This window comes from Macrotis lagotis, chromosome 5 (genome assembly GCF_037893015.1).
Source record: "Macrotis lagotis isolate mMagLag1 chromosome 5, bilby.v1.9.chrom.fasta, whole genome shotgun sequence".
Taxonomy (NCBI): Eukaryota; Metazoa; Chordata; class Mammalia; order Peramelemorphia; family Peramelidae; genus Macrotis; species Macrotis lagotis.
In genome coordinates, this window is record NC_133662.1 from 69,610,300 (window position 1) to 69,682,388 (window position 72,089).

Sequence of the window (72,089 nt, forward strand, 5' to 3'; positions counted from 1 at the left end):
TTTGATGGATGGTATAATATTTTGAGATCTAGAAGTACTCTTTCCCTTATCCCTAACTTCTTTTATCATTTCCCTTGATATTCTAGATCTTTTGTTTTTCCCAAATGAAGATTGCTATTATTTTATCACATTGTATAAAGTTTCCCCTAGGTATTTTGATAACTTTTGTAACATTGCTATTTTTGTTATATTGACAACACCCAGTTAGAAGCATTGAATATTCCTTTAGCTATTTAAGTTGCTCTTAATTTCCCAAGTAATACATTGTAATTGCATATGTATATAATATATGTAATATATATATATATATGTATTGTATTTGCTTTGGTAGAGCAATCCCTAGATATTTTATGCATTTTGTAGTTATATGAAATGGAATTTCCTTCTATGATTGCTTCTTGGATTTTGTTATTTTGTATATACATATATATATATATATATATGTAAATGCTGTTGATTTTTGAGGATTTATTTTTGCAGCCTACAACTTTGCTGAAGCTATTAATTATGTCATTTAGAATCTTTGCTGAGTCTGTAGAATTTTCCAATATTGCCAACAAACAGGGATAATTTTATCTCTCCTTTGCTTATCTTTATGTCTTTAATTTATTTCTCTTGTCTTGTTGATGTCGTTAGCATTTCCAGAAATGTATCAAATAATTATGGGGATCCTTGTTTTTCTCTCATATTTATTGAAAAAGAGTCTAGTGCATTCTCATTGCATATGTTTGCTTTTGTTTTTAGATAGCAATTTTTTTTATTATAAAAGGTCCCTCTATACTTATATTTTGAAGGCTTTTTAGTATAAAAATGTTATGCATTTTCAAAGGTATTTTTATGCTGCATCTATGGAGATAATCATGTGATTTTAGATGTTTTAGATTTTAACATGATTAATTTTATGGATTTCCACCTAATCTTTTCATTCCCAGTGTTAAGTCAATATGGTTATAATGATTGCTTACTTGAATAAATTACTGTAGTCTGATACAAGTCATTCCCCAATTGAGGAATGGTCAAAGAATATGAACAGGTAGTTTTCAGACAAAAAAATCAAAGCTCTCTCTCTCTCTATATATATATATATAGTTAATATGAAAAATGACCTATATCACTAATAATTAGAGAAATGTACATTAAAACAATTCTAGAGTTACCACCTCACACCCATCAAATTGACTAATATGACAAAAAAGAAAAATGATAAATGTTGAAGGAGATGTGGGAATACTAGGACACAGGCACCATTGGTGGAGTTGTGAACTGATCTACTCTTTACAGAGAACATTTTGGAAGTATGCCCAAAGGGCATAGTTCTGTTTACCTCCCCCTCCCCAAAATTTTAAAAGTGAAAAGAACCAATTTGTACAAAAATATTTACAGTAGTTCTTTTTTTGTAGTGGCTAAAGAATTAAAAAGTGAGGGGATGACCATGAATTGGAGAATGACTGACATAAATTATATTATGATAGTAATGGAATATTATTATGCTATCAGAAATGACAATCAAGATACTCCCAGAAAAACTTACATGAAAGACTTATATGAACTGATGCAAAGTGAAATGGACAGAACCAGGAGAATACTGTACACAGTAACAGCAATATTGTACAATGAAGTATTGTGAATGACTTGGATATTCTTAGCAAAACAATGATCCAAGTCAATCTTAAAGGATTCATGATGAAAAATGTTATCCATTTCCAGAAGAAAAAACTGATGTTGTCTTAATACAGACTGAAGAAAGCTATTTTCTTCCTTCTTTCCTTCTCTCTCTTTCCTTCTGTCTTTCTCTCTCTTCCTCCCTCCCTCCCTCCCTCCCTCCCTTCCTTCCTTCCTTCCTTCCTTCCTTCCTTCCTTCCTTCCTTCCTTCCTTCCTTCCTTCCTTCCTTCCTTCCTTCCTTCCTTCCTTCCTTCCTTCCTTCCTTCCTTCTTTCCCTCCCTTCTCTCTCTCTCTCTCTCTCTCTCTCTCTCTCTCTCTCTCTCTGTCTCTCTCTCTCTCTTGCTTTCTCTCTATGTCAGTTTGCATTACCATCTCAGGGAGAGCAGAAGGGAAGGAGGGATGAAATTTGGAACTCAAAACTTTTTTTAAAATGTTAAAAATTGTTTTGACATGTAAAATTGGGGAAATAAAATAGCATTAAAATAAATTACTATAGTCTAATAGGATTTTGTTCTAAATGTTTCAATAAATATACATCAATTACATCAATATACATCAATATACATCAATAACATTAATGTATAGTTTTTCTCCTGTATCCTAACTGGTTTAAATAAGAGAATTTTATTTGTCTCATAAAAATATTCTTTCAGGAAGTAATTTCTTTCTTAATTTTTGAGAATAATTCTCATAGTATGGGTAATAATTTTTCTTTAAAAGTTTCCTATGGGGGGCAGCTAGGTGGCATAGTGGATAAAGCACAGGCCTTGGAGTCAGGAGTACCTGGGTTCAAATCTGGTCTCAGACACTTAATAATTACCTAGCTGTGTGGCCTTGGGCAAACCACTTAACCCCATTTGCCTTGCAAAAACCTAAAAAAAAATTAAAAAAGTTTCCTATGAATCTACCATATTTCCCAGAAAATAAAATCAGGTCTTCTATTAAATTTTGTTCCAATTGATGCATTAGGTCTTATTTTCAGGAGATGTCATTCCTGCAGGAATCATTATTTGATCTATTCTTCTCTTTGCAAGGAAATTCTTCATGTTCTTTAGCACAGTGTGTGCTGACTGAATCCCAGACTAGCAGACCTCTCTGGCCATCTCGCAAAACAAGTGGCAGCATTAAATTGACCCACTTCCTCATAACTGCTTGTGGGCACCAGACTTTTTCTGTTTCAAGAACATAAATGTCTGAAATACATTTAATCTTATATTTCTTTCCTTTAGTGATGATTAGAGGTGGGATTTCCTTTCCATACAGAAGTGATCACATTTTTCATGCATTGTGTCTCTACTTTGATGGAGCAATAAGTTTCAAGTTTATCTGTTTACATAGCTGTTTACCTCTCTTCCAAAGGTGCCCACTTGGATATTTACCAAACAATTATAATTTATATTATCATTAGTATTAAGGTCAATATTATATTTATTTATATTTAATTAGATATTAATATTATGTATAATTCAATATGTCAATCATGTATTGCAACAGACGTTCTAAATGTGTCTGACTGATGATATTAACTGAGACTTATTTTTGGGTTAGTGCTTATATTACAAGCATCCTGAAAAACCATACTAGGGCTTGTTTTGGGGGAAATACAGTATTAGGATTAGAAAGGTTTTTTCCTTTTCCTTTACAGTCTATTCTATTTTTCTAGTCTGAGAATTAGTTAAATCACTACCTAGTCTGTTAGTTTGAGTACTTAATGTTATTGAAGTCTTTCCTTTATTTGTGCATGTGTATTGTATACACACATGTGTGTGAGTGTGTACACTTAGTTTTTTCAGAATTTAATAGTGTACATTTAATTTTGATTCTTCTTTTTGTTTCTTTGAATTTGTTGTGATTTCAGCTTGCACATTTGCTATTTTATTGATTTGAGTTTCTGTCCTCTTTAGTTTAGTTAAAGGTCTTTCAAATTTATTAGTCTTTTCAAAGAACCAACTGAGCTTTATTAATCACTTTTTCTAGTTTATTTTATAATTTTTAATATCTCCTTTATTATGCTTATTTTAAATTTGTTTCTTAACATTTTATTTTTAAATACATATTTATTTTCTTAATATTTTCTTTTTCTATATTTCTAATCTATTTTTGTAGAGTTATAATTTTTTTTCCTTTGAGGACTGCTTTAATTGATTCCTAACATGAACAAAAAGTCACACAGGATGGATAGGTTTGATGATGGTGAGGGAATTTTTAAATTTATGAAATCACATGAATTTGAGTATTCAAATACACATGTGATTATAGTATATAGTATAATATATTTATGTATATATATATTCATATGTCTAGGGAAAAGGGAAGGTAGTAAGCATTATATTGTACCTACTTTGGGTCAGCCATGTGCTAAAGGATTTTAAAAAATATCTCATTTAATCTTCACAAAAACTTTGGGAACTTGGTGCCCTTATTACTCCACCTGGGACAAACACATAGTGAATTGACTTGTCCAGGGTCACACAGCTAGAAAGTGTCTGAGAACACATTTGAACTCAGGTCATACTGACTTCCATACCACTGTACCACTTAACTGCTTCAACTAGATATCTGAGTCTGTCTGTACACATGTCTCTCCCTCTCTCCCTCTGTGTGTGTGTCTGTTTTTGTCTTTGTGTCAATCTATCTGTGTCTCTCCTTCAGAAAAGTTCTATTCTGATGTTCCATCATGATGTGTAGTTGACTCTGAATTCTCCAAGATGATGCCAGTGTGGCACAAGCTTTGAAATCTCCTGTTAAACCTGACAGGCTTAGTATACAGGTCTGGCAAAGTATTCTGTGTCTGTCATTCAGACTGTCCTAGCTAAATTTGGAGAGAGGCTCATCACCAGAAGGTTGATTGCCAGACCAAGATTATTTTTGGCCACAGCAACTCATAAAACTAATAAGTCATGCTAGTGTGTCCACAAGCAGAGTGACTACTCACACACATGAAATCAAAGGGTGACAGATTTGAAAAAAGTATACCTGAGATTCATACATAAATATAGTGGGTAGTACAATATAAAGCACATGGGTTTGGATTCAGAGGCCCAGGTTGCTACTTGGAATCTACAAATCTGACCTTTGGCAAATTAATCTTTTAGAGCCTCAGTTTCTTCTTCTGTAAAATGAAGGAGGCAGGACCAGATGATCTCTAAGGTCCCTTCCAACTCAAATCCTGGTATCAGGGGCATTGACTGTGATTTCTCCTGATTAATTTGACAAGGTTCTCATTAGATTTAATGAACACAGGACATGAGCACAGGTATCTGCAGAGCATCTGTCTAGTCAGGTGTGCATGCTCACTGGTACTTTGCCAAGAGGACTTAGACATAATCCTCCTGTACATGGGGCTACCTCCAGGATAATTCAGTGAATGGAGGAATTTACTTACACCATATGTATAAAAACAAGCTATGAGATCAATTCATTCTCTTGTTCTCTTTCACTTTCCCTTGCACTTGAAAAGATAGACCAGTCAGAGTAAAGTGGATCTATAGGCTCAGGATGGGAAGGAAGAAGAAAAGAGAACAAATATTTAAATAGTAGCACTATGAGTGAGCTATGATAAATATTATTTCATTTTATGGGGAGTAGCAAAGTACTTGATTTTTTTTTCCCCATGCTTGATTTCTTCCTGGCAGAAACATATGGTAGAGATAAACAAGTGCGTGCCCAATTGGACTGAGTAGAAAATATTCATAAACTCCAACTCCTGTATGAATGACAGGAATTTTGAATTTCTTAGATTGAATGATCTCAGAATTCAGTCTTTCTGCCAGAAAAGAAGATTTCCTGGGCAGCAGTATGCTCCATACCCCAAGGGCCAAAGTTCAAATATTGCCAACTGAACACAATACTCTAAGAAGTGTTCTGCTCAATGCAGAGTATAGAGGAACTATAATTCCTTTTTAAAGCATTATATAAATGTTAGTGTTGATGTTGTTGATGACAATATTGTGATTATTATTATCATTATCATTGTTGTTATAGTTGTGGTTATTGTTATTTTGAGTAGTCAGGTGGTCCAATGGATTGATCAGTAAGACCAATGGAATCAGTAAGACTCATCTTCACAGCTTCAAATCTGACCTCAAACATTTACTAACTGTGTGACCTTGGGCAAGTCACTTAACCTTGTTTGATTCAGTTCCTCATCTATGAAATGAGCTGGAAAAGGAAATGGCAAACTATTCAAGTATCTTTACCAAGAAAACCTTAAAAAGGTTCAAGAAGAGTTGGACATGACTGAAAACAACTAAAACAAAGTTATTATTGTTATTTTTGCATTATTATTCCTGCACAATGGGGAATAGATATTGAGAATCCAGTCCTTTGAGCATACACAGAGAGCTCTGACATGGCATATGGTGGAGGTGCCCAATCTCTGATTTGGAGTATGCATAGATATTCTATGACTGTTTCCTATCCACTTATCTTGTGAATAAAAACCTTTGTCTTCTGAGCCAGGACTAAGACAATATGCAGAAGATTCCAGAAGAGAAATTTAAGCTCTCTCTTCCCTGGGAGGCCAGCATGGAAGTAGAATTATTGGAAGCCTTTGAGTAGAGGAAAAATTGGTTGCTTTGGCTTACTTTTTATTACTCTTAGGTGAATGTTCATTAAGAGAGAATGAACCAGGATGTGGCCTTGTAAGTTTTGAAAGGTCAGAGAAGTCATAAGAGGTCCAATGTAAAGATTCCATTGCAGACTCTATCTCAGTCAATTGAGAAGTCAGTATAGCCCCAAAATGTGATCTGAATGACCCATAACAGCAGTAATTCTACCCAGTTAAGATTCTGCATCCTGTAGTCAAGAAAGCAACTTGTCCAGAGTCTCTGCCATACCTAAAAGTGAACTAAGTTGGGCAAATATTTAGGAGCAACCACTTGAAGTTTGAACCCACTTTACCCAAGGACTAAGGTATAAAAGGAGACTATAACTTGGTTCAAGGGGATATTTTTTATACTTTGGGTTTTTTTTTTACCATATCTTTTCTGTAAATATCACTTTGTAAAAGCTAATTGATGTTAATTCCTTATTGATGATATCAAAAATATATCAACAGGGCTTCTAACCAAGATGGGGAGGAGAGGCCAAGAACTTTGTAAAAATCTCCTGGATTTCCCTCATAAACCTCTTAATTAAGCCTCTTAACAGATTTTGGAGCCACAGAACCCACAAAAAACAGAGTGGAACATATTGCAGCAAAATCTGTCACAGAGGAGTGAGTTTACCCAGGGTAGAAAACAGAAATCTAGCACATGGACAGCAGGGTGAAGTGGGGACTAACCTGAGATCCTTGGCTATGAGGAAGATCCCCAGTGGAAGCTTTCATAGTATGGACTTGGGTAGGTTTTGTGGTGGGCAGATTGTGAGAATTCTAGTGTGGGTGCCCAGGACCCTCATCCAATCATCAAGATTGCTCTAAACAGTCTGACCCCAGAAGGCAAACCCCTAGTGCTCCCAGCCCAGAGGGCTTGGCATTGCAGTGGAACAGACAACCCAAGAGAGCACTAGGGATTCCCACTTTTCCCAACATCCAGGAAGTGGGCAGCTGACCTCCCCAGCACTGATGGTCCAGAGGGAGAGAGACTCTGTTGTTCCCAGTCCAGAGGGCCTAGCTGAGTGACTGGGCTGCCAGTGGAACAGCCCAAAGACAGCCCTAAGCATTCCCACTGCTCCCAATTGGTTGCTGATGTACCCAGCACTGTCTGTTCAAAGAGAAAGCTCAGAAAAAGTAGGCAGAAGGGATATTACATGTGAAGCTTCAGAGGAGAATTTAAATTGCTGTCCAACCCAGGAAGAAGAGCTCAGAAAGAATTTTAAAAATCAAATGGAAAAATTGAGAAAAGAAATGCAAGAGAAAATTAACATCTTGCAACAAAAAGTGCCTGGAGAAAACAAATTCTATAAAAATACAATTGGGCAAATGGAAAAGAATAATCGTTACTTTAAAAATTAGAATTGATTGGGGCAGCTAGGTGTGCAGTGGATAGAGCACCAGCCCTGAAGTCAGGAGGACCTAAGTTCAAATCTGGCCTCAGAAACATAATAATTGCCTAACTGCGTGGCACTTAACCCCATTGCCTTACCAAAAACAAAACAAAAACCAACATTAGAATTAATCAAAAGGAAAAGAAAATACAAAAGCTAATTGAAGAAAATAACTTCATGAAGAATAGACTGGGACTAGTGGAAGCTAATGCATCCATGAGATACCAATAATCAGTTAAACAAAATAAAAAAAAATAGAAAGAATATAAAATACTTCATTGATAAAACAAGTGACTTGGAAAATAGATCCAGGATGGAATACCATATTTCCCCATGTGTAAGATGCAATTTGGGGACCCAAAATTTGAAAAAAAAATGTATTACATAAAGTTATTATTCATCATGAAATTCAAGGACCTTCTGCTCATAGCTTTCAGGCTCTTCTGGGCAAGTCTGGTGGGTGGACACATTCTTAGTCCATCCTGCTTTATGAACCCGAAGCACCAATTGTGTCCTTTGAAATCAGCAGCTTCTTTTTCGTCAGTAATTCTTCTGTCCTCCTGCTGAGCCATCTTTGTGGACACAAGAATTTCAACTGCCCTTTGCTCTTCAATCCATCTCTTCAATTGCCTCTCTAACTCAGGCCATTTTGTTGACTTGCCTCTCATAGCCTTCTTCTGCCAGTTCACTTTCAGTAGGGTTTCTCCTTCCCATAGCCAGTCTCAGATTGTTTTCTCAGTTGGAGGAAGGCCAAACTTACCTTCAGCAGTATTATTTCCATTCACTTTTTCAAAACTGGATCACTTATAACTTGAATTTAGCACTGTGCATATTCTGGGCAGAATGTGGCAGAATGGAACCTAATATACCAGTAACAAATGAGAAATAATGAATGCAAAGACAACAACTGCAAAAAAGCAGGAAATGTACGTAAAAATATCTACAACCACTACATAAGATGCTCCCAGTTGTTAGACCCAGTTTCAGAAAAAGGAGGGTGACTGATAGAAGGGAGGACAGGCTGAGAGAGGAGGTATTTAGAAGCAAAACACTGGTGAGGAGGGGTGAAAGGAGGAAAGAAAGTTGGTTGGTTCTTGTCCTTCCTAATGGAAGACCAAAATGACATCACTAAGTTTGAGACAAATTAGAGTGTGTCCAACTGTGACTGATTAGAGCAATATGAGTGTGGAATGCTTTACCACAAGTTGGTCACAAATAGTCCTTGTGAACACCTGGGTTGGGCACTCTAGACTTATCTATGTCATGTTTCCTTTGAGCTACTTCAATTCTGCCTTTCTCAGAGAGTGCAGCACCCTTACTGATGAGGCATGCCATGCTGGGTGATCCTGTGGCAATATCTCCCATGCTGCACTATCAATTCTAAAGTTCTTCAATGAGACTTTCAGGGTGTCTCAGTATCGCTTCTTCTCACCTCCTTGTGAGTGCTTGCCCTTTGTGAGTTCTCCATAAAATAATTTTATTTGGCAAGTGTAAATCTGGTATTCTAGCAATGTCTCCAGCCCATCATAGTTGTACTCTCTGTAGTAATGTTGGAATGCTAGGCAGTTTAGCTTGAGAAAAGACTCAGTGTCTGGTATCTTCTCCTGCCAGATGTTCTTCAGAAGATTCCTAAAACATTTTAAATGGAAGCAATTCAGTTTCCTGTCTAGGTTTCACAAGCATATAGCAATGAGATCAGCACAATGGCTCTGTAGACCTTCAGTTTGGTAGTCAATCTAATACCTCTTCTCTCCCCCACTTTCTTTCAGAGCCTCCCAAATACTGAGCTGGCTCCTGCAATGCAAATGTTAATCTCATTGTCAATGTGTACCTCCTTAGAAAGGACACTGCCAAAGTAAGTGAACTTGTCTACAATACTCAGAACTTCTCCATTTTCTGTAATCGATGCTTCCATATATGAATGGTGTGGTGCTGGCTGATGGAACACCTGTATTTTCTTGATGTTAATTGTTAGATCAAAATTAACACTAACAACAGAGAATTGACCCATACTTTATTGTATCTTGGTTTCAGAGAGTGCATTGAGGGTACAATCATCTATAAACGGAAGATCATGCACTAGCACTCCCTCCTCTTTCATCTTGGCTTGAAGCCTTTTCAAGTTAAAGAATTTGCCATTAGTGTAGTAGCTGGAATGTTCATCCTCATATATGTCTATGTCTATGTCTATGTCTATGTCTATGTCTATGTCTATGTCTATGTCTATGTCTATGTCTATGTCTATGTCTATCTCTATCATTTCTACCTCTACCTCTACCTCTACCTCTACCTCTACCTCTATCTCTATCTCTACCTCTATCTCTATCTCTATCTCTATCTCTATCTCTATCTCTATCTCTATCTCTATCTCTATCTCTATCTCTATCTCTATCTCTCTCTATCTCTATCATCTCTCTCTATCATCTCTCTCTCTATCTCTATACATACATATATATATACATATATATGTATATATATATGTATATATATATATATATATATATATATATATATGAAGAAAGTACAAACAGAAGGAAAATAGCAGGGCGGCTAGGTGGTGTAGTAGATAGAGCACCAGCCCTGGAGTCAGGAGTACCTGGGTTCAAATCTGGTCCCAGACACTTAATAATTACCTAGGTGTGTGGCCTTGGGCAAGCCACTTAGCCCCGTTTGCCTTGCAAAAGCTTAAAACAAAACCAAAAAAAAAAAAGAAGGAAAATAGCATGGAGGGTAATAAAGAATTAGTAATTATAACTGTGAATGTGAATGGAATGAACCCTCCCATAAAACAGAAGTAGATAGCAGAGTGGATTAAAGACCAGCACCCTACAATATGTTATTTATGAGTAATACATTTGAAGTAGAGTGATACATGCAGTGTAAAGATAAAAGGTTAGAGTAGAATATTATTATGCTTCAACTAAAGTGAAAAAAGCAGGGGGTAGTAATCCTTATTTCAAACAAGCATTAGTAAAAATAGATCTCATTTAAAGGGATAAGGAAGAAAACTGTATTCCCTAGAAAGTACCATAAACAATGAAGTAATTTCAATACTAAATATGCATGCACCAAGTGGTATAGCATCCAGATTCGAAGAGGAGAAGCTGAATGAGTCATAGGAAGATATAAGCAGCAAAACTATACTGGTCAATGACCTCAGTCTCTCTCTCTCAGAATTAGCTAACCTTTACCATAAAATAGACAAGAAGGAAGAGTATATCAACAAATTAAATTATATTGAGTATAATATTGCTGGTTATTATACTGGAGGGGAGATGATATGCCAGCATTAGGGTTTGATTCAATAGCATAGAAAAAACATCCTATGAAGCCCATAATCACATTAGTTTTATTGGTCACCATATTACACTGCTGACTCACATTGAACCTGAAGTCCACTCAACACCTAGTTTTTTCTTTTCTTTTGCTTTCAAAATGCTTCTGACCATTTTTTTTTTAGGTTTTTGCAAGGCAAACGAGGTTAAGTGGCTTGCCCAAGGCCACACAGCTAGGTAATTATTAAGTGTCTGAGGTCGATTTGAACTCAGGTACTCCTGACTCCAGGGCTGGTGCTCTATCCACTGCACCACCTAGCTGCCCCATAACCATTCCTTTTCAGTCCTGTACTTTGAAGCTTATATTTTGAATCTAACTATAAAATTTAACATTTATCCCCATTGAATTTCATCTTATTATGTTTAGCTCAATATTCTGATCCCTTCAAGAATCTTTTGGGATACTGATTCAGTTACCTGGATGTTAGTTAACCCTCCTAACTATTTGTCATATAACAAATTTGATGATTATATCATCTGTGCCTTTATTGAATTGATAAAAATATTAAACAGCACAGAGTAAAAAAGAAAAGCCCTTGGGCCTCTCCTGCTTTGTTACTGAACTATCAACAACTATTCTTTGTATGTAAATATTCAAACAGTTCCAAATCCATCTATTATAATTGTTTTGTTGTCTAATCTTCATTTCTCTATTTTCTCCATTAGAATAATATGAGATACTTTATCAAATGTTTTACTAAAATCTAGGTAAACTAGATTTACAGTATGATCCTGTCAAAAAAGTAAATAAAGTTAAGCATGATCTCTTTTTGATGAAGTCATGATGGCTATTTATAATCATCACTTCCTTTTCTTGATGTTCACCAACCATTTCTCTAATGATGTTTTATTATTTTTCTGAAATTGAAATCAAGTTCAGTAAGCCAGCAATTGGTAGGCTCTTTTATCTTCCACTTTTGAAAATTGGGGGAACCTCTCTTGTTTTCCATAATCTTTGAAACATCCCTCACAGGGACTTAGCAATCACATCTTCCAATTCTGCCACAAAAAGGAAAATGTAACTTATTTGGCACAGGTGGCTGAAATTCAATAAGGGCCCACTATATATGTATGTGTAGATCATGTATCAATTACTAATTAGACAATTTTGTTTAATTATTTCCAATGCATAGAATAGTATGAAATGGTAGAACAATGGTAGAAGTGGTAGAAAAAACAGAAACATAAAATATTGAAAATAAAAATTGAACAGCTCTGTTTCTTTCCATATCATTTGTCTTTACTCAACATCAATTCATTCAATAGTGCCAGTGCATTACTGGCACAATTTTTTAAATCACAATTTTATAATCCTTCTTGCTTTCAATTTCTAGGCAAAGCTTTTTATAATCCAGACTGTTAGTGAATCCCCAATACTATCAACATCAGTGCCTTCATCCTCATCGAAATTGCCTTCTTTTGTATCTTCATATTATTCTCATTATTAAGAATTTTCCATCCCTTCTGGACTGAATTCCTTTTTAATGGGGATGCTACTGATCTCTCCACCAAACCTTATAAAACTTGTTTTTTGCCAGATTTTTTTCCAAATATAGGGTGCACATCAAATCATGTACAATGATGACTTTCCCCTAATGTTTTCCTCATTCCCCAAGAATCAATTCCTACCTGTTAGGTACAACCAACTGTAATATAATATAATATATTTCCTTGCTAGTTTCTCCATCTCTAGAAGGCAAATAGTTTCTTGTCCAAGACTTTGTAATCTTGAGTAATGGTTTTTTTTAGGTTCTTCATGGCAATATCATTTGTTACCATGTGAATCATCATCTGGGAATAGTCATCAGTTTTGATAAAAGTTGGGAGGTTTTCCATTATTTTTGGTTACATACCCTTGTGTTAGATAACAGACTACTTGGTATTCTAAATATGATACTAATAATGAAATTGGTAGATCTGAGTTTGGATCCTGCCTCTGTCACCTGTAGGACATTTGGCAAATCAGTTGAATACCCTGAACATCAATTTCTATGTTTGTAAAATGAAAATGTTAAACTAATTGACTTCTAAAGGTCCTTTTCACCTCTAAATGATGATCACAGCTATGGTTGTTGTTAATTGTTTGTATAATAGTGGCTTTGGCACCCTGAGCATCTCTTCTATTAACCACTACTACTTTTAACTACTTCTGCTGTCCTGTGGTTCTACTATTTCTATTCTTTGGAGGACAGGAAATTACTTCCTCCTCAGATTAACCAGTTCCCTCCTATTTAGGAAGACTCAAGTTTATTTTTAGTTCCAATTATATAATTATCCTTTTTATCCTCTTTCCTCTATTTATGAAATTCTTCTATTCTCCAACTTTATTTTTACAAGAATTATTTTCCCTATTCTATTTCAGATACCTTGTCCCCAACTTGAATCCTTTTTTTTTCAGTTTTAGCTTTGATTTTTAAGGAGCATTTCACTGACCCTAGATTATATGGAGACTTTCTTTGTCCCCCATTATCTTCTCTTCCATTAAGAGAGCCTACATAGGCAATGATCACTTGGATATGTCAGAAATATAAACACTGCATATTCAAAGCAATGTAATCCCCATTGCTCTCTATAATGATTGGGATTTTTAACTATGTTTTTAAAACAACCTTGTTTGTTGTTATATCTTACCCCATAAATCTAGTTAAAACTTCTATTAACACTTGGTAACTCTGATAGTTTTACTGATTTCACAGCCAGGGTTTTCCTACCCACCAATTCATTTTACCAATATGTCTTACCCAACAAATTGTTTCATTTACCTTTTCTTACCTAACTTTTCAACTGCCTTATTTCTTTCTGTTTCTTTTAGTACTTTCCCTTGAGTTTATATCTTCAGGTCCCTGGATACTTTTCCTTATTTCTATTCTTTTACCCTCAACCTTCTCTTAAAGAAGCTAAAAGTAGAATCTTCTATTTCCCTTAGATTTCTCTTTATTTCTCCTTACCATATTCATTCTTCAGTCTGTTCCAGACAGATCCCTGTAAATCACCTCCTCCAAATTCTCCTTCTTATTCATATTAAGTCCTTCTCTTTTCTCTTGATCTTTTACCCACAGAAACCAGAAGGGGGTTTATGGACTGCTACAAGCCTTTGTGTATTAATATGCATTTTCTGTGGAGTGAAATAAAGATTGTCCTGTAACCCAACATGCTTCAGTGCCTTGAGTATTTATATGAGAACTGAGGGTCCTATTATCCATACTTGGAAAAGCCTAGCTGCAAATTATGCTATGAGTATAATAGCAGATTTTTCTAAGTAACTCCAGGCATGGGCATCAAACCAAAGAAAGAAAAACTGACCCTTTTGGGGTTCAGCCCCTAGGTTCTGTCTCAGTCCAAACATTAACATGCACTGGATAAATAATATATAAGAGATAATGTCTAATTATTTCTTGCAAGAAAATAAAAGGTAAATAAAATTTCCAAAGGTTATCATGGAGGCTTTAACTTCCTGTTACTATTGAATCTTCTATGAATATCAATACCAGAAGAAGCCTCCTTGTTTACCTTGTATAACCAAAACTTTTCAAATTCTATACCAGTAGTTCTTAAGCTGGGATCACAGATCCCCTGGGGATCCATTGATAGATTTTAGGGTTCCATGAACTTAGACAGGGAAAACATTACATCGTTATTTCCACTAACTTGAAATTTTATTGAAAATTTTTATTTCCTTCAATTAGGAATGTATATAAACAAACATGTATTCTGAGAAAAGGTCTATAAGTCTCATCAAACTGCCAAAAGAATCCTTGACACAAAACAAGATTAAACCTTGCTCTAGACACTTAAGCTAAGATTTTTCTGAAAGTATATTTCTTGCAAACTCATCACTTTTTCCTCCCATTAAACTTACCACATTTTAAGAAGGTGTCAAGCTAGTGCAGTAAATTACCCCTGTCTTAGACAAATGTGATAGTGGCTCTTTATCCCTTTGATGGTGCATACAGCTAGATGTGCCCCTTTGGAAAGGGGATAAAGGAAATGTGTGCATGAGCCACCACTGGGCAGCACCTGCAGACTCATGTCAGAAAAATCTACCAGGCACCTGTTTTCTCCTGACCTCTGGTATGGTTGTTGGTTTTGTAAATCCTTGTTTAGTGGATATTTTTTTTCCTAAAGGAAAGCTAGAGAATGACACTCAGGAATGTATCTATTATCTATCTATCTATCTATCTATCTATCTATCTATCTATTTATCTATCTATCTATCTACAGTTGTCCATTGTCTTAAAGGGAATATTCAGTAATGAAATTAGAGCAGTAACAAGTCTGTTGAAGAATATTCCAAGAGATGATTTCCTTGGTGGTCTAATATATGACTTTTAATATTTTCCAGATGTGGCTTTTTCCAGAAGGGCCTGTGGTCTTCATTTTACAAAGCCTGACAGATGGGGTGCAATAACTTCCCTCTTGGCACAGGAGTTCCGCTTTTCAGTACACTTTTAGCTCTAACCCTGTAGGAAGCTGGCATCCTCCATCGCCTACAGAGTGGAATACCATAATGCCATCCTACCATATGCTAGAAGAAGCAAATGGAAACAACACATACGCACATTTAAATAGTGTGGTTATGAATCTACTCCACACATCATTGGTAGCTTTTACCTTCTGAGTTTTTGGAAATGAAAAGAAGAGGAATATATTTCACTTTTGAGGTATTCAGTATAGCAAAGGAAACCTAAAAGAAAAATCTACTTTGTCATTTCTAGGAATTGTAATCTAAATTATTATTTGATATCAACTAAATTGTGGGTTAAGTTAAATATGAAAGAGACTTTGTGCTCAGAAAAAACTATCACTTTGAACCAATTAATCAGAATCATCTTGGGGCAGCTAGGTGGCACAGAGGTGGCTAGGTGGCACAGTGGATAAAGCACTGGCCCTGGAGTCAGGAGTATCTGAGTTCAAATCTGGCCTCAGAAATTTAATAATTACCTAGCAAGCCACTTAATCCCATTTGCCTAGCAAAAACCTAACAAAAAAAGAATCATCTCATATTTTCATGTCACTCATTTTTTCCCTTTCCCTTGATTTGAAGCCAGGTCTTCTTGATTCCAAGCCCATCTCTCTCTCTATTCATTATGCAACCATGCCCAATTAATGATAAATTATATCTAGTATATGACACATTTACTAGAAATCTAACAGTATTTGCAACATCTTGCAGCTCTACAGTTTTCCTATAATTCCTATTCCTCTGCTTCTTTTGACCTTCCTCATTCAATCCCACAGGTATTTATTAATTACTCACAGCAGGTATTGTTAGTCAATCAAGATATAAAACCAAAACTGGACAGTCCCTAAAGAGCTTATGTTATAGAAGGGACAACATGTACCTACATAAGATAGAGGAAAATGTATGCAAAATAAATACAAATTGATTCTTATTTTAACATGGGAAGATACTATCTTCCCCTGGGGAGAATCTGAAAAGTCTTACTATTTTGAAAGCAATAAGGATGTCTAAGAGAAAGAAAGGAATGCATTCCAAAAAATGGGGATAGAGATGGAGTTTCTGTTATGAGGAAGAGGGAAAAAAAGGTCACTATGTTGAACCACAGAATGCCAGAAGTTTTAAGAACAAAAGAGTTTATTTTTATCATAATAGCATTAGGGAGCCACTGGAGTTAATGGTGGAGGATGATTGGAAAGGGGAGAGACTTGAGGCAAGGAGACACTTGCAACTGTTTCAACAAAGCCTCCTACATAACTTGTTTTTTCTCTTTCTGTATTGTCTGCATTCCCTTGGGACACTATATTGGACATTTTCTTTGGCTGCATAGCAGCTACTGAAACAGTAGAAGTTGGAATTAAAATCCCAGGAGACTAAAAGGCAGAGGGAAATTCCAGTCACTGGCCTTGTTCCATTGCCTTCAGTCTTAGCCTTTACCAATTCCTGAAACTCTCAAAATTAATAAAAAGAAGCTTACATTTACATAGTGCCTTAAATACTTAACAAAACATTTTTTCTCCACAATGGTCTTTTTTTTTTCACAATGGTCTTTTGAAATAGGTAGTACAAATACTTTTATTCTCATTTTATCCAGAAGGAAATGGGGGCTCAGACACACATAACTAGTAAATGTCAGAGCCAAGATGCCCTAACTGAGATCTCCTGCTCCTCCATTCAGTGTTCTTTCCTACTCTACCACACATCCTTACACACTAGTATTAGAGTTCTTTGAACCCAGGAGCCAGTCTGGGTCTTGGAGAAGGATTATGATTATTTCAGGCTTTGGGTTTCAATGAAGTTAAAAGCAAATGTTTAAGATTCTTAGTGTGATGAAGATCTATAAAAGTTGCTATGCAGGAATGTTTAATGCAATTATTTCCTTCACTCTCAGTTCTAAGTAAGGAGGATTTGTTTGACAGAAGATATTCACTGCTAACAAGAGAGCAAGAAAAAGTGAATTTGAGCACAAGGGTGTCAGGTTAAGTAATCCAATCAAACAAAAAAATGAAAGCATTCCAAGTAAAGAGGTATGTGAGACATAGGGCTAGGCTTGGACTGGAGGCACTGAAATCTTTTTTGTTTTTTTTTTTAAACACAAATTTCCTCCTAATTGTTAGTGTTCTTTCACCATAACAAATCTAAAATTATCATATATTTACTTGATATAGAATTTTATTTACTTATCTTTGTACACTAATATCATTCCCATCTTCCCCACAGAACATAAACTCCTTAGGGGCAAGGACTCTTCTTTTTTTCTTGTACCTTATAAGTAGTCATGTTAAGCAAATGCTAGTTAAATTGAATTTGACAAAAATGAACTCCAGTTGTCTAGGGTTATGGAAATTATGGTCCTGTCCAAAACTTTTCAAGAGTTCCCTAGCTCTGACCTTCTAAACAATATCATATACTTATTAGAGACAGCATGGTATAATGTGGTACATATAAAGCCAGTTTATAAATTAATACTTAAGGATTAACATTTTTTCCCATAGTTAGTAAAATACCATTTTCTATATAAAGAAAACAACAAAGTTCTACATAATTTTCTTGTAAAATAACTTCATACCATTTGAGATGCCAAAATATTTTCAAAAGCATCCATTTTTCATTTAACACTATATTTCTCCTCAGCAGATATAACAATAATTTAGGCTAAAATATGCCAATAATTTGCCAATATCAGGATTTCAGTTCCATCTTTGACACACAGTAGGTGTACTACCTGAGGCAAGTAATTTAATCTTTCAGTATCTCAGGAAACTCTCTGAGACTATAAATTGCATAGAAGACACCTATCTATATTAGTGAAAGAAGTTTCTTCATCAGGATCACCCTATGCTAAAGTTTTCTTCAAAATATCTGCCTGAGGTTTGGGTATAATCTTTGCCTGTAGAAAAGGTAACTGACTCATATGGGAACTGAATCTGCATTTTTTGACTCACTAATATCATGTTCAACTCAAAGGAGGGCAATCAACCCAGACAAAATATATTTTTCAATTTTCAAACTCATGCAGTCTCATCTATTAAAATAGTACACAGGATCATCTCCAACTATGCTTCAAGTATATTGAAGTAATAAAATTGCCTACAGGTAAAATTTTTAGAAAAAACAAGAACAGGAAGGTTTCAGATAACATCCAGAAATTCAAAGGAATGAAAACACAAACTCCATGGAAACATGAATTAGTAAGCCATTTAAGGTAATTGAATAAGTAACCAGACTTATAGTATAAGATATCTACCCTTCTGAAGTACAGGTTTTTCCTGAATATGCCTCTTAATAGATTCCATTAAGCCTATGAGATAGGAGATAGGACTGAACCTTTTAGTTCAAGCTACTCAGGATGGTGCATTTGTTCATTCAACAAATATTTATTGAACAGCCACTGTTCATAGTGCCCTATACTGGACACTAATAGAGATAAAAGGTATAGTGATAACACAATTCTTGCCCTCATGGCCCTTTTAGTCCAGTAGGAAGAAAATATGTAAATAGATAGGCATAGGAAAGGATGATGGAAATATTTCTAAACTTGGAGCCAGTGTACCTGAATTCATATCCCAACATTGTCACATACAGTCTGTAACACCTTGGGCAAATTAATTAACCTCTCTGGTCCTCAGTTTCCTTATCTGGAAAAATGAAGAGAATGGATTGCAAAACCTCTAAGCTTACTTACAAATCTAAACTAAGAACAGAAAGATAAAGAACTGTGTGTCCTGGGACAGATAATTGTGTTTTATTTAAGATAAACTCCCTGCCCTTGTGGAACTTACCATTTAGTAAGAGTATAAGATTCAGATTCAGATAATTCTAATAAATAATATTATATTAATTCAACAAGAATGTTTTACACACTTTTATTTGTCAGTCACTTTGACTCTGCCTTCAGATATCTTAAATTCTATTAGAATTACAAATGCATTGGGGACATGCAAGGGAAAGTGCTATGTGGTGTCAAGGAGAAAATTTTTACCAAGGGAGGGAAAAGGGCAGAGCAGGATACGTGACAGGAAAAGCTTCCTAGAGGAAGCAGCATCTGAATTGGGCTTACAAAAAATGAAACAGAACTTGGACATCTGAAGCACAGGAAACTTTAGGAGCAAAGACTCAGGCATAGGAAAGCACAGGCCATGTTTGATGGAAAAAAATTGTTCAGCTATACAGAGTGTATGAAAAAAGAGGATATAATAACAGTGCCAGATAGTAAAGGACCTTGAATGCCTCCACAAGGCACCACCAGGACCCTAGACATTCTCCATAGTGACTCCTAATATATTTCATAGTTTTTCTAGTAGCACTAGATACAGTTTTAAGTTAAACATTTTAGAGTTCAGGAAAATATTGTAAATAATAATAACGATAATAACAATAATGTCAGAACAATCAGTTCTGAAATAATTTGATATGTGCATTCCCAAAATGAGCAGTATTATGAAAATTGTACAGTAATACAGTACAGTAAAAGATTTAAGGGGAAAATTAAGGTTATGCAAAATAAAAAACAATTTTAAAAAGGTAGGAATTTAGAACAAAAGCATAATTTTATAAAAGTTCAATAGTTAAGAAATACATTAAAACTACAATCATTAGTAACTGTGCTGTAGTTCTGTTAAGGGTTTCATTTCTAAAAAATAGAGAACTGAGTCAAATTTACAAGAATACAAATCATTCTCATTTGATAAATGGTCACAGGATATGAGCAGGCAATTTTCAGATGAAAAAATTAAAGCTATTTGTAGTCATATGAAAAAAAATGCTCAGGGGGAGGAATCAAGATGGCACTATGAAGGCAGGAGTTCTCAGAAACTCTCTTCCAAAATGCTCTATATTTCTTAAAACTATGATTCTAAACAAATTCTAGAGTGGCAGAACCCACAGTAAGACCAAGTGAAAACAATTTTCCAGTCTAAGATAACTTGGAAGATCTGGAGAAGGTTCTGCTCCATAAGGGTCAGAAGGGCTGCAGTGCAGCCAGGGTCACTTGTGCCTGAGCAAACAAGATGGGAGACACCTGGCAGCTACTTTCAGGATGCTCAGTCTACAGATGATAAAGGGGTGAGGAAAGACTGTCAAAGTCTCTTCACTATCCCTGGGATAGGATTTTATTGCTTTCTCCACATTCAGAATCTGGTCATAGATCTGGGGTCCCCTATTGCCATAGAGGTACAGGGACCTTCCCCACAGCTCCAGGGCTGGGGGCGGGGAATGCTTGTGGTCATCCACAGACCAGAGCATAGACCAGGAGAGCAGTCAGAGCCTCTCATAAGACAATGAAGGAATTGAAGTCCTTGGGGGGGGGGTCCTAAAAACACTCAAAAGCTTGAGAAGCATGTTAAAACCAGGTCATAGATTGAAGGAATGAGTAAACAGAAGGAAAAAAAGAATCTTACCGTAGATCATTACTTTGGTCCTATGGAAGATCAAAACACCCACTGAAAAGATGACAAAGTCAAAGCTTCCACATCCAAAACCTCCAAGAAAAATAAGAATTTGTTTCAAGCTATAGGAGAGCTCAAAATAGATTTTGAAAATCAAATAAAGGAAGTAAAGGAAAATTTTGGAAGAGAAATGAGAACAATGCAGGAAAATCCATGAAAACGAAATCAACGGCTTGGTGAAGGAGATACAAATAAAGACTGAAGAAAAGAACATGTTAAAAAACCACTTTAGGTCAAATGGGAAAAAAAGCAGTCCAAAAGGTGAATGAGGAGAAGAATGCCTTAAAAAAAGCATACTTGGTAAGATGAAAAAGAAGATAAGAAAGCTCTCTGAAGCAACTCCTTCAAAAGGGAAGCTGATGACTTCGGGAGAAATCAAGAAATAATAAAACAAAACCAAAAGAATGAAAAAATAGAAGAAAAGGTGAAATATCTCAGTGGAAAAACAACTGACCTGGAAAACAGATTCAGTAGAGATAATTTAAAACTTATTGGGCTACCTGAAAGTCATGACTAGGAAAAAAGTCTTGACATCATTTTTAAAGAATTTCTCCAGGAAAATTGCCCTGATATCCTAGAAGTAGTGGATAAAATAGAGATTGAGCGAATCCACCAAGCACCTCCTGAAAGAGCTCCCTCCACCAAAAAACCCCACCCCCCAAAAAAACAAAGCTCCCAGAAATATTATAGCCAAATTTCAGAACTCCCAAGTCAAAGAGAAAATATTACAAGCAGCCAGAAAGAAACAATTCAAATATCATGGCGTTACAGACAGGATTGCACAGGACTTAGCAATGCTAACAAAAAGGACTTGTAGGGCTTGGAATAAATATTTTGGGAGGCAAAAGAGCTTGGATTACAATTGAAAATCAATTACCTAGCAAACTTGAACATCCTCTTTTGGGGGAAGAGATGGACATTCAATGGAATAAGAAAAATTTCAAAGTTTCCTGTTGAAACAGCCAGAACTGAAAAGAAAATTTGATCTCTAAGTACAAGACTCAGGTGAAGCACAGAGAATGTGGATGGGAAGGGAAAATGATGAGGCATTTAATGATGTTGAAGTGCTTGTATTCCTGCATGGGAAGATGATACTGATAACTCATATGAACCTTCTCATTTATTAGGGTTGTTAGAAGGAATGTATATATATATATATATATATATATATATATATATATATATATATATATATATATATACATATATATAAACACACACACACATATATACAGACAAGGCACAGGACAAACAAGAATATGATGGCATAATATATTATAAAGATGGAGTCAATGGGTGAAAAAGGAAATGTACTGGGAGGAAAGAGAAAGGAAAGATAGAATGGGCTAAGATATTTCATGTTAAAGTGTCAAGAAAAAGCTTTTGTAATGGAGTGGAAGGGGGGAGATGAATGAGTGAGCCTTCATCAGAAATGACTCAGAGAAGAAACAACATACACACTCAGTAGGGTATAGAAATATATATTACCCCAGAGAATAAAGAAGATGAGGGGGTTTGGAGAAGGGGGACAGGGGGGAAGAGAAGGGGAGTGTAGGTGATGGAAGAAAGGGAGGATCATGGGAGAGGGTGATCAGATACAACATCCTTTTCTTTTTTTTTTTTTTTTGCAAGCCAGTGGGTTTGGGTAATTTGCCTGGGATTGCACAATTAGGTGGTTGATGGGTGCCTGGATGGGATTTGGGCTTGTGTTCTCCTGGCTCCAGGGCCGGCGCTGTTTACTATGCCACTTGGCTGCCCCACAACACAGTTTAGAAAAAGGACAAAGTGAAAGGAGAAAGAGAATAGAATAAATGGGAATGGGGAGGAATAGATGGAAGGAAATACAATTAGCGATAGCAACTGTGGGGGATATATTGAAGCAATTTCTCTGATGGATTTATGTTAAAATTTTATGATAAATTTTTTCTTTTTTTCTTATTTTTCATGAGGTTTCTCTATCTTTGAGGGGAGGGAGGAAAAATTATGCTTACGTTTTCAACAAGATAATTGTAGTGATGTGCAAATAAATAAATACATAAATTTTTTAAAATAGAAGAGTATAGTGCTAATAGGTCTATGCTTGTTATTACTGAGTAGTTAGGACAGAATGAACTGTTCTGTGAAGACCCACACCACTGTACTTACTGATGTAAAGAAAAGTAGTTATCAGCAAAGCAATAACATTAGGAACCAATAATGACTTTAAAAACCATGATAGCTGAGACTAGAGCTGAGTGGGTTAATGGTACAAAGTCCCTCCAGCAGTGAGAAGAGAATATTTACATCTAAGCAATCAAACTGTGTTTCTTTAAACTCCTGAACAAAGAGAACTGCTTTTGGACTATTTGTTTTGGGACATCTGGGTTTTTGTTAGACATGACCCCCAGTCCATGTAATGAATAAAGAACTGGTTATATTTTTTAAAAAAGAAAAAATGCTCAAAATCACTACTAATTAGAGAAGTGCAAATTAAAACAAGTCTGAGGTACTACCTCACACCCAGCAGATTGGCTAATGTGTCAAAAAAAAGAAAATTATATATTTTGGAGAGGATGTGGGAAACCTGGGATACAAATTAATTGTTGAGTGAGTGGTGAGCTAATTCAACCATTCTGGAGAACAATTTGGCACTATTCCTAAAAGGCTATAGAGGGTTTTTCTAACCCAGCAATATAACTTACTAGATCTATAACCCAAAGAGAACAAAGAAAAATAAGAAGGACCCATATGAACAAAAATATTTATTGTAACTCTTTGTGTTGTGGCAAAAGAACTGGAAATTGAGGAGATGACCTCAGTTGGGAAATGGCTGAACAAGTTGTGGTAAATGAATGTAATGAAGCACTTTTGTTCCATAAGAAATAATGAATAGATGAATTTCAGAAAAACCTGGAAAGACTTATATGAACTGATACAAAGTGAAGCAAGCAAAGCCAGAACATGGTACACATTAATAACAATATTGTGTGATGATCCTCTTAGCTCTTCTCAGTAATACAGTGATCAACAATAATTCTAAAAAGACTTATGATGGAAAATGCCATCTGCATTCAGAGAGAGAATTATGGAGTCTGTAGATCAAAGCATATTATTTTTACTGTTTTCTGTTTTTTTCTCTTTTTTCCATTTAGTTATGATTCTTTTTTCACAACATGACTAATATGTAAATACATTTAACATGATTATACATATATAAAAATAACAGATTATTTGCTGTCTTGGGAGGGAGAAAATTTTAGAAATAAAAATTTACAAAAATGAATGTTAAAAACTATCTTTTTTTGCAATTGGAAAAAATAAAATACCATTAAATAGGAAAAAATGAAAAAATAATGATTATCAACTCTGACTATTTGTTGACAGAAATGCTTAACCTCAGGGCCAGCGATTACATCAGAAAGAGGTGAAAGTAGAAGTGGAGTGGTGTTGGAGGTGATTTGGATTGCAGTTTGTGAGTTATTTTCAAGGGGTGTATTTTTCTGCTGGTTTTTTGTTTTGTTTTTTGTTTGTTTTGCAGAAGAAATCATGCAGAGGCAAATTTATGTTCAAAATGTTCCTTAATATATTGATCCAGTTGGAACAAATTCATATTTTCAGACCAGGCATAATAATAATAATGAACCTAAGAAGAAGAAGAAGAAGAATTAGAATTAAATGTTGCTTCGAGCTTTGCAAAGTGCTTTTCATTTGTTCACATGAGTCCTATGAAACTGATGACTGAAACACATACAGCTAGTATCTGAGGCAATAACTCCTTGAATCATTTGTTTGTTTTACAACTTTAATTTGACCATTTAGTTTTACTTTTAGGGACAAAACTTACAATGGCTAAAGTCAGTGATTTATCCATCAAAAAGAAACCAAAATTATCTTAGCTTTCAACAAGAATTCATTAATTCATTAGATTATTAGTTTTCTTCTAGGAAAGCCAGGGCCAGTTTTTCAGATGATTGATATATGGAAAAGAGGCAGTCAAAAAAAAAAAAAGACCTCGCCCAGTCAGTACTAGGTAAGTATGTGACTTCTGCAAAGAGCATTTTCAGTGTCCTTTCATTCCTGCTTTTATTTGGATCCTCTGAAGGGTCTCACAATTCCCATCCTATTCAGAAATAAAGTCAGGTTTTTAAACAGAATAATTCCTGACATTTATATAGGTTGCTTTAAGATTTAAAACTGCTTTTCATATATTATCTTATTTGATCCTTAGAGTAATCCCTATAAGTTAGGTGCTACAGGCATTATGATTCTCATTTCACAGATTGAGAATCTTAAAATTAGAAAAATTAAGAGATGACCATGATTTGAATCCAGTTTTTATATCTTTTTTCATTTTATTATAAACTCTATTATGCTTTTCATTCCCAATTCAGTACCTTTCTGCTCTCTCTCTCTGTCTCTGTTTATCTCTGTTTCTCTGACTGTCTTTGTCTCTTCTCTCTTGACTACTTTACTCCTTGAGAGCAGCTTTGCACATCTTGGTAAATACTCTCCCTTCCACTTCCCTTTTAAATGTTGTTTTTACCCTATTAGAATATAAGATCCTCACTATGATCAACTATGAATGACTTATCTATTCTCTGCAATACAATGATTCAAGACGATTCTGAAATAATGAAATTTACTTTATTGTTTTAGGAGACTTTTTGGTCTGTTTTCTTTCACAACATTCCATTTAACATGGAAATATGTTTTGTATGACTGCACATATATAAACTATATCAAACTGCTTGTCTTCTCAATGAAGGTGGGAGGGGAGAAAGATAGGGAGAGACTTTGAAACTCAAAAAAGTTTTAATACGAATGTTAAAAATTATTTTCACATGTAATTGGGGGAAAATATAATATTAAATAAAGAAGAATGCAAGGTCCTTGATAATAGAGGTTTTCTTGTTTGTATTTTTATCCCCACAGTTGAGCACAGTAAACACTTAGTAAATGATCTATGAATTGAGAATCATCAACAAATGTGAGCATTTCAATATAGAATGAATAAAAAAAGGATTGTGGATTTCTCTTATGTATTGTTGTATTTGTTTTGTTTTTAAATGTACTTTCTTAGAATGTAAGTTCCTTACAAATAAGGATTGTTTATTTGATTGAGGGCAGTTAAGTAGCACAGTAGTTAGAGTATTGAATTTGGAGTCAGGACTAGCTGTGTGATCCTGGGAAAAGTTATTTAATTTTTCTGTCTCAACTTACTCCTCTATAAAATGGAGATAATTATAGCATTTTTCTTGCAGTTTTTCTTATTCACAATTTTACTCCTAATAAAAATAAGTGTAATCTCTGAATATTAGCTATTCTCTTATTCCATTTTATTTTAATTGGTCTCTATTTCAAGGAACAATTATTATTTTGAGAAGAATGAAAATAGCAAATGTCTTTGACACAGGAATGGAGTCTGCTCCTTGCTATTTTAAGGGTCTGAATGTGTGATATTTTCTGAGTAGTCAGTGGTTATAAAATTGCACATGAAAATAGAAAAGTCTAGGTGGTACTGAGAGGATTAGATGGTATAGGACATGGGTAATGAATAAGGGAATTTTTTTTCCAAGTGGTTCAGGGGTTCTGATTCAACCAGTCTTCAAGTGACTGCAGAATGTGAATATGGTGAAATATGAGTTGATAGCCTTAGCTCTTTTCCATAGAGGATGTCTCAAAGATTCATCCAAATCCCAGTGGATCTTCTATAGGGATTGGATTTTTTTTTTGTGGAGAAAAGAACAATGAATAGGGAAATCAATCCCGTTACATCACTTAAGTCATCTTTTAGTATACTTACCAAAAATATTCCTGATTCCCTTCTCTCTCATAAAGCTCTGCCTTTTGTACACAACATATGTTCAAGCTATTTAAACATTTCACTGCTTGCTATGGTACAGTGGAAAATACATTGGATTTGGAATTAGAAAATTTAGATCTGTATCTCTCTTCTACCATTTGCTTCCTCTGTGATCTTCACATTACTTCATCCTCTTGCCTCTTATTTCCTCATCTATAAAATGTAAGGGGCAGGACTTAGTGATGTCTAAGGTCTCTGCTAGCTCTATATCTATGATGCTAATGGGAACAATCAAACCCCCCAAAAGAAAAGAAGTGTGGGGACAAATGGCATGAAGCATTAACCTTATTTAGATCAGTTATAATACTCAAATTTGCTCATCAATGGATATGTCACCAGTCTTCAGATGAGAAAAATACTCCCCAAAGTGAGAGAAAATGTGCCTTATTTCTTTCTGATTCTCAGATTCTATCTTTGGCTTACAGCATGTGTCTAATTGGTTTGAGCAAACCCTGGCAGCATTTTAATTCAACATATGGAAAACTGTCCTGATTTCTAATATGCAATTTTCTAGCTATTTCTACCTGAGATTTTTAAGCTGTACCAAGAATGATTATAAATGAAAAAGTCATCCTCATTATAAGACCAGATACGAATGACATACATAACACATTTTAAGGTTTGTGAATGCTTTCCTTATTACATTATCATTTTATAGTCTTACAACAAAACAGAGATCTATAACAAGTATTGTCATGTCCATTCTATAGATAAGGAAACTGAAAACTTAGAGAAAGATCTAGTGACTCTAATAATAAGATAATAAGCAAAGGAGCTGGAATTCAAATCCTGGTCTCTCCTGTCTTCAGAGTTCATGAGACTCTTCATTGCCTTAGACAAATAAATGAGGGCATTTGTAAGCTGTTTGAGAAAATGAATTCCCCTTAGTGAATTAGTAACATCTAGCATACTTTTAGACTTCCAGTTTTATTCTCTTACCTCACACTTTTTTCAATTCAAAGCAAATTATTTGGAGTACAGAAACGCAACAAATTCCTTATGATATTTATTCATAAGGGAAATTAAGAAGGTTAAGAAAACTTATAAGGCTTCATCAATGGTCTTGAGAAGTCCAATTGTTTGAATTTTTTCTTAGTCAATGAAAGTGTTGGTTCTGATTCAGCTGAAAACTCCTTGAGAGGTATTAGGGATACAGAATGAATTCAGGAAGACCTGGGTTCAAGTGACATCTTTGTAGCTGTAAAAGCCTGTAAGTAATCTAGACTGCTCTCTAATATTAGAAGTTATAGAAAAAGTGCTAACTTCTCATCCAGGACTTCTGAAAGCCAATGAAATCAGCTTCCTTATTTTTCTCCTCTATAAGGGCTTTGAGATCAGGAGCCATGTCCTACCTGCATTTCTTTCTTTACACTCTTCATAACACCTAACACAATGCCTCAAACATGACAGGATTGTAAACTCCAAGAAGAGTAGGGGTCATTATTATCAGATGAAAATCTGATCTTTGTTTCCCAATTTACAGCATTTCTTTTGATCTTGCCTGTGCAAAAGCTTTTTAATTTAATGTAATATAAATTATCTAGTTTGTTTTTAATGATGTTCTCCATCTTTTCCTTGGTCTTTAACTGCTTCCATTTCCATAGATCTGACAGGTAAACTATTCCTTGATCTCCTAGTTTGTTTATAATATTGTTTTTTATGTCTAAATCCTGTATCCATTTTGATCTTATCTTGGTATAGGGTATGAGGTGTTGGTATAATCTAAGTTTCTGCCAAACTAACTTCCAATTTTCCCAACAGTTTTTATTGAAGAGAGTTTTTATTCCAGAAGTTGAACTCTTTGAGTTTATCAAACAACAGCTTACTATAATCATTTCCTACTATTGCATCTAGTTTATTCCAGTGATCCAACACTCTATTTCTTAGCCAGTACTGGACAGTTTTGATGACTGATGCTTTATAATATAATTTTAGATCTGGTAGGGCTAAGCCACCTTCTTTTGCCCTTATTTCCCATTAAATCCCTGGAAATTTTCAACTTTTTATTTCTCTATATGAATTTACTTACAATTTTTTCTAACTCATTAAAGTAATTTTTTGGAATTTTGATTCGTAGGGCACTAAATAAGGAGTTTAATATTGGTAGAATTGTTGTTTTATTATATTAACTCAACCTATCTATGAGTGGTTGATATTTGTCCAGTTATTTAAATATGATTTTATTTGTGTGAGTAGTGTTTTGTAATTGTTTTCAAAAAGTTTCTGAGTCTGCCTTGGCAGGTAGACTCCCAAGTATTTTATAATTTTTATAATTTTATAATTTTTGCAACTAGTATTTCTAACAAAAGACTCATTTCTAAAAAATGCAGAGAATTGAGTCAAATTTTTAAAAATAACAAGCCATTCCCCAATTGACAAATGGTTAAAGGCTATGCAAAGGCATTTTACAGAGGAGGAAGTCAAAGTGATTCATAGTCATATGAAAAATTGCTCTAAATCACTAATTATTAGAGAAATGCAAATTAAAGCATCTCTGAGGTACCACCTCACACCTCTCAGACTGGCCAAGAAAGGACAATGATCAATGTTTGAAGGATATGAGACATCTGGGACACTAATACATTGTTATTGGAGCTGTGAACTCATCCAACCTTTCTGGACACCAATTTGGAATTATGCTTAAAGAGCAAAAAAATGTGCATGCCATTTGATTCAGCTATACCATCTACTGGGTCTATACCCTGAAGAAATCATGGAAACAGGTAAAAACATCACTTGTACAAAAATATTCATAGTAGCTCCATTTGTGGTGGCAAAGAATTGGAAATCAAGGGGATGTCCATCAATTAGGGAATGGCTTAATAAACTGTGGTATATGTATATGCTGGAACACCATTGTTCTATTAGAAAGCAGGAGGGATGGGAATTCAGGGAAGCTTGGAAGGATTTGCATGAACTGATGCTGAGAGAGATGAGCAGAACCAGAACCTTGTACACCCTAATAGCAACTTGGGGGTGATGATCAACATTAATGGACTTACTCATTCCGTCAGTGCAACAATCAGGAATAAATCTGGGGTATCTGCGATGGAGAATATCATCTGTATCCAGAGAAAGAATTATGTAGTTTGAACAAAGATCAAAGACTATTACCTTTAATTTAAAAAAAAAGCTATGTTATGTATCATATAATTTTGCTACCTCTTATACTTTATTTCTCTTTCTTAAGGATATGAATTCTTTTTCATCACATTCAACTTAGATCAATGTATACCATAGAAACAAAGTAAAGACTAACAGACTGCCTTCTGTGGGGGGTGGTGGGGGAAGCAAGTTTTGGGGGAGGGATTGTAAAATTCAAAGTAAATAAATAAATAAATAACTTTTTAAAAAAGAGGAAAATCTAATCTTTGAATCTCTTCCAGCTGCTAACATTCTCTAAAGAAAGGGACAACACATTATAGATTTGGTTACTGAATATAATGGTACTTAGTGAAAGTCTGTTGATCTAAAATCAAACTCTCATCATTCATTGACTCTTTTTATTCCAGGACATGGCTTTGGGTGTCAGGTCAGAACTCATGAACCCTGGGAAAGAAATAGAGATTATATGATTACTTTACTGACAAGATCAGTTCCTGTGAGACTTGTTCTTTAGTTCTTCCAAAATAATCTAATGAAGCCATTAGTTAAGTAGCTTGAGCTACTTAAGCCTATGTATGCCAATGGGGTCAATCACAGTATATCACTACTTTTATAAATACCTTGGTAGAAATTCTCATTCTTATGAGGGTGGATATCTGTCTTGTTAGTACATGCAGTAAATGAAGCAAACAAAAGTACACATAAATTCCATATGGCAAATTGGGAGGATTAAGGATAATGAAATTTCCTGCTCCAGTCATTTCTATTTTTAGGTCAGATCCAGTTTAAAAATAATTCTGATAGCTTGAAGGATAGAAAGAAAGAGTAAGGGTTTAGTCTGACTGAGTTTCTAACTTGGAAATGTTCCTTCCAGGAAAAAAGAGACTAAAATACTTATTCAAAATTATATTTGAATGAATGTTGAAAATATATTTGTAGCCAATGCATACCTATTCTCTCATGGGAAAGGCACTGAAATTTTTCATCCTTTGCTTTGAAAAAAAGAGAAGTCTATTAGAAGTATTCCTTAATGGCACATTCCATTTAGCATTTTAAAATGGGTTGATTCATATTATAGGAAATATGCCTGGATTAAAACAGGAAATCCACTGACAATTTCCTTAATTATTAGTATAAGAGAAATATAAGGGAAATTGATTAATCTATTTTCAAATTGTAGAGTTTCCAAAACAACCTGATAAAACAGTATAAAAGAATTTTCCTAAATAATTCAAAACAGTGTGAAGAGGCTATTCACTTTCATGGATTTATAAGGCATGGATGGGCCATTAGATGAAATAAACTGGTGAATATGGAAGACTTTCTATGAATGACTAAGGGAATCAGTCTTGATTCTTTTGACCTAAATAAAAAGCAACCTGGTCTCACTTTAATCAGTTGAATTTTGAGCAGTCAAGGGGAGAGAGAGAGAGAGAGAGAGAGAGAGAGAGAGAGAGAGAGAGAGAGAGAGAGAGAGAGAAAGCTTTAAAGGAAGAACTTAGCTCTTGAGAGTTTGTTCTTCACTTTTTTTTGTTTATTGTGGGGAGATGGGGGAGGAAGAAAACATACATGCTTGATAGTAGGGGACTTGCTCTTGTCAGTGAGAGTGAAATCGAAGATGTAGTAAAGATGAGGTGAGGTGAGTTGTAAGAGGATTTGATAGCGAGGACCTGAGGTGCCCCCCCGCCCCGAAACAGCATGGTGGGTCAGAATTAACTTAGGAACAGACCAAGGGGACTTGTGGAATGATCCACTCAGCAAAGATGCCACTCCCTATAAGGACCAGCACAAGTGCATTATAAGAGGACATTGATGGCCAAGAAGCACCAGAGGTGTGAGTTGTCTTGTCCTCATGTTCTCTGGTGTGTGCCTCTCTACTTGTGACCTCTTTGGGTATCTGCTCTTCCTATCGAAGTTTATATATTTTGGGGAACTTTAATATCAGGCATATGGAGAAAATGATTTGTTACTATTCTTTTTACTATATTGCCTTTGCTTTTTGGCTAATCGTGTACTGTAGGTAATTAGAAAAAAGTTAAACATACCAATGGGGACTTAAGAGTTGTAACTTTAGTGGAGAATAATTACATGATATTTAAACCTAGTTTGAATTCAAACCTGGTGTAGAATTCTAGTGTGGTATAAGAGTTTGCTGAGCCATTTATTTCTAGGGCTGCTCATTTACCTTTAGTGTTCACCTGCCACTCAATTCTCTCACCTGTGACTCCAAGAAACTATAACATGCACAGTGGCCATATCCTGGTAACACTGACTATGCAGATGGGCTAATTCAAGTTGAGGATAACTACTAGTCCTAAAATACTCACTGAGGTAGGGGAATGTCCACCTCAAGAATATCAAAACTTCCCTCAGCAGATTCCAATGATCATGAAAGAGATTGAAGTATGTGATGTGGAGCACTTAGAGCTTGGTGAGACATCAAAGAATTCAAGTTCATCCACAGCATCCTGAGTCATCACTAGTCATCCTGATTTCTGTTTTGTCACTGAATCTTGATGACTTTGGAAGAAAAAGGTTGATAATTTTTGGGTAATTCTACCTCACTTAAATCCAGTCCTTGAGCAAGTCAAGTCATCATCTCATGATGTTATTCTCTTCAAAATGAAGGACCAATAACAACAACAACAAATTATCACCCATAGTTCCCAACTTCAGAGAACAAAGGTACTGGTATATCAAGCAGATCATATATATTTCCTGCCTTCATTTGCATATAATCTGAAAATCAGAAGCCAAAAAACTGAGGAAGGATAACTTATATCTTTTTCTCACAGCAAATGATAGAATTCTTGGAGTTGGCTTGATTGTGGGGCCAAAGGCAATGGAAAAGGTCCACCATGTAGATAAGTCAAGCTTATGTGTCATCATCTTTTAAAGAGAATGAAGATATAGACACAAATAGAAAAAATAATTGAAAATATCCTTTAAACCAAGTCTGTACATAGATTGGTGCTCAACAAATTCAAAGTAGAAGTGGTTCAAAAGATAGAGAAAATATGGGGCTTGGGCTGAAATATTTATGAGTTCAAGAGGTATATAAGATTTCTGCCCATAAATCATAAATATTTTTCGTTAGCTAGAATGCACTGGTGGGCACTGAACAGCAACATACATGCACACACAAATCACACATACACACACACTCACAGAAAACTACCTGGTTACAGAGAGGAGAATAATTTTAGAGCAAACAGAATGCACCTACGAACTAGTTAGAAATCAACATTAATGTAGAAGAAAGGATAATTTTTTTAATTAAAGATTTTATTTATTTTTTATTTTTACAATTTCCCCCCCAATCTTACTTCCCTCCCCCACCCCACAAAAAAGCAATTTGTCAGTCTTTACATTGTTTCCATGTTGTACATTGATCCAAATTGAGTGTGATGAGAGAGAAATCATATCCTTGAAGAAGAAACATAAAGTATAAGAGATAACAAGATCAGACAATAAGATAGCAGTTTTTTTTTGCATTTTTTTTTGCTAAATTAAAGGGAATAGTCCTTGAACTTTGTTCAAACTCCACAGTTCTTTCTCTGGATACAGATGGTATTCTCCTTTGCAGAGAGACACAAATTGTCCCTGATTGTTGCACTGATGGAATGAGCGAGTCCTTCAAGGTTGATCATTGCCCCGATGTTGCTGTTAGGGTGTACAGTGTTTTTCTGGTTCTGCTCATCTCACTCAGCATCAGTTCATGCAAATCCCTCCAGGCTTCCCTGAATTCCCATCCCTCCTAGTTTTAATAGAACAATAGTGTTCCGTGGCATACATACACCACAGTTTGTTAAGCCATTCCCTGATTGAAGGACATTTACTTGATTTCCAGTTCTTTTCCACCACAAACAGGGCTGCTATGAATATTTTTGTACAAATGATGTTTTTACCCTTTTTCATAATCTCTTCAGGGTACAGACCCAGTAGTGGTATTGCTCGATTAAAGGGTCTGCACATTTTTTGTTACCCTTTAGGCATAGTTCCAAATTTCTCTCCAGAAAGGTCAGATGAGTTCACAGCTCCACCAACAATGTAATAGTGTCCCAGATTTCCAACAATTATTGTTATCCTTTCTGGTTATGTTAGCCAGTCTGAGAGTTGTGAGGTGGTACCTCAGAGAAGCTTTAATTTGCATTTCTCTAATAAGTAATGATTTAGAGCAATTTTTTATATGACTGTGGATTGCGTTGATTTCCTCATCTGTAAATTGCCTTTCCATATCCTTTGACCATTTGTCAATTGAGGAATGGCTTTTTTTTAAAAAAATATGATTCAATTTTCTGTATATTTTAGAAATGAGTCCAGAAATGATAATTTTAAAAAAATTACTGTGTGCTATTATATTGCTGATTAAGTTTTAAAATAGTTCATCCAGATTGGAAAGTAATTTGCAACTACCACCTAAAGTACTTCTAAACTGCATAGACCTTCTGACTAAGTAACACCACTTTTAAATGTGAGACCCCAGAGAAATCAAAGAAAGAAGAAAGATTCATATGTATAAAAATATGTATAACAGTGCTTTTTGATGTAAAGAACAAAAAGAAAATTGTTATCCATCAAATGTGAAGAAGATGAATAAATTTTAGTTTATGAATTTAATAGAATACCATTTTGTTTTAGGAATTAGTAAAAGGGAGAAATTCAGAGAAACCTGGGAAGACTTTCATGATCTAATGAAGAAGAAAGTCATCAAAGCCAAGAGAATAACAATACAATTGTTAAATTGACTAAAAATATAGTTATTTATATAATGACTACAACATTATAAAGGAAAATAAGTGTGGACTTAAGACCTATGATTGATAGACTAACCAATAACAACTCCAGAAGAATGATGATGAAGTATGCCTCCAACCTTCTTGTTTGGTTGATGGACCATAGATATAGATTGAAATATACATTGTCAGACACAACTGACATGGATTTATTTTGTATGACCATACTTATTTCTTACAAAAACCATAACTTTTTTCTTCATTTTTTTCTTGCTAGGAAAGTTATTGGGGTTTTCCTTCCCAATTTGTTCTCTCAAGTTGAGAACTCTTGGTGTTAACTTGTTGTTGTTATTAGTCCTTCAATTTTGAAGAGAATAACATCATGATGTGATGGCTTGACTTGGCCAAAAATTGAATTTAAGTGAGGTAGAATTACCCCAAATCTTCAACCTCACTTTTTCTTCCAGTGTTATCAAAGTTCAGTGGCAAGACAGAAGTCAGGATAACTAGCATTGACTTAGGTTACTGTTGATGACCTTGATGTCTTAAATGTCAGATCAAGCTCTAAGTGATTCATATTGCTTACAGGACCATTGGAATCCACTGGGGGAAGTTTTCATATTCTTGAGGTGGACATCCCCTACCTCAGTAAGGGTTTGAAGACTAATGGTTACCCTCAACTTGAATTAGTCCATTTGCAGAGACACTGTTACAGCATATGGCCACTGTATATGTTACAGTTTCTTGGAATCACAGATGGGAGAATTGGGTGGCAGGTTAACACCAAAGGTAAATGAGCCCTTTAAAGGGTTCAGCAAACTCTTATACTCTTATTCTGTACCCCAGGTTTGAATTAAAACTAGGTTTAAATATTCTGTAGTTTTTCTTCTTACACTCAACTAGAAGACCTCCATGATATAATCTCCTCTACTTTTTTTACTATTATCCTGCTGATGTTATGGAGTTGTGATAAACCATTATTTTAATCTAATCTAATAGTATTATAGATTTAGAACTGGAAGGTACTTTTGAGGCCAAGAGAATAATGAAAATTGTAAGGAGAACAAGGCAATGGAAAGACACATGGTAGATATAAATAGACTATAGCACATTAGTAATTAGAGGCATTAGAATTGTGGTATAAAAGACATCAAGGATATATGTAAGCATGCAAGTAGAAGTCAGCCATGTTGTAAGTGTTAATAATAGTAAATGGATTGCTGAGTGTTGTACTTGTAACCATAAAACCTAAATATCTGGACTAGGGTTTCTTTACTTTCTTTGTGTCATGAACCATGCCTTCTCTGCTAATTTTTGAGAATAACTCTTATAGCTTTTTATTTGCTAGAGTTAACTTGCAAATCCATCTGGTCCAAAGTTTCTTCGTTTTCCCCATTTTGGCAGTTTATTAATTACTTGTTTTTCTTTTTGTTTAACTCAAGTTCTTTAAGATCTCTACTTTTTATTTTTTCACTCATCTAGTTCCTTTAAATTCTCAGTTTTCTGGAATATAATTAAGTATTAAGATTTTATGTTCATTACATTTAGTTTCTTGTAATGAAATCATCTTTTCATTTTATTTTAATGATTTGATTGTCCTCTTTCTTTTTCTTTATTTGGTTAGCTAATGGTTTGCCAATTTTGTTAGTTTTTAATAAAATCTAAATCTTTTCATGAAAATAGATCTAACATCCTATAAACTACTCTGTGGTAGTGAAGCATGGAATACAATATCTTTGAAATCTTCAAAGAAGTAAAAATGAATATCACATAAAGAACAATGGAGTAATGCATAGTGGAAGTGAGCAGGCTGTTAACAATAAACCAATTGAAAACACAATTATAAAATGTCATCAAGGAATTATATGATAGGAAGAAAAGATCAATTGATCTATTGGCAAGAAGTGAGGGATGACAGGGGGATAGAGAATTCCACTGATGGCCTCAAGATGTTGGGAGAAAGCAAGGATGATCTAACATATTAGTTAGATTCCTGTGAACTTGTACAGGAAAACATGGTCAAGATTTTTTTTTTAGGGAAAGGTAAGCTATTTTATATATTTTTTCACTTTTTAAAAAAAGTTCTTTATTTATACATTACTAAAATATTCTTGTTGTAAGAGTAAACATAGTACCCCCTTCCCCCTAAAATATAAAACTTCAGGAGAAATAGAGTGAAAGAAAGAGGAAAAAAAATGTGTTTCAATCTGTGTTCTGATACCATCAGCTCTGTCTCTGGGGTGGATCACATTCTTTATCATAAGTCCATCATAGAAGTTACATCCATATTTTTCCACAGTTGCTATTGCTGACTGTAATTCCCTCCATCCATTCCTCCCCACTATCATCTATTATATTTTTTCTCTCCTTTCACTCTGTCCCTCTTCAAAAATCTGTTGAGGGGAAGCCGAGTGGCACAGCAGAGAGAGCCAGGGGCCAAGAGACCCCAAGCCTATATCCCACCCCAGAGACCCAGCAACCACTTGGCCTGGGGTCTCAGACAGGCCACTCAATCCCACCATCTTGCAAGTGTAAAAAGGAAAATGTGTTATATCTGTCTCTCTTATGATCTACCCTCTCCTCTATCACCCACCTCCTCCCTCCCCTCCTCCTGTCCCCCTTTTCTCCTTTTTCTTCTAGATTTCTATACTCTATTGAGTGTGTATGCTGTTTTATCTCTGAGCTATTTCTGATGAGAATGAAGGCTCCCTCATTCCCTCTCACCTTGCCCCCTTCCATACCATTGCAAAAGCTATTTCTTGATTCTTTTACTTGAAATATTGTAGCCTATTCTACCTCTCCTTTCTTTTACTCCCAGTACATTTCCTTTTCATATGGTCAAGAAATTTTAACAATGGACAGATGTGGATGGGTAGTGATCAGCAGCATTAGAGGAAATTTGTAAATTAATGAATGTACTGATTCATTTGAATATTTCATAAAACAATTAGAAGTTTTGCTTTTCATATTTCTAGTTTTATTTTTTAATTTTCACATTCCCTTAATTTTTCTATAATATTCTAAATTCCTTTTATGGAATTTAGGGTTGTAATTTTACCCCTCCCCCAAATATTCTTCATTGCATGCTTAACTCATTGGTCTTCTTTTTTGATCATTTTAATATAACTTTCTAGAGAGATACATTTCCTTTTGAAGAAGGTTTTAGCTGCATAATCTCTCTCTCTTTCTCTCTCTCTCTCTCTCTCTCTCTATCTCTCCATATATATACATGTATACATATGACCTAAATCAATCTTTTTATGACATATATATGTATATTTGTTATATCTTTATTAGTATTTACTTTTACATAATTATTGTTTCTATAATTAATTGACATTCTTATTATTCAAAATATTGTCTCTCTTTTTAGATCTATGCCTTTAGCTTGTTTCCTTATCTTTAGCTCATTTCCTTATCTTTAGCTCATGTTTCCTTTAATTGTTATTTTTGTTATGTATAAAGGATGTTTATTATTTCTTCCTTTTTATATTTGTTTAAAATTTCTTTATATCTTAGCACATGATCATTTTTGGAAAGGTAATTTCTAAATTTGTGTTTAAGTAAAAAATTTCTTTGCATCTATTGGTTTAATTTTATGATTCCTCTTCTTCAATAAGGTCTATATTTTTCTTAAATTGAACCAACCCTCACCTGGACAGGAATCCTTTATACCACATCCCTGATATCTGACCTCCACTTGAAGACCCTGCCCATACCAAACCATCCTTCATTCAGTAACTGAAAGGAAGCACAGATATCACTATGTCACTTTCCCTAATTAGTAGATACTCCAATAGCTCCCTATTGCCTCTAGGATCAAATACAAACCCCTCTGTTTGACATTCATAACCTAGTCCCTTTCCCAGTATTATTTTACTTTACTCCCCCTCATGAACTTTTTAGTTTGGTTTTCCACACTGGTCTCCCAAACAAGACACATCTAGCTCTGGGGATTATCTCTGGCTATTCTCCATACCTGGAAAACTCTCCCTCCACATCTCTGCCATTTGGTTTCTTTTAAGCCCCAATTAAATACCATTTTCTACAGGAAGCCTTCCCCAATCTCTCTTAATTCTATTGTTTTCCTTCTGTTAATTATTTCATGTTTACTCTGTCATATTTGTATACATTTACTTGTTGTTTCCCTCATTAGATAGCAAACTCCTTGAGGGCAGGGACTGTCTTTTTTTCTTTTTTTTTTTTGTATCTTAGTGCTTAGCATAATGTCAGATACTTATTAGGCAGTAGAGAGGTTTATGGTTAATTGATTCCATGATAATAAGAAAATGCCCTCAGAGAAAGGGGTCTTAAAGATCAACTCTTTGGGGTTTGTCTCGGGTGAAAAACTCACCAACTCTCAGATTCAGGAGGGTAAGAAATGTGCAAATTTTAATTCTTGCACAAAGGTTCAGGTTACCACAGTTCACAAAAGCTAATAGCACAGTCATTTAAGAAAAGGAAAAGAGAAAAGAGAAAAAGAAAAGGGGGGGGAAGAGAAAAAAGAAAAGGGAAAGAGAAAATAGTCAAGGAATATGATTGGACTTAGACCCATGTGGATATAGCATGGAGGAGGGGACTTTTATAGGGAATCTAGCCCACTTCGTGTGCAAAGAGGAGTCTGGGGAAGAGGATCAAAGAGTGACCCACCTGGATGTGACTGGAGTCAGGCATTCACCTTGGAAAACTAAGAGCCAGAGCCAAGAAAGTGAAGGAGGGGGTAGAGGGAATAGGCTGAGGTTGTTTTCTATTATCTTGGTGAATTTACATTTGAGAAGAGGGTTAAACTGAACTATGGAGAGAGAGACAGAGGTCCACAGAAAATATCAGACAAATACAAATAATAGTTCCTTAATATTATAGAAAAAAGCTAGACAAATATTTCTCCTTCAACATCCTTAAAGGGCAGCCTGTTTCAACTTAAGACAGTTTTAATTTTTAGTAATTTTTTACCCTGAATGGAACCTAAATTGATCTTTTTGTGACATCTATTCATTGTAAGACATTTCTTGGGGGGGAGGGTTATGCTTACTTTTACAACAAGACTATTGTGGTAATGTTTTTTTATGAGTGCACATTTCAAATAACTTGGTTTCTTAATAAGGGGGATTGAGGCCAGGGAAGGGAGAGAATTCAGTACTCAAAGTTTTAAAAGTAAAAGTTGAAACTTCCTTTTGCACGTAACCAGGGAAAAATAAAATAAGAATGTTGGAGAACACTAAAATAAAATAAAAAAAATAATAAAATATTGATACTTCTGCTACCTCTGGGGATCAGACACCAGTGATATCATTAAATCTGTCTTTTTTCATTTGGCAACTTTTTTTGTATTAGCTTTATTCATCCTGACATAAGCATTTGACCAGCAGAGCAACGTTCCTATTCATATAATTATATACATTTAATGTTGGAAGGCCTTGTTCCAATGGACAGCCAGTGACTTTTGAAAAGAAATCTCAAGGCACACCACCTGCCTCTTATTGGAAATCATGAACAACTTCATTTGCTCAAGCATTATGTTAATATTTGGCAAAAAGGGAGTGGGAAAGAAAAGAAAAAATTTGACTCATAGAGAAAAATAGCTAAGTGATCTAATAACATTTTGATTTTTGAGTTTTTTTTATTGTCACTGTTTTCAGAGGAGCTCTTTTCTTCTTGCCTAGCCTTTATTTTCCTTCTTTCCCAGGCCACCTTGAACTCATTCAATTTGCTTGACAGCTCATGCTGTTTAATTGAGATGAGAGTCACTAAACTCTATTTCTTCAACTAAAATAGACAATACAATTGGCCTAGTTTCCTGTAGACCCTAGAACTGTCATCTGATTTATTTTTTTTTTAAGGTTTTTGTAAGGCAAATGGGGTTAAGTGGCTTGCCCAAGGCCACACATACAGCTAGGTAATTATCAAGTGTCTGAGACCGGATTTGAACCCAGGTACTCCTGACTCCAGGGCTGGTGCTTTATCCACTGTGCCACCTAGCCACCCCATCTGATTTATTAATGTAAGCTAAGGATCTCTGGACCTCTCTATCTATCCTATAAGTGAAATTCTCTTTATATGTCTCTCCCCCCCCCCCAATTAAATAAAGTCTACATAACAATGTGGACTGCTTCATTTTTTTTTTACTTTTATCTCTAGAGCCCAGAATATTGCCTATCATATAACAGTCTTCAAGGTTTGGTTTTTTCATTCATTTCTTTATTAAGCATTCATTATGTTGAGATATCTAGGTGATTAGAGTTCTAAATCTAGAGTACAGAATAACCTAGTTCAAATCTAGTCTCCAACACCAGGCAAGAGTTGGATGGGCAGGAGACAAGGTTGACAAAGCAGACAAGTATTCCATCAAGATCTCCAAGTGCTCTGTTTATTCATCAATATGAGTGCTTAAATATCCTTCCCAGATCCTAATCCACTTCCACTCCCATGGCACATAGTAAAACAAGGCTCTGATCCTCAAGGACATCAGGTGATGTTAGTTTACAGTACTCCCACAACGGTCCCTAACATAATAACAGCACCTACCTCACAGGATTGTTGGAGGATCAAATGAGATAACCTTTGTAAAAGTAGAGTTTAGCAAAGTGTCTGAAACATTGTAAGAATGAAATTTAAATGCTAATTCCTTTCTCTTCCCCATCTCTAAGCGTCAACCACTGGATTAGGCTCTAAGGATATAGATACAATAGATGAAACAATCCCTACACTCAAGAGATTTACATACTAATGGAAGTGATAATAAAAACATATATAAATACATGTAGAATGGATACAAATAAATCCAACATTTAAATATTGACCAGTTTAAGAGGTGAAGCAGTAGAAATTGTACATTTCTAAGCTGAAATGCATTATAAAAATGCTTACTATCAATACTTTCAAAAAAGTCTATTTTCCACAAATATTGAAAAATAAAAATTCCATTCTTACTACACTTTTGCTGCTTTTTTTGATTCATTGTCTTGAATATGTTGCCAGTCCTACCATTTGCAGCTGTTGAATTAAAATAAGTCTCAAATCATTTCAACATACCTTCCACCACCCACTTGCTCCACTTTAGCTCTGTTTCCCTCTATGTATGTCATTTTTATTTTTATGAGCAATCCAGTTGCCAACATTGATTTTTTTTTTTGGTGTGTCAAGCCCTATAGAATCAGGCATAAATCCTCTTAAATTTAACCTATCAGTAATTCAAGTTCCTTTGCCAGAAATTTTGCCAGAAATTAATCTAGATGTCAGAGCAATCTGGTTACTATTGGCTATAATCCAGACTTTTGGATGTTCACTTGTAGGAGGTGGGAGAGGTTGGGCAATATACACTGAAATCTCACTAGAAACAAAGTTATAGAGTTGGGAGAAATCTTAGGGGTCATGCTGAGTCAGGAATGCCCTATTCAACATCTCTAAGTGGTCACTCAACCTTTTCTCAAATACCTCCAGTGATGGGAAGTAGATTATTTTATGAAACAATGTATTCCATTTTCAGTATCCCTAATTGGTAGGAACCTCTTATCTTTTGGGCTGAAATCTGAATCAACATAACTTTCATCGACTGGTCTTTATTCTATTTTTTGTAGCTGCACAGAATAGCTCCATATGATGGTTATTCAGTTAGTCAAAATGTTATGTCCATCTCTGTTTTGGTTTCTAAAGATTTTCTTCCATAGTTTCCCACATAGGACCTGGCTTTGAATCTTGACTCTTACTTATGCAGATTGGACTGACTTTCTCATCTCTCCAGGTTCTTATGATCATATGTAACCTTATTTATTAATAATAATTAAGAGAAGCACTAACAATTTAAAGGAACATTTCCAACTTGAAATGCATTACAAAATGCTTAATAGCAATACTTTCCATAAAAAGTCTTTATTTATTCTCTGCAATATGAGCAGTAAGAGCAAATGGTTGCTATTGGCTGTAATCCAGGTTGTCGGATGTTCACTTTCAGGAGGTGGGAGAGGTTCAGCAATATACATTGAAACCTCACTAGAATCAAAGTTACAGAGTTGGAAGAAATCTTAGGACCTTAGTTTATTCATTTATAAAGTAATGGGATTATATTAATTCTAAAATATCTACCAGTCCTAAATTCTATGAAGTTCTGTGAATGAATAAAAATCCATAGTGCATAGTGAATAAAGGTAAATTCCTTCTGAGCACCCCATTAAACCATTCAATAGGTAGTAGCAACAGGCATGATCAAGCTTGCCTATCTAGAAGAAATAAAAGTCATTTACTTTCAAAAAATTATTTATAGTAGACCGGAGTTGCCTTCATATCTTAGCTAGGAATAATGAATAGGACCCTGCTTCTATGTTGTTGGTTTTTGGAACAGGAGACAAGATTAAGAGGAATGGCTGAGGGCAATTATATTGTGCCACTAGAGGTGAAATTCTTGTACCTGCAAATGACATACCAGAGCAGAAATATTTGACAAGAATGCTGTTGATTATCAAGAACAAAAGTTGGAGGTTTGAAGATGATCAAAAAAGCTTCTGACCATAATGGTGCTGACTAGTGATCCTGAAGCATCCCTATGTTTTACCATGCAGCTTCCAGGAAACCAGTCTTTGGGTTCTGGAAGCAGTATGGTTGAAGGTGAAAGGTCTGAGAGGAAAGGCGGTCCTGAGGATTAATACAAAGAGAGACAGGTGTAGATGTATGATTCCTATCTCGTTCTGTCACTGGAAGCTGCTGCTTGCCTGACATTGATCATGTCCAGAGTTACCTCTCTGATACAGAGGGAAGAGAAATCAATTCAAAGGCCAAGAGACTCTAAAAGGATCCAGACCACCACCAATAGTTCTGTTGAATATCAAATCAGGCCATGGGGTGGTTCTGGAAAAGACAAATAAGAAGGATGCCTTACACAACATACCTATAATAAACATAATTGTGTAAATCACTCCACCAAATACTTGATGGAGTGATCCTCTCTGATACCAGAGGACAACTATTATTAACTCCTTAATCTGACTGTCCACAGTTTCACTCTTACAAGGATATAATAGAGCTAGTTTAAACCAGAGGCTAAATGTAAATTTTTCAGAGTGAACATTTTCAGCTGGAAACTTAGAAATTGCTATAATCCAAATTGCTATAATTCCTCTCTGGATTATGTTCATTGTCTAGAACAGGGTTGGAAAAATATTCCAAAGGATCAAATCCTGCCTGGTTATGTTTTTGTAGAGCCTACATGCTAAAAATGGCATTTAGATTTTAAAAGATTTTAGTGGTTTTTAAAAATATGAAAATTACTCTTAGTTCAAGTACCATGCCTAGAACAAAAACAAAAAACAAAATCGGCCAAATAGTTGGTAGATTTTACCCTCTGGGAGAGTTTACTGCCTGGCCTAGACCTAAGAATTAACAATGCAGATTAACCTTTAAAATGTGTCCTGTGTACATTCTTTCTGGGACCCCCCCCCACTTCCCAGTGTGATTGGCAAATATTTAACAGCATACCCCAAGTTCTAAATTTCGCCAGCTTTATTTCACACTACTTCCCATAAATTTTCTGGGTTCCTGTCAGACTGAGTCACCATATGACCAACATGCTCTGAACATTCCCTTTTAGCCAGTAAGCAAAATGTGGTAAAGATGGTCCCTGAGTTTATCAAACTAAAGAGCTGGCAGCCCTCTCCCACTGAAAGCCAAAGACTAGCGGGTGGTAGCATAAAGCAATAGCAGAATAAAGATCCAGAAAGGGCAGCAGAGGAGGCATCCTGCAAAACACATTGACGGGAAAAAAAAGGGGGGCAAAAAGTCTTAGTCTAGCAAATTAAAAAACCAAAAACCATTGGTATCAACAGAGTATCCTCATAGTTAATCATTATAATCTTCATGTATCACAGAATATGTGGCAAAGGCTATATAATGATTATCTCTTTACGAAAGTTGGGGGGAGGGGGCAAGTGTTATTAATATTCCCATTTGAAAGGTGAGAAAACTGAGGCAAATAGAAGTTAAGTCACTTATCCACAGTTACACCACTACTACTAAGAATCAGAGGTAAGATTTGAACTCCCATCTGTCTTCCTAACTAGTTCTGCTACTCTGCCCACTGAGGCAAATAGCTACCTATATGATCATTCCATCTTATGCACAGGCCATTCCCCATAACCAGATTGCATCCTCTCCTCCTTATCACCTTTTAGAATTTCTAGCTTTTTTTCAAGTGATTGTTTTTCAGCTCAAATGCTATCTTCTACACAAGATATTTACTGTTCTAATTTCATATACCTTGCTGAAATTCCTGTTTATTTATTTTATAAATATATGTCAGGGACTGTTTTAATGTTATCTCTATTTCCATTGCCTAGCATAATGTTAGTAAATAGTAAACCTTTGATCATTGCTTCTTTTATTTTTATTTTTTGGCAAGGCAATGGGACTAAGTGACTTGCCCAAGGTCACACAGCTAAATAAGTATTAAGTATCTGAAGTCATATTTGAACTCAGCTTCTCTTGACTCTAGAGGTGGTGCTCTGTCCACTGTGCCACCTAGCTGCCCTGATCAATGCTTCTTGAATGAATAAATGGTGTGGGTCACATTTTACCCCTTGGATGTGTCTCTTTCTCTACCAGCATACCATAATGTAGAAGGAGAAATTAATTTATAGGGATGCTTACTGATATGAAAAAATGGGGGAGATCTTTTGATCACTTACCATATTGAAATTCACTTTTGCTTTGAATTAATGTGATCTCTGGCTGGTAAAAGAAATATATTGCTGGAGGTTCCAGAGCTTTGGTTTTTATGGAGATGCTGACTCATACTTACAACTTGTCTTAATAAAAATATTTAACTGATCTACATGTGGATAAGTAAGCCATGGGTTGGGTCTTAGGTTTGCAAAAAAAAAAAAGATAAATGATCCATATTATAATTTAACTTGATTAGGATTAGGATATTACCATGCTATATACTCTCTCTAGGTCTCTTCCCTTACTGCTATTAAGAAGGTTAAATTTAATCAAGCTCCAACAATTAATACCTGTATTTCTCTCTAGAATTATTTTTCCATCTGATCTTCATTTTTAAAAGCTAGGAAGATATAAAATAGTCAAAATGACTGTGATTTTACTATTTAGATAGTTACCAAGAGTAACAGACTTCACTAAAGAATATTTCAGATTATCCACTTTACTGAATGTGACTGATCCATAGAACAGACTCATTAGATTTTAAATGAGCTGATCCAATAATGAAAGTCAAAGATCATTTTCTGTAGGGTAAATAGTCATAATTCATAAAATGATAGGTTTAGAGCTGGAAAGGACTTTAAAGACCATTGATGCTACCCTCTTGTTCTACAGATGAGCTAGGTAAACCCTTCTTATCTCTGCATTTCTAACTTCTTTTTCTTCTTGCCAGTTCTTGATATATATATATATATATATATATTTATTTATTTATATCTTCCACCATCTTACTTGACTTTATTTCAGTTTAATTGGTCAGTCTCATGATGTGTGGGTAATGAAGCCATACAGGAAATGTCCATTATTGGTTCTTACTAAAAATATTTAGATACATGCTGCCATGCATATATATATATATATATATACATACATATGTATATATATATATATATATACACTAATGTGTGTATATATACACACATATACATGTATTGTAGTATGCACATGTGTGTATATGTAAGTGTAAATTTATTATATATAATAATATTTTGTTATTAGTTAGTCATTTTTTGAGGCATAACTGGCACTTCATGACCCCATTCAGGGTTTTTTTGGCAAAAAAAAACTAGAGTAGTATGTCATTTCTTTGTCCTGTTCATTTTATAAAAGAGGAAACTGAGGCAAATAGGGTTAAGTAACTTGCCTGGGGTCACGAGCTAGTGTGTTATATTATCATATTATAATACATTTATGCATAAATATACACACACTTATGGAAGGGTAAGTGTTCAACTTTGTACAAATATAAACAGAGAAAAGAGGTTTAATTTTCTAAAAAATTACTTTTAGAGATTAGCCTTAAGGGAATCCTTGGATCCTTGACCTTCTTGCCATCGATGACCCTACCACCAATTTCCTTAGAATGTTGCTTGGAGAAAAAAATTAATGATCACAGAATCACATATTTTGAGAGTTGGAAGGAACCCCAGCAACCATATAGTCCAATTCATGTATGAAAGGAATTCCTGCTTATATAAAATGACCAACAAGTGAAGCTAATTCCAAAGAAGTAAAAAGGTACCCTGTACTCCATGTGACTAATTACCCATCACCGTATAGGGCCAAGATTGTACCCTACAACTTTTGCAACAACCAGCTTGTGCTCAGGAAAATGTGGTTTGATTACCCTTTTTATCTTAGTAGGGATACTTAGAACAAGCATTATTAGTCATAAAATTATTCATCTGCCTTTCATCCTGCTACCGTATTCAATTCTATTCCCTCCTGTGGCAGTGAATTTTGCAGGTTGACAAAATGTAGTTCCAAGTAATCTCTTTTTTCTACTTGCTCTAAAATTATCAACCATTAATTTGACCAAATGACATTTCATATTTTGGTGACATTATAGAACATTCAGTTCTCAGATTCTAAGCACTAACAAAGACATCTACTGGGGTCCCAGCTAAGTTTTAACTTCCACACACCCAATAACCAACACTCACAATTTCTTACTTTGAATATAATGAAAATAACCTAGTGGTTAGGAGCAGGGATACTCTTGGGAGACTCTTTACAAATTGCCATTGGAAGTTTTACACTTTACTTATATCTCCTGATCTCATCTGCAAGAAGTTTGAAATGCACATACTTAAGAAATGTCCTCCAAACATCAACCCTATCACATTTAGGTAGATTTCTTTATGTGATTGGCTAATTGCCTTTCATCAGTAATGTGGGACCTTGGCATTGTGTCCTTTTCTCTAGGATGATGAAAAGCAAGGTTAAAACTAAGAGGCTACCTAATAGCAGTATATTACATTTGCATAATAGTTTATTGTTACAAGTTATCTTTATTTTATAGATTATATATATATGTGTACCTATATCTATATTTCTCTATCTATCCCTCATACAGACTTTGGACTTGCTTTAAACCCTCACATCCCCACCTCAAAATGGTGGGGCAGGTCCTCAGAGGTGTGACAAAAGAGGGACTATTTTTGAAGTCAATATATCTTGGATAAATAATAATGATTCTTATATATGATAATACAATGTATGAATAATATCATCATATAACATTAAGTAATATAATTTTGTAAAATTAACATATTACCATAATTTAATATCATATAATTATATATTAACCATTTGATATGATATTCAGATTTCTGGTTCAAATTTTGGTTTAAATCCTTTGAATTGATACCAGAATGGCTAGCAAAGTATTTTGATAGCTTCCTCTCTGATACCAGCCTGATTCTAGTTTTCTTTACAGATGGTATCCCATATTTATTACCAAATGATGACCTCACCAGTGAGCCTTCAAATATAGATCGATTTTGTATTTATGAACTTTGTATAAAGCATCTGTAGTTTTCATTACTAAGAAAATACATGTAAAAATACCAAAACCTATACATGAAACAATCTATTAGTTGAATGTATATGAAAAACAACTTATTATTGATGTTGTGATTATTGGATAATAATTCCTTTAAAACCCAATTTCTCATTTTATGAATGGGAGCGGAGGGAGGCAAAAGTAAAATAGAAAAATTTAAGCCAGTGTGATATATATGTGACCTGAGACTACTATGGTATCTATAAAGACCTGGTAGGAGCCATAAGTTGCTGGTCAATGGGATTCTGGCATTATCACTGATATAGTTAGCACCCAGCCAATACAATGAAACTGCTTTCATAAATATAATAATAATTTAACTATAACAATAATGATAAGCCAGTCTGACTCTGCTTAAAACTGTTGTGATAATCAGTTTGATCAGAGCAGAATGAGCAATATTTTTTCATGATCTGGAACCAGCATATATTGGAATTCATCCTAAATACCAATCCCCTACCTGCTGAAAATGCTTCCAAGCAGATAGTATTGATCACTTCAGCAGGCAAAGTGCTAGTGTCCATGAAATGAACTGAAGATATTAATGCTTTCATTATACCTAAGTACTATGTTGCTGAAAAAAATTGAAAGAATCTCACCAGTTATACACAAAGGCTTCATCCTACACTTTTTCAAGGATTCTCCCAGTTTCAGATCACAAACAAGTAATAACAATAATAATATCAACCCTTTCAAAATCCAACTCATGTCATGAGTCAGGGACAAAAAAGAAGTAGTGTTATGTTTGCTGACCAGTACAGAGCAATTGTAAATATTGCTTTGTTCTCATGTGTAGTGTAGATAAAATAGAAGGTGGAATTAAGGACCTACTAAAATCTACAGAGGGAAAGATTGAAGATTCTGGAGTCATTGAAAATCTTGGTTAAATGAATTTATATCTAATAATAAAATGGATGGCAAAAACAAGTGCCATCATCTCAAATGATGTATAAATATCATTGCAAATAAAAAAAGGTCTTTTTTGTTGGGTAGCAGACAAATCATACCAAAAACAGAGTAATTTTTAAAGACTAATATCTAGTATAATCATTAGGAATGAATACACCCCCCCCCCAGTGTTTGATAAAATAGTGTTAAAAAGCTTCATGATCCATACATAAGAGTTTCTGAAGCCTCTATTGCTATGGTGCATTAAGATTCACAGGAAGAAAGGTAGAGCTATCAAGGAATTCTCTTAAGGACAGCTCTATCAAATAGTCATAGCACAAATGACTTTACAGAGCTATTGAGGATCTGCAGAAAGCATGGGAAGATTACACTCATATATTTAGTGATATATTCAATAGAAAACTTGATCATTTTATGGCCCAATTAAAGACAACAAAAAGGAAACACACAAAGGAAATGTGAAAAACAAAACCGTATTAGAAATTTGAAATCCCCTTAGTCAACAACTAAAAACAAACATGATATAAAAAATCAAAGCAATCCAAAGAACAGCATAAAAATTTCTTTAAAAATTAGTTTCTTTATTTATTTTGACTTTTACAATTTTTCCCCTAATCTTGATTCCCTCCCCCCACCCCCCACAGAAGGCAGTCAATTAGTCTTTACATTGTTTCCATGGTATACATTAATCTAAGTTGAATGTGATGAGAGTGAAATCATATCCTTAAGGGAAAAAATTATGATAGCAAAATTACATAATAAGATAATGTTTTTTTTTAAATTAAAGGTAATAGTCTTTGGTCTTTGATCAAACTCCACAATTCTTTCTCTAGATTCAGATGGTATTCTCCATTGTATATATTACAAAATTGTGTCTGACTGTTGAACTGATGGGATGACCAAGTCCATTAAGGTTGATCATCAACCCCATGTTGCTGTTAGGTGTACAATATTCTTCTGGTACTTTTTTTTTTAGGTTTTTTGCAAGGCAAATGGGATTAAGTGGCTTGCCCAAGGCCACACAGCTAGGTAATTATTAAGTGTCTGAGACTGGATTTGAACCTAGGTACTCCTGACTCCAGGGCCGGTGCTTCTATCCACTGTGCCCTTTCTGGTACTTCTTATCTTGCTCAGAATCAATTCATGCAAATCCTTCTAGGCTTCCCTGAATTCCATCCCTCCTGGCTTCTAATAGAACAATAGCATTCCATAACATACATATCCCACAGTTTATAAAGCCTTTCCCCAATTGATGGACATTCACTCAATTTCCAATTCCTTGCCACCACAAACAGGGATGCTATGAATATTTTTGTACAAGTGATGTTTTTATCCATTTTCATAATGTCTTCAGGGTATAGACCCAGTAGTGGTATTGCTGGAGCAAAGGGTATGCACATTATTATTGCCCCTTGGGCATAATTCCAAATTGCTCTCTAGAAAGGTCGATGAGTTCACAGCTCCAACCAACAATGTATTAGTATCCCAGATTTCCCACATTCCTTCCAGCATTGATTATTGTCCTTGCTGGTCATATTGGCCAGTCTGAGAGGTGTGAGGTGGTACCTCAGAGCTGCTTTAATTTGCATTTCTCTAATAAGTAGTGATTTAGAGCAATTTTTCATATGACTATGGATTGCTTTGATTTCCTCATCTGTAAATTGTCTTTGCTTATCCTTTGATCATTTGTCAATTGGGGAATGACTTGTGTTTTTTTAAAATTTGACTCAGTTCTCTGTATATTTTGGAAATGAGTCCTTTGTCAGAAATACTAATTGTAAAAATTGTTTCCCCAATTTACTACATATCTTGTAATCTGGTTTTGTCTATGCTAAAGCTTTTTAATTTAATATAATCAAAATTGTCTAGTTTGTTTTTAATGATGTTGTCCATTTCTTCCTGGTCATAAATGGTTTTCTTTTCCATAGATCTGACGGGTAAACTATTCCTTGATCTCCTAATTTGCTTATAATATTGTTTTTTTTTAAATTTTTTTTTTTTAGGTTTTTGCAAGGCAAATGGGGTTAAGTGGTTTGGCCAAGGCCGCACAGCTAGGTAATTATCAAGTGTCTGAGACTGGATTTGAACCCAGGTACTCCTGACTCCAGGGCCGGTGCTTTATCCACTATGCCACCTAGCAGCCACTATAATATTGTTTTTTTATGTCTAAATTCTGTATCCATTTTGATCCTATATTGTTATATGGTGGGAGGTGTTGGTCTAATCCAAATTTCCGCCATACCAACTTCCAATTTTCCCAACAGTTTTTATCAAAGAGAGAATTTTCATTCCAATAACATGACTCTTTGTGTTTATCAAACAACAGATTACTACAATCATTTCCTGCTATTGCACCTAGTCTATTCCACTGATCCAACACTTTATTTCTTAACCAATACCAGATAGTTTTAATGACTGATGCTTTATAGTTATAATTTTAGATCTGGTAGGACTAAGCCACATTCTTTTATACTTTTTTTCATTAAATCCCTGGAAATTCTCAATGTTTTATTTCTCCATATGAATGTAATTACAAATTTTGCTAACTCATTAAAGTAATTTTTTGGAATTTTGATTGGTAGGGCACTAAACAAATAGTCTAATTTAGGTAGAATTGTCATTTTTATTATATTAGCTAGGCCTATCCATGAGCAGTTGATATTTACCTAGTTATTTATATTTGATTTTATTCATGTAAGAAGTATTGTATAACTGTTTTCAAAAAATTTTTGACTCTGTCTTGACAGGTAGACTCTCAAGTATTTTATATTGTCTGAGGTTACTTTGAATGGGATTTCTCTTTCTAGCTCTTTCTTCTGCATCTTGTTAGTCATATCTATATCTATCTATCTATCTATCTATCTATATCTATCTATCTATATATATATATATATATGTAAATGTTGAGGATTTATGAGGGTTTATTTTATATCCTGCAACTTTGCTGAAGTTGCTAATTATTTCTTGTAGTTTTTTTGGATGATTTTTTGGGATTCTCTAGGTAGACCATCATTTCATCTGCAAAGAGTGAGAGTTTTGTCTCTTCCTTCCCAATTCTAATTCCTTCAATTTCTTTTTCTTCTCTAATTGCTGAAGCTAACATTTCTAATATGATATTGAATAGTAGTGGTGATAATGGGCACCCTTGTTTCACCCCTGATCTTATTGGGAATGCCTCTAGCCTCTCCCCTTTGAATATAATACTTGTTGATGGTTTCAGATAGATACTGCTAATTATTCTAAGGAACAATCCATTTATTCCTATGCTATCTAGTGTTTTTAGTAGGAATGGGTGCTGTATTTGTCAAAAGCTTTTTCAGCATCTGTTGATTTCAGCATCATATGATTTCTGATAGCTTTGTCATTGATATAACTAATTATACTAACAGTTTTCCTAATATTGAACCAACCCTGCATTCATGGGATTAATCCTACTTGGTCATGATGTATTATCCTAGTGATAACTTCTTGTAATCGTTTTGCTAAGATTTTATTTAAGATTTTTGCATCTATATTCATCAGGGAGATAGGTCTATAATTTTTTTTCTTTGTTTTAACTCTTACTGGTTTAGGTATCAGCACCATATTGGTGTCATAGAAAGAGTTACACAGAGTTCCATCTATTTTTCCAAAGAGTTTATATAGAATTGGAACCAATTATTCCTTAAATGTTTGATAGAATTCACTTGTAAATTCATCTTGGTCTGGAGATTTTTTCTTAGGGAGTTCAATGATGGCTTGTTGAATTTCTTTTTCAGAGACAGGGTTATTTAGATATTTAACTTCCTCTTCATTTAGCCTGGTCAACTTATATTTTTGTAAATATTCATCTATTTCACTTAGACTATCAAATTTATTGGCATAAGAATTGGGCAAAATAATTCTGAATTATTACTTTAATTTCCTCTTCATTGGCAGTAAGTTCACCTTTTTCATTTATTATGATACTAACAATTTGGTTTTCTTCTTTCTTTTTTCAAATGGGATTAACCAGAGGTTTATCAATTTTAATGGTTTTCTCATAAAACCAACTCTTGGTTTTATTTATTAGTTCAATAGTTTTCTTGCTTTTGATTTTTATTAACTTCTCCTTTAATTTTTACAATTTCTAATTTGGCATTTAATTGGGGGTTTTTAATTTGCTCTTTCTCTAATTGTTTTAAGTTGCATGTTTAATTCATTGATTTCTGCTTTCTCTAATTTATTCATGGAAGCATTTAAAGATACAGTATATCCTCTGACAGCTACCTTGGCTGTATCCCATAAGTTTTTGTATATTGTTTCATTATTCTCTCTAGGACGAAATAAATAATTATTTCTATAATTTGTTTGATCCACTTGTTCTTTAAAATGAGGCTATTTAGTTTCCAATTAGTTTTGAGTCTATATCTCCCTGGCCCAATATTGCATGTGATTTTTATTGCATTATCATCTGAGAAACAATTAGAAAAGGAGTTGCAAAAGGAAAATGAAGAAAATTCTTCTCTAAAAAAAGAATGGAATCTGTGGAAATTAATGAATTCATGAGACAACAAGAATTTGATAAACAAAACCAAAAAAAAAAATCAAAAAATAGAAGAAAATGTAAAATAACTCATTGGGAAAACCACCAACCTCAAGGATAAAATTAGAAGAGACAACATAAGAACCACTGGGCTTCCTGAAAATATTGAAGAGAAAAAAAATTTTGAATGAATTTTTCATTTGATCAACTGAAGTTTTGAGAGAATTATTTTCTTTTTTATATTTGTTCAGCTGTATTTTTCAAGGATTTGTTTTCTTGTTGCAAGGTTTTAATTTTCTCTCCCAATTTTTTTAGTTTTTTTTTTTTGCAAAGCAAATGGGGTTAAGTGGCTTGCCCAAGGCCACACAGCTAGGTAATTATTAAGTGTCTGAGACCGGATTTGAACCCAGGTACTCCTGACTCCAGGGCCTGTGCTTTATCCACTATGCCACCTAGCTGCCCCCCAATTTTTTCAATTGATTTTTTTTTCAATGTGCAACAAAAAACTTTTATTAGCATTTGGCTCAACTGTTATTGAACCTGGTAACTTCAAAACTTATTAAGACTTTAAAGAGCTTTGAGTGCAAAATGATGCTATCATTAGCAATTTATGCTTTCATAATAAAGTCAACAATTAACAGGCCCCCCCTAAGATGCAGGACCAGGTAGAGAGTGGATTCTTTTTTATTTAAATTAATTTTTATTAAAGATATTATTTGAGTTTTACAATTTCCCCCCCTATCTTGCTTCCCTTCCCCCCTCCCGAGAAAGTACGCTGTCAATCTTTACTTTGTTTCCATGTTGTACCTTGATCCAAATTGGGTGTGATGAGAGAGAAATCATATCCTTAAAGAAGAGAAGAGAAGTCTAAGAGGTGACAAGATCAGACAATAAGATATCTATTTTTCTAAATTAAAGGGAATAGTCTTTGAACTTTGTTCAAACTCCACAGCTCCTTATCTGGATGCAGCTGTCACTCTCCTTTGCAGACAGCCCAAAATTGTTCCTGATTGTTGCACTGATGGAATGAGCGAGTCCTTCAATGTTGAACATCTCTCCCATGTTGCTGTTAGGGTGTACAGTGTTTTTCTGGTTCTGCTCATCTCACTCAGCATCAGTTCATGCGAATCCCTCCAGGATTCCCTGAAATCCCATCCCTCCTGGTTTCTAATAGAACAATAGTGTTCCATGACATACATATACCACAGTTTCCTAAGCCATTCCCCAATTGAAGGACATTTACTTGATTTCCAATTCTTTGCCACCACAAACAGGGCTGCTATAAATATTTTTGTACAAGTAATGTTTTTACCCTTTTTCCTCATCTCTTCAGGGTATAGACCCAGTAGTGGTATTGCTGGGTCAAAGGGTATGCACATTTTTGTTGCCCTTTGGGCATAGTTCCAAATAGCTCTCCAGAAGGGTTGGATGAGTTCACAGCTCCACCAACAGTATAATTGTGTCCCAGATTTCCCACAACCCTTCCAACAATGATCATTATCCTTCCTGGTCATACTGGCCAATCTGAGAGGTGTGAGGTGGTACCTCAGAGAAGCTTTAATTTGCATTTCTCTAATAATTAATGATTTAGAGCATTTTTTCATATGGCTATGGATTGCTTTGATCTCCTCATCTGTAAATTGCCTTTGCATATCCTTTGACCATTTGTCAATTGGGGAATGGCTTTTTTGTTTTAAAAATATGACTCAGTTCTCTGTATATTTTAGAAATGAGTCCTTTGTCAGAATCATTAGTTGTAAAGATTGTTTCCCAATTTACTATATTTCTTTTGATCTTGGTTACATTGATTTTATCTGTGCAAAAGCTTTTTAATTTAATGTAATTGAAATCATCTAATTGGTTTTTGGTGATGTTCTCCAACTCTTCCTTAGTCATAAACTGTTCCCCGTTCCATAGATCTGTCAGGTAAACTAATCTTTGATCTTCTAATTTTCTTATATTATTGTTTTTTATATCTAAGTCCTGTAACCATTTGCATCTTATCTTGGTAAAGAGTGTGAGGTATTGGTCTATGGAGAGTGGATTCTTTGTGGATGTTTTAGTCAGACAGGGTGTGGCCATCTTTCAGCTGCTTGCCTGCAAAGATCAGCCTCTTCTGGTCAGGAGGGAGGCCCTCTTTGTCTTGGATTTTGGCCTTCACATTCTCGATGGTGTCACTGGGCTTCACATCCAGGGTGATGGTCTTCCCTGTCAGGGTCTTCACAATGATCTGCATTGTTACCTTTTCCCTAAGGTGCTGGGATTGGAAAGTGCTGCACTACTGGAGCTAAGAAGGACAGTGCGAGGAATTGTTTGCTTATCTTCAATTGATTTTTAAACTCCTTCCTGATTTCTTCAAGGAAGTCTTTCTGGGATGGAGACCAAATCATGTTCTCCTAAGAGGTTCTAGATCTCTCTGAGTTAGGGTGGTTACCTTCCAGGTAATTTTCTATGGACTCCACTATCTGATGACCTTTCTTCATTTTCCTAAGATCTTGTGTTAGGGAGCGGCTCGTTCATAGAAGTTTGATGTTGAGATCCCTAGAGGTTTTACTCACTGAGTTTAATAACTCCATATGGGCCAGCCAGTAGGGGTTGCTGATTGCTTTCTCTGGAGTGTCTGTGACTTTGATTTGAGGCCCTCTCCCTAGTCCTGGAAGGGTTTGGGTGCTGCTGCTGGATACTTTTTATCCTTGAACAATATGGGCTATGCCCTGGGGCAAGGTAATTTCGCTCACTATTCACAGCTGAGGGAACTCTGCTGCCCATGCCTGAGCCTGGGGGGTGGGGTGGGGCTGTTACTATGTTTGTTCTGAGAAGAGGACTCTGCTGAAGGGAAAGTATGGAGTCTGAGGTCCTTCAGATCAGAGGAGCCCAGAGGATAGATGTCTGCAACTCTCAGCCCTGAAACTCACCCTCCAGCCTTGCCTGAGAGTCCCAGACCATCAGTCCCACAGTCAAAACCTTCACACCCTGCCCCCCCCCCCTCCAGTTAGCTCTTGGACCACAGCTCCCACAGTCAATGCCTCCGCGGCAGATCTTAGGTTAGTCCCAGTCTCACCTTGTCCTGGCAGGTCTTCTGCTCTCTACTCTCTGCCCCCAGCTCACCCATAATCCCAGAAGATAGACCTTGAGGTAGATGTTCTTCTCCTAGCTTCTTTTTCTGGGTTTTGTCGATCAAATTTCTTTATGAGGTTTGTTTCATATCATATATGAGGGAAGATCAGGAGACCTTAGCACAGTGTCTGTCTTCTTTCTGCCATCTTGGCTGGAAGTAGCATCCTTTCAACATCAATTCATTACAGAGACTTGAGAAGTGAAGACACCAGAAATCCCTCAAATGGAATCTTAGGGAAAACTTCTGACGATCTATATACATTCACACAATGAATGCACAAATTCATTTAAGTGAGAAGCAAAACAATTGCATACTGATCATAGAATCATAAATCTAGAATTGGAAGGAACCTTAGTCTCTCTCTAGTTGAACATTCTCACTCAGTTCATCAAGAACTAATGTCAATGAATGACTTTATATAGTATCAGGTAGTATAAGGAACATTTAGACTAAGAGAAGAGACCGAAACTCTAACTTCTCTGCAAAATTGAAAACTGAATGGTCAAACAAGATTTGTGATTATTGACTCAAGTGCTTCAAAGGGGAATACTGAAAAAAAATTTTAACATCTTCCTTTTAGCAACTTGAGATCAGAAACTGTCTTTTTTTTTTAAACCAGTGCTTGGCATACAAGAGGAACTTAATAAATGAATGAAATAGGATTACTGACCAGAATAAACTGTACACTTTAGCATCTATTTTACTATACATATATCTTAAAGAACAACTCTTTCTGGAAATCTATGTATCCAATTTTGCTGTGGGCATCATTTTTGTCATAGCCTACCTACTCTCCTCTATGCTATAACCCTTATTATACTCTCAACAGGTGGGAAAAAGAGTGAAGGAAAAAAATTGGAACTGAAAATTAAAATTTTAAAATTAAAGAGCAAAGAGATATGATGATGGAGATGATTTCAGAAAAGTTTAGGAAGATTTATGTGAGTGTATGTAAAGTGAAGTGAGAACTGGCAGAACATTAAACACAGAAATAACAATTATTATAATGATCATCAACTGTAAAAGACTTTTATTTTGATCAATATATTGATCCATGATAATTCTAAAGGACTCATGATAAAAAAAAAGCTATTCACCTCTAGATAGAAGCATATTTTCTCCATTTTATTTTTTATTCATTTTTAAACATTAATATGGAACTACAGTTTACATGACTTCATATATATATAATGGGTATCATATTTCTTATCTTCTTAATAGGGAGAGGAGAAGGGAAATTTGGAACTGAAAATAAAAATAAATTAACAAATTGTAAAAACCAGAAACATGAAGTTTCTCTTATACAATGCTCCCTTATGTTCTTTCCTTGAAATAATTGTTTATCTGCTGGAGAGGATGCATAAATATTGGGATACTATTGAAGTTGTGAACTAGTCCAGTCATTCTGGAAAACAATTTGGAACTATATCAAAAGGGTTATCAAATTGTGTGCATTCTTCTATCCAGCAATATGAGTCTGTTCTGAAGAGATCAAAGAAAATGGGAAAGAACCTATTTTTATGGTAGCAAAAAATTGGAAATTGAAGGGATGCCCCTCAACTACAGAATGGCTGAACAAATTGTGGCATATGATTGCACTGGAATACTATTACACTATAAAAAAGGATGAGGTGGATGGTTTAAGGAAAAACCTGGGAAGACATATAAACTGATGCAAAGTGACGGGAGTTGAACTAGAACATATAGTAACAGCAATATTATAAGGATGATCAATTGAAAAAGCCTTAGGTCTTCTGATCAAGACTGATCCAAGGCAATTCCAAAATGACCCATGGTGGAAAATGCTATCCACTTTTAGAGAGAGAACTGATGAACTTTGAGTGCAGATTGGAAAATATTTTTTTTAAACTGTTTTTTCTTGTTTTTTTGTGTGATTTTTCTTTTGCAACATGGTTAATATGGAAATATGCTTAGTATGATTTCATAGGTATAATTGATATCATTTTGCTTGCCTTCTCAAGGGGTGGGGGAAAGGTAGGATGGAAAGAGAGAGTCCTGAACTTAAATTTTTTTAAAAAAAATTATGTTATAATTTTGACACACAGTTGGGAAATATTTAATGAGATAAAAATAATTGTAAAAAGAACTATTTATTTGCCTATAATTATTAAATGCATAGTTAAAAGGAAAATATAAAACCAAAACAAAACAAAACTAGTACCTCCTTAAGGTTATTAGTAACAGCTATAGTATTTCTGTCCCACAGATCATTGTTTTTGTCATCTTGATTGTGTTAATGTTATCATAATAAAAACTAATTCAAAAATAAAATTAGATAGATCATGGTAATGATACAAATTCAGTGTTTCTGAATTTTAGCAAATTTGGGATTAAAATCTTTCATGATTTTTTTACATCCTTATGCTCAAAATAAAAAAAAATGTTGGCTATGATAAAACGGCCACAAACAGCTGGTGACAAAGCTTCACATATTAATTTATGCTCATGTAGAGGGTTGTATCTACTAGCGTACCACAGGGCTCTATCATTGGTCCTTTCAATCTCAATTCTGATGGGTTATTGGAATTTTAATAAACTAAGGTTACTGTCTGTCAAACATGTCCATTCTTGAAAGTTCTGAAAGTATGCAATATGCCTGTCATCATTATCTAGTTGTTTATCTAGGTTTACTACCTCTCCAGTGTCTCTGATCTCAAACTTCTTTCCAGTTTATGATTCTTATTCCTAACCAATTTTTCTGGCTCTGTCCCTTGCTACTTTACTTTATCCATAGTTCCTAACTTGGGTCCATGTGCCCCCCTTTCTTTGGCTAGATTCCCTTATGTTTATGGGTTATGTTTAAGGATTCTTGCCTCCCTACCCTGCTGTATCTTGTGCTATGAGCTAGCAGCTATGAGCTAGTGAGTTTAGAAGCTCCCCAGAAAGGTCCCTGATGTGCTATGTTGGCTATGGACTCATAATGACCGAATGAGGCACTGATTAACTCTGTGTGTACCAAAACATGCCTTGTAATATCACAAGGGACTCTCCACAGCACATTTTTGTTTCTGGGAAAGATGTAACCACAGAAGAGGAGTGTGACTGTATATGGCAGGGTAGGGTAGGGAGAGGAAGAAGGTAAGGAGAGGCAGAAGCAAAATCAGTAACTGCAGTAGTTATCTTGTAATTGAAATATCAACCTTGTAGAACTAGTCCCTCTCTGCTTTTCCCTTCCCTCTTCCAATTAGAGTTGGCATTTTTAACTCTTAGAAAATGGGGAGAGGGAGCATTTTTGGGACAGATGATTCAAAGTATTGACTTGTTTGACTAAGTGGGCCAATGCAAGTGAATTATTTTCTTTAATGAAATTGCTTATCAATCAAATTGAATTAACTTATGTAAGGATCTAGCTTTGAACACTTGCACAATTAAATTAAATTGTAGGTGGGAAGGAGAGATAATGGAATTCACTGGACCTTTGCATCAGGTAGAGTTGAGTACACACTGAAGCAATCAATCAGTAAGAATTTATTAATCTACTACTGTGTGCCAGGTCCCATAGCAGATCAGAGTTTTAAAAATAGGTTAGGAAGAAGTGGAACTGAGATTGGAAACATGGCAGTTTCACATCAATTGATTCATTAGGCAAATTATATTAAAAATAGAAAATAATTGCAAGGCTATGGAACACATAAAGTCAATAGAACATTAAAAGGATGTAGGACAGTTTGGAAAAGAATGAGAGAGAGAGAGAGAGAGAGAGAGAGAGAGAGAGAGAGAGAGAGAGAGAGGCAACTACATTTTAGAAATTGTCTAGGGAAAGAAATTGTCTTTGAAGAAGAAATTTCTCTCTTGGGAGTTGGGGAACAGCCTAATGATTTTTGAGTGTTAATTTCACAGATGCTAAAATCCTCTTGTGAATTTAAAAAATAGAAATCATCATTTTTATTATTGAGTCATTTTAGTTGACTCCAACTCTTCATGACCCCCATTTGGGGTTATTATGGCAAAGATGCTGGAGTGTTTTACCATTTCCTTCTCCAACTTATTTTATAGATGAGGTAAGTGAAGTAAACAGGGATAAGTGACTTGCCCCATGTCATATAATTTTAAATATTAATCACATAATTTGGTTTTATATATCTACAATTGAATAATTTGGGTTCAAATCTGTGAAATCACAGACTAGTATTGAATGTTTCCAAATTGAAGAGTACTATGGACATATGAATGTTTATATAACTATACATACATATATGTTAATTATATTTGTATATATAAAATTAGTATTCAGAATATTATAGGTTCTAGATAACTGGCTTTATATAACACCTACCACAAAGAAGTTGCAGGCTTTTTACATTAGAGTTGAAAGAGCTTGGTCTTTATTATTTCAATACATACAGGGTTTGGAATTTCCTATAAGGCCAATTCCAAAATTTTACAGTTTAGGAAATTGAGACCCAGAGAGATTAAGTGAGTTGTTCAGGTTTCCAGAAGTGACAAATTTATGACACAATATTTAAATTCAGGTTCTCTTACTCTAGCATCAGACCTCTTTCTACTCTACCTTGCTAATTTGCACACAGAGGGTCTAATTCTAGATTAAAAGATAAAGATAAACTATGTCCTGGGTTTGGATAAAAACTGGATTCATGGCAATGAGTTGGTAGATTTTCCTAATGAAGATATTTTAAACTCTTCCAACTAGTTTATTGGTAATGTTTCCTGCATTCGGAGTGCGCAAATTTAAAGTTAAACAAGTAAGAATATTGACTATAATTCTTAGCATTTTAAATTTTGCTAAGTATACCCAAAAAAACAAAAAAAAAAATTTAGATTTTTGCAAAGCAATGGGGTTGAGTGGCTTGCCCAAGGCCACACAGCTAGGTAATTATTAAGTGTCTGAGGCCAGATTTGAACTCAGGTACTCCTGACTCCAGAGATGGTGCTCTATCCACTGTGCCCCCAAGCCGCCCCTGAAGCTAACATTTCTAATATGATATTGAATAATAATGGTGATAATAGGCATCCTTGTTTTACCCCTGATCTTACTGGGAATGCCTCTAGCCTCTCCCTTTTGAATATAATGCTTGTTGATGGTTTCAGATAGATACTGCTTATTATTCTAAGGAATAGTCCATTCATTCCTACACTTTCTAGTGTTTTTAGTAGGAATGGGTGCTGTATTTTGTCAAAAGTGTTTTCAGCATCTATTGATATAATCATATAATTTCTGATAGGTTTGTTGTTGGTATAATTAATTATACTAACAGTTTTCCTAATATTGAACCAAACATGAATTCCTGGGATTAATCCTACTTGGTCATATTGTATTATCCTAATGATAGCTTGTTGTAATCATTTTGCTAAGATTTTATTTAAAATTTTTGTATCTATATTCATCAGGGAGATAGATCTATAATTTTCTTTCTCTGTTTTAACTCTTCCTGGTTTAGGTATCAGCATCATATTGGTGTCATAGACCTATGATGCATTCTTAAGAACTAGGAGCATCTATTCCTTATGTCCAGCCTACCCATGAGTTTTGAATTCATCCACTTGTATCATTCAAAACTCGTTATTTACCTAAACACAAAAAAATAGATATTCATGGTTCTTTGAATCCATCCCTTTGTACTATGGTGTAATTAGGTGTTACGCTGGATAGGGGATCAGCCCTGGAGTCAGGCTAATTTTCTCCAAGTATAAATCTCATCTGAGACACTTATTAGCTATGTGACCCTGAGTCAGTCACTTAACCCTCTTCACCTCAGGTTCCTCAACTATAAAATGAGCTGGAGTAGGAAATGGCAAATTACTCCCATATCTTTGACAAGAGATCCCCAATTAAGGTCACCAAGAGTTGGATAAATCTAAAAATGACAGAACAACCACAAAAAAATCTTATACCTACCATATTTCCCCATGTATAAGATGCACCCTTTTCTGAAAAATTTGTGGTCTAAAAACTGGGATCATCTTATACAGTGGTCGCAGATATTTTTATTTGCATTTCCTGCTTTTTTTGTGCTTGCTTTTTGTGCTCATTTTTGTAAATTTTTACTTTCATTTCCCACATTTTTGTTCTTGTTATCTTTGCACTCATTTTTCACATTTGTTACCAGTATATTACATTACATTTTGCCACGTTCTGCACAGAAATGGTTCAGAAAAGATTTTCGTTCAGAATTTGCCTAGAAATATCCTTTCTCTATTTGGTCTCAGAGGATACAAACAAGAGAAATAAACAGGTGGAAATTGAGGGGGCAACTTGAATGTGTTTGGTCCTCCTCCAACTGTGAAAACAATCAAGAGTGGGTAAGGGAAGAAGAAACCCTAATGGAAAATGCTTTGGCAGAAGAAGGCCATGAGAGGCAAGTCAGACAAATGGCTTGATTTAGAAAGGGAATTGAAGAGATGGATTGAAGATTGCAGGGCCACTGAAATCCCTGTGTCCTCAAAGTTGGTTCAGCTTGAGGCAAGAAGAATTGTTGATTCAAAAGAAGTTATTGATTTCAAAGGAGGACACAATTGGTGCCTCATGTTCATGAAATGGAATGGACTAAGCATGTGTCCATGCACCCCACCCTAATTGCCCCAAAATGCCCGAAAGCTATGAGCAGAAGGTCCTTGAATTTCATGATGAATAAAATTTTAGTTCAATAATTTTATGCAGTACATTTTTTTCAAATTTCAGGTCCCAAAATTGAGGTGCATCTTATAAATGGGAGCATCTTATACATTGGGAAAGATAGTATGTCTAGTCTACACCTCTCTATCTTCTCCACAACAATAATATGAGGAACTTTATCAAAAACCTTGTGAAAATCAAGTAAGTATATTCCCACCATTCTCCTCATTTACTAGTTCAATGATTATATAAAAGCCGGGGAGAGGGGGATATAGCTGTTGATTAACCATCTCTCTAATGATTTATTCTAGAATTTTTCCATGAATTGAAGTCAAACTCTAAATTGTAGGAATATAATTTTCTCCCTTTAACAAAAAAAGTCAATGTTTATCCTCTTACTTCCACTCCTGTTTTTCATGACTTTTCAGCTATCTTTGTTCATCTGAAGCTGGTATCTTGAATTTGTCAGGGTAACTAGGCTCTTTTATAAGTTCCTTACTTATCTTGGGTACCAACTCCCTTTTAGTCTTGTTCTTATATTTACAGTGCAAATGTCACTAAGCTTGGTAGCAAAAAATAACAAAAACAAAAATGGCAATTTAATAACTGCCCTCTTTCTGTTGTTAGCTATGATTGTCCTATCCACTCCAAGGAAAGGTCCCATTCCATCTTTTCAAATATAGTCCCAAAAAGTCCTTTTTGATATTCTTACATCCTCTCATTAATCTCAGCTCATTCTGAACTTTAGTATTCCTGACATTTTTCTTATAGGACCTCCACATACTTTGTTCAATGACCTTACTTCCATCTTCTCTACATCTCTTTAAAAACTTTTAATTTGATTGGTGAATTACATGTGCATCCATATTGGTATCTTCAGACATTTCTCATTTTTCCCCTCCTCATTGGAATTGTTTCCTTCTGTGTCTTCAGAATCTTATTCTTGTGTATCTTCTAACCCATCCTCAGTTGACATCCCATGGAAAATTTAAATCCATGGGATTCTACATATTCTCTTCCTCTGAACTTTTTGAAATATGCTTTCCTCAAATTTAAGGTATGTATCAAACTATGGCCAGATTTCCTCTTTTCTATTACAAGTTCTAGAGACAGTGGTTACTTGAGAATTAGGTCCAGAAGAGAATATCCCCTTGCCTGATCCTCCACCTTTGGAAAGACAAAATTATCACCAAGGCAACTCAAAAAGTTTTAAACTGCTTTATTTTTGGCATAAAGAGAATACTAGCAGATATCTGAGTAATTGAAATCCCCCATCACTCACGCTTGTGATCTATTTCCCAAATGCTACTTTTATTTCCTCTTTTTGCACAAATTATATGTAATATAATCCAATGATAAAATCACTTCTTGTCTCAATGAGTCTTTACATTGATACCCTGGGGTATTATGTACAATTCTGCATTTTAAGGACATAAAAAAAAACTGAAGTATGTTCAAAAAAGCCAAATGTGTGGTGTTAGGTGATATGAATGGTGAGAAGATTGTAGCATAGAATTATAGAAAATATGCCATAAAAATATCTCTTAAAAAACTTGGAATTTTTGTCTTAGAGAAAAGGATAGAAGTAAGAGAAATAAACAGGTGGAAGTTGAAAGGGCAACTTTAGGTTCAAAAAAAAAAGACTGCCCAACAAATAGTTATCACAAGGTACAAAGGGTTATCTTGGGAGATAGTGGAAATGTTTAAGTTAAAGCTAGATGAAATTTTGTTCTATATTTTATATAAAAAATCTTTCTTGAGAACAAATGAGAAGAGAGGCCTCTGAGGTCTTGTCAAACTTGGAGATTCTATAATCTTTTGACTGCCAATATCTTTTCACTATCTAATTTCAGAAGAAATTCCAGACCAAGGAAATTATAAGAACAAAAGCATGGAGATGAAAATGATCAAATGTTAGGAACTTTGATGGATTCCCCACAACTACAGAACCTTTGATATAATAACCTATGCACAAGAATGTCATTATTTATAGCTTTCAAGAAAAATAAGGAAGGACAGATTGGCAGAAAGTTCAGTTACAAAACAAAATGTGATATTAACAATAGGAGAAAATGAGATTGTGGCACACATTTGTGGCATGTTATCTGCTGCCAATCCATATGGAGAACTATGGGTATAATCTGGATAGTGAGTAAAAAGCATGCTGAATAAATTGTGGAATACTAGGTCTGACTAAATGGTCTGTAGCCATATAAAATGTGTCTTAGTGCCTATTACATAATATTTATTGATTAATTGGTATTTACATTCATTCATGTCCACTTCTGTTCATGCTCAATGAAGTTGGGGGGTGGGGGAAGAGAGGGAAGGGAAAGCAGATTTCCAGAATTTTGCTAGGAAAATAGATTCATTTCTTCCCATCTCCCCATCCTAAGCATTCACCAAGAATTTAGCAAGCAACTATTTTATGTCAGATACTGTACTAGCTTCTGAGAATACAATTAAAATAAAAAAATATGATCCCTATAGTTAATGAGTTCACAGGAAGACCTATGTTCAAATTTCTAATGGAGACAACATACAAAAGTGAGTATTTACAAAATATATAGAATATAAATATATTTGATAATCCTAGAGGGAAGACATTAGCATTTGGGGAAAGATACCTGTGAAAGACTTTCTGTAGGAGGAAAAATTTGAGCAGAGTATTGAAAGAATCTAGAGAAAGTAGAAATGAGGATGGGGAGCATTCTGGAAATGAGGGACAGTTAGGGGAAAAAAAACAAAAAAATGGAGCATCATGTTTGTGAGGAATAGCAAGTTAACCAGTGGAGATGGATCATACACGGAGGTGGTCTAAACTGAAAGAAAACTGAAAAGTTAAGAAAGGTCCAAGTTGTTATGGATTTTAAAAGTAAAAAAGAAAATTTTATATTTACTCTTAAAGGTAATAGGGAACCACTGGAGGTTATTGAATTGGGGGTAGGCAGGAAGTGACTTGATCATCAGTTCTGTGTTTTATTGAAAAGAAGAGAGACTTAAGGAATTTAGTCAGAAGGCTATTGTAATAGACCAAATCTGAGATAATGATTGCCTGCACCAGGATGACAGCTGTGTGAGTAGAGAGATGGGCATGAAGAGGAAACAGAAACAAGACTTGCAAAAACAAACTAAAAGCTTGGGTGACTGAGGATGAGTGGTGCCCTAAATAATAATAGGAAAATTGTTAAGAGGGATGGGTTAGGAGGAAAAGATAATGAGTTCTGTTTTGTAATTGTTAAGTATGAGATACCTTTGGGATATTCACTTTGAGATGTACCAGAGGAAGTTGTTAACATGGGACTACAGGTGAGGAGAGAGATATATAGATCTGGGAATCATCTACATAGAAAAGATAATTAAACCAATGGGATTTGATGAGAACACCAATGTAGATGGAGAAGAGAAGAGAATCTAGGAGAGAGTCTTGGGGGACACACATAGAGAGCATTACTTGGACAAAGATCCAGGAAAAGAGACAAGGATGAAAAGATAGGATGTATGAATGATGTGAGAAAAGAAGGAGCAAATGTCTTATTTTTGTTGGTGGTGAAATATATTGCAAATTTCTCACTGAGAATTGGGGGAGAGGATGCCATGGGTGGTTGAGGAATGCTGCAAAGGATAGCCACATTAATTAAGGAGGTGTAAAAAAATTGCCTTGATTCAAATGAGGATTACCTAACAAATTTGAAGTGGAGTTAAGTCAGTATGATTTGTGATTTTCTCTGTTTCTTTTCAGCAGCATGTAAATAGGGGTGAAGGCTGCAGATGGTGGATGAAATTCAAGGTTTGAATTTGGTAAATCATGATCAGTGATTACATTAGTAAGCAAAGGAGTTGAATGTAGAAGAAAGTCTAGAGTATGACTCACCAGTCAAAGAACAGATTCTCCAAAGACTCAATATAGACAAATGAGGACAGCATAGCTAGTGTAGGGATGACTGTGGAGGAAAGAATTGAGGAGTTAATGTTGCAGGACAAATAGCAGGATTAGAAGTCTTAGGGTTGAAGGAAATATGGCATGTTAAACGATTGTGATCAGATAAAAAGGAACTTCCTTATAATCCCCTAATATGAAAGCAGGTTTCAAGGTGGAAATATTTAATTCACTATAGAAACAGAGAAGAGAGAGAGAGAGAGAGAGAGAGAGAGAGAGAGAGAGAGAGAGAGGGAGGAGAGAGAGAGAGAGAGAGAGAGAGAGACAAAGAAAATCAAAAACAAATGGGGGGAGAGAGAGAGAGAGAGAGACAGAGAGGGACAGAGACAGAGACAGAGACAGAGAGACAGAGAGAGAGAGAATGAGATTGATTCATGACCTGGAGCTTTGTAGAGAACATCTACCACAATATGAATTTTTCTAATAAACCTGGAATGAAAGAACCTCAAAGGAAGAGAAGTTACTGAGTGATGATGGTAGAGGAAGAGCTTGGAAGGGACAACAAGAAGCAAATAGTATTTGGACTACCCATTATGACCAGTAAATGAAAGGTGTATGTAAAAGTGTAAACAGTGCTGAAAAAGAATGTCATTAATAGTGTCAATAAGAGGGAGGCAGGTCTCCACGGGAGCCAAAAAATGGAAGGAATGAGAAAGAAAAAAGTTTAATATAAAATCAAGTTAATTATGTAGCAGTCACTCTAGTTAGAACAATGGAAGGGGAAGGTTGATTTGGAGTAGGGTATTGGGGAAATAGGGAAGAGAGTGATGGAAGTAAGTGAGCAGGTGTGGTAGTATGTGATTTGTTATTTGTCCTGTAACTCTAAACTCCTCAGTTCTTTCCTCCACAGTCATCCCTGCACTAGCTATGCTCTCCTCATTTGTCTACATCGAGTCCTTGGAGAATCTCCTCTTTGACTGGTGAGTCATACTCTAGACTTTCTTCTACATTCAAGTCCTTTGCTCACTAATGGAATCACTGATCAACTCACCTCTTGGCTAGTTGCAGGATGTATCCTCTTCTCTTTTGGTGTCAGTGGAATTCAGACAACTATTATTAGAAATAACTTACATTCATAGACATGATTTCAGTTGAATCTCATGATGGCCCTGGGAAGACATATCACTGGAAACTGAGTCTCAAAGAAGTCAAATGATTTGCTTATAATGACACAGTTCCAGTAGGGGATGGAACTTGGAGTTGAATCCAGTAGAATTTAAACCTACTTTCTTTGTATTTCATTTGATTATCCTTAGCTCTTAACAAGGTATATTGCTCTGGGTCTAATCAATGTTTATCAAATTGACAGAAATATACATCTCTCCTGACAACTTTCATTTGTCCATCCATTCTTTCCCTTGCATTTCTCCAGCAGAGATCAACCACAAAGGGAAAAACCAAGGTTTGCACAGTGGCAGCTCTTTCATCTTCTGTAACCTAGCAGGAAACCTGTCAGGGAATGTTTTAGTCTATGAATTAGAGCAGATTCTAGAAATGGACTCAATACTTTTGATTCAAGATATGATAGTTTTTCCCCTTTTGATAAGCTCCTAGGGGTTTGAATTTACACAGTGACAGTGACTCTGATGGCCTATATTTGGAAATTAATCAGATGAAATACCATGCTGTTAATAATTTTACTCCTCTCAGAAAGATCATTTTAAATGTTAGAAATCTCATATTTGTAACACAGGATTCCCCTTCTTCTTCTCCCTCACTTTTCCCCCTCTGAGTAATTAACTTCTATTTAATTTAATGTAATTCTACTCATAAAACATCTAATAAGCAGTTGCTGTGTACAGAGTACTATGCTAGACCCTAGGAAACATAGACCTGCTTGCTGAAACTGGAACCTAAGAAGAGAGAAATCATCAAAATATTAATTTTCTGTTAACTATAAGGAGTTGTAGTATGTCTTATTCTGATTTAAATCTCATTACAAAACATGCTTCCACAAATATTGAAGAAGATACAATGTGATTTTTGTTCATTTAATATACAATTAATCATCATCTAACAATAAAATTGTCAAGCCAACTTAACAGAGTATTATTCCATATTATTCTATAGGCATCACACAAAATTTAGACAGTTTGTAAAGAGTTTTTAATAATTTGATTTGACCCAAAATTCATTAGCCTCTAGTAGTATTGCTTATGAGAATAAGAAATTTGCATAAAACTTCAACTGATTTTAATTTGAACACATTTCAGGAGAAAGGATGCAAGATTTTCTACCAACAAATTGGGTTTGAATCTACAACCAGACAAACTACTTTCTCTAAGTCTGAGTATTCTTTTCATTCATTTCATGAGTATAAGTTAATAGCTTACTTACTTAATTTTAATGCAACTAATTTAATAAATGAATTAATTACTTATGATGAGCAAGGTTCCAATATAAAACTAAAGATAAAATAATCCCTGTCCTCAAAGAGTATAGGCTCATCTACCTACCTTCACAGGAAGGCTGTGAAAAACAAATAAAAATGCATATAAATCTAAAGTACTTTGTACAAAAAGCACTATCTAAAATGTAAGCTATAATTAACCAAGCAAACTTCATAGTAACTTCAAGCCATCATCTGTTTCTACAAAAAAGCTAGCAAGGCCCTTTGAGGTTGAGGCTTCTCACTCTGGAAAAGATGAAACATAGCTTTCTAAAATGTGACAGAGACTACTTTCTTGCCATAGATTGAGGACTTCCTCTTATAAAATACTGCTATTCAAATGTGGAGTCTTGATTAAATGCTCAACTACTCTTCCGCTCTTCCTCCCATTTATATTTTCCCATTTACTCACAGATGGAGATGGCTGTATATGCCATCACTGAGAAACGACTTATCGTAGATGTCAAATTGATCAAACATGCATTGGAAAGAACGGCAAAGCAAGACTGACAATATTCATTTTACTCCGTTTGGGGTTTGAAATGACTGCATAAATCCCAGTGGGCAACTCTATGATCCTTCAGCTGAAAATAAAACAGCTCTAACTATTACCCACCCAATCTGCATGAGATAGAAGCCTATCTCCCATGACATGAGGGACAATGATATGTTCTGCAGACTGCTGTGCTGAAAGTGTCTCTTAAAGTGCTGCAAAAAGAGCAGCCAAGACAGGAAAATTAGAGTACTGCTCTGTACCCTGTAAGACAAGATCATAGTGGGAAATGCAGTCTGCATAGACAGCCTGCCCAGGAAGAAACAATGCTCAACAGCAAAAGCTGACTCAAGTACAAGATGAAGCATTGTTATAACACAAAACCCCATGGGATTAGGCATGGGATCTAATTGGCAGTGGCTCAAGTAACCGAGTAGAAAAGACTGATTTTCCACCAGAGACATTTTGTTAATTTCATTTCAAAGCCTTGCTGGCAGTTTTAGCACCATGTGAGATTTTCATTATGATCTTTCTTCACAATAACTGAAATTTCACTCTGAATATTTTTCAGTTCATAAATTAACTCCTTCCTGAAAGTGTAGGTTTCCCACTTTTGAGTCTTTGGGATGAGTGACCACCTAATCTATACATTAATCATCTTAACCTTCTCCCTTACTTCCCCAGCATTTATGAATTCTGAGATTTTTCAAAAACAAACAAATAAAAAACCCTTATTCATTAGTGAAAAAAAGAATGATATTATGCATACACTAGAACTCCAATAGGTATTTAGTGATTTTAATTTAATTTGAATACATCTTTTAGGAAAAATTTTAAGAGACTTTTCCTGGTTTTTTAAGTTGTTCCTGTCCTTCCAAACCCCATGATTACATATTTATTTTGGGAATTTCTTATATGTGTGTGTGTGTGTATATATATATACATATATATATATATATAAATTTATATATATATATATATATATATATATATTTGAAAATATATTACATTTCCCCAATAAAATATAACTTCCTTGAGGTCACTTATCTCAGTTTTTTATTTATACCCCAAATCATGCTATACCTCACTAGATATAAGCATTAAGCTAGATGTCATTAAAAGTAACTGTGTAGGAAAAAAAGAATACCAAGGGAGATGCCCAGAAATTAACAAGGAGACAAAGTCCAACATAAGATCTAGTAATAAAGGATTCTGTTGATGATTGATAGATTGATTGATTGAAAACATTGTTAGTGAACGGGATTGTGTGTGGTAAGGAAAATGCTGAGGGAAAAAGAGAGAGAGAGAGAGGGAAAAGGAGAGGGAGGGACAGAGAGAGAGAGAGAGAGAGAGAGAGAGACAGATAGAGACAGAGACAGAGACAGAGAAATAATGAGACAGAGAGGCAGTTAGAGAGACAGAGACAGAGACAGAGAGAGACAAAGTATTCACAAATAGCTTGATGAATTTACAATGAAATTGCAAATGAATTTAGAATGCTTCCCCCATTTCCTTATGAAAGTAAAAATGGGTGTGATATATAATTCTTAAAAATCTCTCTGACCACAGCATCAAGTAATACAAGTTGTATCCTAAGTAACTAATTTAGGTGTTGGTTATTATCTGAGTATCCACAGTACATCTTTGCTGGAAGAAAATGCACTCAAAGTGTAGTTTTAGCCTAAAGTGAATATTTAATATTTAGCAGAATGCTTAATAAATATTTTTTCAAGGAAAGAAAAGGTAAAAGTGGAAAAAAGGAAGGATGCTAAGGCTTGCTCATGGTCACACAATCGGTAAGTGTTAGAAGAAAGATTTAAAACCTAATGTCTTCTTAATACTATGTTAAACATTCTGTCTACTTTACCACACTGCCTCCTTCACCAACCAAGCCACTGGGTAACTAGTTGACTGTAAAGTGCTTACATTCTATTGGAATAGAAATTATGTGCAATATTAGGCAGAATATGTATAAAATAAATATGTATCCTGAGAAATTAGATCATTAGCATTT